Here is a 66,483-nt window from a genome sequence, read left to right as displayed (position 1 = left end):
AGAAAGTGTGAGAACGGTGAGAACACTTATGGATCGTCCGATTAAAACAATCTATGGACTAGATTGACGCAGTGACGTTTTTCGTAAATAACATCAATTTTATTACGTGGACGCGCCTCATTAAGGGTAAAATGGTCTTTACACTTCTATACCAAAACGTCATACTAATGAATAAAATGCCATTACGGACCAAAACACATCCCTATATAAACAAAAACATCGTAGACATAAAAACACACCCCCTAGAACCTGAAACGCCATATTTTCTACTATATACCATTCATCTTAGAAAACGCCAAAACACTCAAACATCAAAGATTCCAAAAAAATCGACGGTTATTTCAGATACGCTATTTCCTCAGTAAAACGCAAAAAATGGCAAATATCGTTTCTTGTATATTCAAATATTGTTCTACGCCAAAGTTTTGGAGAATGCATTCTTCCCTGAGGTGCTGTGACTCAAATACCATTTTGCTGCATGAGATGGACAAATCATAAACAAAAAGATGCTGGAGTCAAACTTATGTCATTTTTTGTGTTTTGTTATTGATGAATATTATAATGGCATGAAAAGATGAATGACACTGATGAGTTGTTTGAAGATACATATTCAAACAAAAAACTCATGTCATTTTGTCTTTCCAAACGTCCACAAAAACACAAGCATGGCTAAGCCAAACCGCCAGCGAACATGATTCAAAGAAGGAAAAGACTAATCACAGTGAAGATTTGGAAGATGAATTGTTTCTATTTTTATTTTTTTAATTTTCTTTTTCTGTTGTTTGTTATGTATTTTTCAACTTAGAATTAAAAGATACATTATATTAATAAAAAGCCAAACAGTCATAATGCATGTGAAACGCCATAATGCAGTAAAAACACCAAAAACTCCCAAACTATAATGAAATTAGTTTGCAGAAGTATTAATAAAAGCTAAAAATGAAAAAAAAAGGCAAAAACTACTTAAAGCCATTAAAAACGCCAAACTTGGGAGATGGAAAGTCTATGACCCTAAAAACTCATAAAAGTTGAATAAAACAGAAAAAATACACAGTAACTGAAAAGGCGACTACTTTATTAATATCATTTATTATAAATAAAATCCCGCCTAAACTACGCCAAAAACATCCTATAAGAGAGACGTCTCTGCACAATCAACTGATCATAAACCAAAAACAAACGCCATATTTCCTAGAAACCATTCACTTTAAAACGCCAAAAAGGTTAAAGTAGAAGAGGCTGATGACAGTGAAGATTTGGATGAGAAAATAGATTATAATTTTTAATTTTTTTTTCATTTTCTATTGTTTGTTATCTAATTCTCTGTTGTTTATTATATAATTCTCTACTAATTTAAAAAAAAAATTGAGTATAAAACGCCAAAAACTACAAACACCAAAACGCCTGATAGTGTGAAAAATTGTGAGAACGCATGCTGGCAAAGCACGATGTTGCTATATAAAACGCCAAAAAACACAAACAAAGTATTACTGGAAAAATCAACACTGATTGACAGATGAAAATTGAAAGAAACAGTAATTGCTAAAACAGTAAAATGAAGAGACGGTATCATTATTGCCAAACATTTATTATATTAAAAGCCACTACATGGAAAATTGAATTTATTTATCTTTTCAAAACGTCATAATTGTCTGTCACATTATAGACCTGTATCCTACATGGCACAACACTTGATATAAAAAATCAAGAAAATTACTGATGTTTTTTTACATTAAAGGCCTGCATCCTGATCTAAAAAACAATAAAAATGCCTAAACAATACTTAAAAAGCCAAAATATTTACTATGATCCTGATCTAAAAACAGTAAAAACGCCGCGTATTTATTAAACGCCAAAAAATGGAAAGGTGAAGTGATACGCGTTTAAAAAAAATATGAAAGGACAAAAAAGCCCCTCTGCCTTTCTCTAAGCGGCGTGACACGTGTTGGGCCAGGAAGCGTTCTCACCGTTCTCACACTTTTGAGCGTTTTCTCCTGATCCCGTTTCTATATAGGGATCAGGAGAAAACGCTCAAAAGTGTGAGAACGGTGAGAACGCTTACTGGCCCAACACGTGTTACGCCGCTTAGAGAAAGGCGGAGGGGCTTTTTTGTCCTTTCATATTTTTTTTAGTGGAGAGTTCAAATGAGAAGAAACTTTTTGTAAGAAGAAAAAAAGAAGAAATTTCAACCAATAAGAATGCTTCATTTTAATTCACTTAATATAAGTATTTAATGTTACTATAACGGTAATATGGTAAACCTACAAAGATCATTAATTAGGATTATTCATCTTTAATAGTTAACTACATTAAAATTTGTAACTTATCTTCAAAATATATATTTTTTCAAAAAAAAAAAAAATAATAATTTAGAGTGTAGGATAAATTACAATGTGTATATGATAAATTACGGGTTGTGTAGGATAAATTTCAACATGTGTAGGGTAAATTTCGAAAGGTGTAGGGTAACGTTTGATGTGTGTAGTCATAAAAACATGTAGTCAAAAAACATTAGTGTGAAGGATGATAGTTTTTATGACTAATTAATTAGTCAAAGATGATAATAAATGAGATAAGTGAAAAAATATTTAATGTTTTACAATTTTACCCTTTGTTTTTTTTCTTCTCAATTAAATTTTCTTTTCAAATGAACCTTCCCCTATATATATATTATGTTAATAAGTAATATTAAGTATACTTATCATGTAAACATTATATTTTCCATGCATTTTTTACTTGAAACTTTTTTTCCCAAACCATATTTTGACACTTGCACTACAAGGATTTGACTCTATAGTGACGACGTGTCGTTATAAGTCCCGAGTCTGTAGATTTATGGCTATAGGTTCTCCAAATTGCCACTATAAGTGTTGTCGCTACTCGCTATAGATGACCTTGTAGCCACGACAAGTTATCGCTACAAGTTTATGATAAAAATAACTACAAAATAAATAAAATTGTTTCCTTTATTATATTAATATTTACTAACTAAAAATATTTATTAATTTACTTTTTGACCTATAACAACAATGTATCATCGCTATAGAGTTGTTGAAAAAAAAATTAACAAATAAACATCAAAACAATTTGTTAAGTTAAACCTGGAAGCCCTAATCAAAGAAAATTCAACTTGTTAAACGTATTAAACCAAACTATAAAAAAATCATAAATTAAACCATATATAACGACTAGCCAAAAGTTGGGAAACCTATAGTTGTCGCTACAAGGTGACCTATAGTGACGAATGATGTCGTCGTTGTAAGGTAAAATCCTTGTAGTGTTAGCCCACTCATGGCTTTTTTTTCTCACGTATAATTTTTAAAATATGGTATTTCATTAAAGTCCATATATACCGTTGCGCCTTTATTTTTATATATGTTCAGGGTAAATTATATCCAAATCCGAGTTATGCGTGATAACGGACAAGCCATTGAAGAACAAAGCGTATAAATCGTCAAAGTTGTTTCAAGATTTATTTTTTCCTGTTTTTTACTCTTACAACCTTTAAGATATGATATTTATAATATTTTACCCAGGGTCAATACCAATGTACAAATCATCGAAATCGAGTGTAACAAATTTTAACACCCCTGGTGATTGCTATGAACTTTTTTTTAAGTTTCAGTTTCACGATTACTCTCATTCTTATGGTTTTCAATCGATATAGTGAGTGCCGGTACCAAATAGATTTACACCGAAAAAGTACCAACCGAATTTCTTCCGTCCCCTCCGCACCAAGTGGTTTCGTCCCCATGTTAAAATTATAAAATTATAAAAGAATAGTTACACATAAGTTAAATTGATTAGTAAGACCATGAGTAATGGAGATTATATGGGCGTCAAGAGACTTGATAACGCCTCCAACACTGCCCCTTGGGCATAGGGGCATTAAGAGGGAAAGACACTTCTAGTATAATGCCAAGTGAGGATAAAAAAAATAGTGGAAACTAACGAGTGAAAAGACGTTAAGGGATATTAACTATCACACATTTTTGAAAAGTCGTTAAGATGCTGATTTGTCGAAAAATGCCCCTTAAGGAGCATTGATCGAAGTGTCGCGCTCCGGTCAAAGATAAGATTTATATACCCAAATTACCCTTAACAAATATTTAGTGTTAGTAAGGAGTTGAACCACGAAGAGTATGTGTTTTGCGAATGGACTTGATTGATTTTACAAGTTGTCACTATTATGAAGCTTACTAGATTGTTTTTATGATTTTTGTTTGTTTATAAAGATGTTGAATTGAACTAACAAGTTTGATTGTAATTTATAACTAACAAAAGCTTGAACAATTGCACGAAATTATAATTAACGATTTAAAACAATATAAACAAACAAGGTTCACACCCGGTTCAGCAAATGCAAGACCTAGGGTTACTACACGTTTTAATTTGGTTTAATCGAATTAATTCATTACCGGGTTGAAAATCACAAAGCTTAGGTGCCAATCGCTATCAACGTTATAGACAACGGACCACGATGCACTTCGTTACTTTGGACTTATAAATCCTATCAAAAGACAAGGCATAAATACGCATATTCGTTTCACAAAGTCAAATCTAATCATTCATTCGACAATTCGCAAATTCAATACAAATGTATGACAATTGTCTAAAGATTCAAATGCAATTCAACTTGTCACAGACCAAATGTCAAACACATAATAAAACCCTAAATCTTACAAAAGTCTACACGGGGGTGAAACCTCCAAGAAATTAGCCGCTTATGATCAGAAGAACTTAATCACTGGATGTTGGAAGCTTGAACATCGTCATCTTGGAACTTTGAAATGGTATGAATGGTGATTAGGGTTTGGTGATGGTGGAATTGAGTGGATGGTGGATTGATGGAATGGTTAGGGTTTTGAAAGATGGAGATGGATGATGAAATTTGAAGATTGATTGGTTGATTGTGGATGATCTTGATGATTGAGAATGAAGGAGATGGATATTGTGGCTCTAAGAACTTGATTTGAACTCAAACAAAGTGTAACTCCCGAATATTGGTCAAAACAAAGCATATAACCCGTCCCCAAACATCAAAAAGCAAGTTTCAGCGTCTGGGTGCAGAAGGGGGCGTCGCGAACGCCATTTAGGGCGTCCCCGACGACCCTTGGATGTTCCTATTTCGTCCGACACGCTAATCCACTGCCTACGAACATTTTTTGCCGATGGAGGGTTCTGGAGTGCGTCGCCGACGCTTCCTAGTTTTGTTGGTTTCCTCCGAAAACTGTTTTTTTCATAACTTCTTCGTTATAGCTCCGTTTTACTCACCGTTTTCGCCCACGTACTCGTAATTCAGCCCTCTATCATGCCATCTTCCAATATATTCATTTTAATTCCATTAACTTCCCCCAAAACACATCCAATCTTCGTGATTAACCCGGTTTTGTTCATTTCACATCCCCGGTTGATCCCGTTCGCTCCCGGTGCTCAGTAAAGCTCCCAAATAGCTCCTTAAACTCCGTAAGACCTGCAAAACACAAATCCAATTAAAAGTAGGTTATTCAAGATTAAAAGTTAAGCAAATACATGAACTTAAACATTAACAAACACCGGTTTTCGACCACGTATCAAACATCAACCATTATAAATGGCCTAAGAACAAACGGGCACCTAATTAATTAGTGTGATTTAGATGTGATATTTTGGAAAGTGCTTATTGAGACCTATTTGCCATAATTATAACAAATTTTACCAAAACCAGTAGTTAAAACTAATTATAATAAAAAGAATATGGTAATCGTGAAGAGATAATTACACTGAAGAGTCAAGGGCCGAAGCAAACATGTTTCAGCAAGTATAAATTTCCTGGGCATCGTGACTTGCACATTTAGAGCCAAGGATCGTGTGATCTTTATTCAACAAACTTCATCTTTTACTCGATTCATCATTTTCTTTTTACAGTTATGAAAGTTTGTCTAATACCAGGGGAGGCTTTAACCTATTTTAGGATATATAATTTCGGTTATTTCTTATTTAAACAGTATGTAATGTAATTAGTTTCTTCTAATAGATATTCTAAAAATTAACCTTACAGCTTCGTGCCTGATTAAAAATGTAAACTTCAAATAATTAAAAAAAAAAACTTGTCATTTCACGTTGATGAAAAAAGAAATTATTTAAAAAAAAAAATCTTACAACAACATTCACATTGGAACCTTTATTTCCATTATTTCTTTATAATATAGAGGAAAAAAATAGAGAACACAACTAAGAGCATTCACATTGGAACCTCTATATTAGTACATTCTATGTAATATAAAGGAAGAAATAGAGGAAACAACAAAAACATCACTATATTGAAATCTCTATAATAGAGAAAGTTTTATAGATATTAAAGTAAACCTTTATATTTAGAGGCTCATATCCATGCCTCTATATATTTATTGTGAGTGTGTATGAAAGAGAAAGAAATATACAATAAGTAGATAGAGAGTTTATATGAGAGGATTTTGAAAAGTAAACTTAATTTACATAAAAATGTGTTTTTTATTAAATTATATAGATGAAGATAGAGGCTCCAATGTGAATGTTGTAAACTAAGACATTACTATATTAGAGTCTCTATAATAGAGAATAACTTAGAGATAACGCAACTAAATTAAAACATTACTATATTAGAGTCTCTATAACAGAGAATAACTTAGAGAAAACTAAAGTACACCTCTATATTTTGTTGTGAGTGTATAAGAAAGGGAAAATGATATTAAAATAAGTGTTTGTGAGTATGATAGCGCTAAAGATTGAAAAGAATGGGTCCCACCTGCACAAACTACTAACGCTCGTTACTGTGATAAGCCCTCTCCACATCGCCCCCTGGTTAACTGTGGGGGTGGTTGATGGCGCCCCGGGACGCTAAAAAGTGTGACAGGGCGGGGTGGCGCTAAGTCACACCTTGTGGCCTAACTGACATGTTATCGAACAAGCGCAGCGAATCGGTTAAAAAATTGAACGCTTATTTTTATTTTTAATGTCAACAAAATATAAAGAATGAAATAGCATATTATCAGTAAATACAGATGAAAAGCTAAGCAACTTATATTTCATTAATGTCAACAAAATATAAGGAATGAAATAGTACATCATTAGTAAATACAGATGAAAAGCTAAGCAACTTATATTTCATAACCGACGCGTTATCAAACAAGCGCGGCGAATCTATCAAACAAGCGCGGCGAATCGGTTCATAGCTGATGGCGTCATAAATAATATAAGGAATATTGGATTTAATAATCCTAAGTATTCGTCGTTGGCCATCAACAGTCTCAACTTCAAAAATAACTACCGGTAGTCCAAACTATTGACATATTCGCCACCAATGGACCCTGACTAACAGAACCCTAACGTCGTTAGTCTCCGATCGCCGGAAAACCGTTTTCGGCTAGAAAAAGGTTTCTAAAGGTCTAATCTAAGGTTGCAAAGAGGTTTGGGAAGAAAATGTTGAATTTCAGCCAAAAATGAGTTTTCCGCTCAAAAAGGTTTTTCTGGCAACCGAAGACTAACAGTGCTAGGGTTCTGTTAGTCAGGATTCATTGGAGGCCAATATGTTAATAGTTGGGACTGCCATTGGTTATTTGTTAAGTTGGGACTATTGACGGCCAACGAAGAATATATGGGATTATTAAGATCCATATTCCATAATATAATTATTAAAAGCATATCTACATATAGGTTTAGGTTCCTATAAAAAAATACATTTTTCATAAAAAATGTGAGAATGCATATAAATTGATATGTAGACATAATGCTTTGGACTAAGGCATGTGTTTTTTGGTTATTTTGGCAAGAAAAACACCAAACATAACAATTTAAGACACAATGCAATGAATTCTATGCTTAAAACTTAAAACACTATGCTAATACGTTTAGTAGGGTGTTTTAGTTGTTGTTTTTTTTTTTTTTTTTTTTTTGAAATTTCATGCCTATAATGCATTGCATTGTGTTTTATGTTGTTATGTTTGTTTTTTTTTCTTGCCAAAACAACAAAAAAAATCATGCCTAAGTCCAAAACATTATGCCTACATGTCAATTCCTATGTTTTCTCACACTTCTTACGAAAAATGTCATTTTTAAAGGAACCTCACCCTCTACATATAACTAATTTAAAAGATAGTATATAATTACTTTATCATTTAGTGTGAATATATAATTTAACAATATACAAAGACGGTAATCGTAATAAAAACAGTAACTAGTCGACTCATGTTAGTATCAATCGGATAGATTATGTAGTCGGTTTTCAAGCCCATTAAACACACACACAAACACAATTACCAACTTGGGTTATACCCTTTTGTTTACACATCGCGTCTCCTAACCAAATGCATATAATGCCATGTACCCATTCAAATAAATTGGGTTATACCCCTTTGTTTAAACATTACGTCTCCTAACCAAATGCAAATGATACAACACACCCATTCAAATGATACACCGCACCCTTTCAGTTTCACCCTCGCATACAATAGGCCACACCCTTTTCAGATTTCACTACCATTTTCACTCTTCTATCGCCCATTCTCTCTTGCTTTATTATCGATAATCATATCATTTTAGAGCGTCACTGTTTTGCGTCATATGCATTTAAATTTTGATTCGGGTATCATTTAAAATCACTTAATCTTCCAACTTCACCCTAATTGCAATTCAAGAAAGGAAAAAATAAACATAAAAACGGAAAATAAATCAATCAATTTAACAAAGTGTATCAATGTTACCTTTGTTGTTGAGCGTAAATGATGACTTGTTTCGCGAAGGGATTTCTATGGATTGATATGGTTGTCGATGTTGGAATAGAGTTTGATAGAAGGAGCAATGGATGCGAAGATATAGTAGGATTTGGAGATTTGGTCAATTGAAACGGTTGCTTACATGTATAAATAAAAAAAACCTATATACAAACCAGTGTGATGGTTGCATATGACGCTTCAAATCCAATAGTTCATGCCAAGCCGCAACATTTCATAAATAACTATAATATTCAAGTATACAAGGAACCGATATATCGCTTCAATTAATTCAACCTTCGAGTGTTTTAAGTGGACATATGCAGCAAAATGAAAGAACGTTTGGCATAAGCTTAGAAGTTTTCGCATATAATAGTGATACTAAAAACATTCATAATCAACATCACACCACAATGCGCAGATTGGCGTCAACTCGTTCTAAACAAAATACAAAACAACTTTATCATTGAAGTGTATTTGCAATGTCAACAAAACACAAAGAATGAAATAGAAAATTATCAATAAATAGATATTGATGAAAACCTAAGCAAATTATGTTTTCATAACCGACATGTTATCAAACCACCACAGCAGATCGGTTTTAAGAACGACGAAGACGTTATAAATAATATAATTGTTAAAAAAATATCCATATGTATCTAATTTAAAGCAAAAGATATAAGCGCTTCTAACTTTATGTGTGAATATAACTTTTAACAAAATATAAAGAGCACAATGGTAAAAAGAACGTTAATCGGTCGATTCAGTTAGCATTAGTTAGATAGATAGGTTATGTAGCCTATTCTCAATCCCATTAGATCTTTCTTTTAACGACAAATTTGGATCATTGACGAACCACTAGAGTATTAACATGCCACCAGCGGAACCACCCGATCATATCCTTCTCCATTAGGCAATAATGCATATACACAAATTCAGGAAAAAACCCAATAAATTTGGGAAAAACCCTCTTGTGGGAATCAAACCCAGAACCTAATTATAGTCCCTAATCTTTATATAACTTCTAAGATGAGACTAGGCTATAATGCCATAGGCAATTAGATCTAAATGTATCTAATAAAATATATATATATATATATATATATATATATAGGATTAAGTTCAAGAGTGAACACTAGTGTAGCTTGCGAACTGAGTGAACTAATCCTGGCCATACACATGTGTAGATCAATGGCCAGGATTTGATGTTGAAATACACTAGCTTATTTTACGATTTGATGATGAGATTCTGGCCATACACGTGTGTAGATCAATGACCAGCATTTGTTCACTCAGTTTGCAAATACACTAGTATTCACTCTAGAACCCCACCCTATATATATATATATATATATATATATATATATATATATATATATATGGGGAGGTTCAAATGAAAACCACTAGTTATTGTGAAAACTCGAAAACTAATTAAAAAAAGCCAAAAAAACATACAAAATTTTTTTTTTTTAATTTTTTTTTTGCAATCAAAATTTCGCAGGTTTTTTAATATAAAAAAAAATTTCAAAAAAAAAAAAAAAATTTTGTGTAGTGCACATGTGTAATACTGCACATATGTATGTGTACTACACATATGTATTATTACACATGTGCACTACACAAAAATTCTTTTTTTTTTTTTTGAAAAAAAGTTTTTTTATATATAAAAACTAGCGATTTTTATAAAAAATATTGAAAAAAAAAATTTATGTGTTTTTTAGGCTTTTTTTAGTTAGTTTTCGAGTTTTCACAATAAAAGTAGTTTTCATTTCAACCATCCCCTATATATATATATATATATATATAGCAAGAACTAATGAGTGACGAAATTATTTAATATTTCAATCCTTTTTAGGGTTTTCTATTAAAAGGTTGTCATATGTTCACATGTCCATAAATAGTAGTGCTAATTCAAGACGATATTTCAGGCTTTGGTGAGATAAATGGATACGTAAACGCACATATCTTTTAGCGGTGGTAGTGTCGTGGAATATCTCCATGTCCAAGTGTCACATGTGACATATCCTAGCAAGAAACTTGTTTTTTTTTTTTTTTTTTTTTTTTTGTTCTAAATATAATCCATCCTTTCTATTACATTTATAAACATTTTCATAACAACAAAATAATCGAAATGACAGATAACAGAATTAATTCTAGTATAGACAACTATTCTCTGTCGGGTTAAGAAAAAGAAATTGTCCATTTCGTAACATAAAAGCAATATAAAAGTAACATAATAAGGTGAGACATTGTACTTAGAACATTTCTTCACATCTTTAACCCATGCTTTATTAAGGTTGTAACAAGAAGTCATTATTACTACCCTTAAATATCAATCCTTATCTGCATGCATATGCATATTTAAACCCCTATACACCACCCCTCTCACTCAACAAGTTTGATCAATCAATTAACCACACACCGCATATAGATCCATCATCGATGTCGCAAGATCGGTGGGTGGATCAAGGGAAGCTCTACCTTGGTGTGCTTTTTCTTCAAGTGGGATATGCTATCAATGGAGTTATAGTCAAGTCTGCTCTAAACAAGGGTTTAAACCCTTGCACGTTTTCGGTTTATCGAAATATTGCTGCAGTCGTCGTTTTCGGTCCTTTCGCTTACTTTTTCGAAAGGTAGGTCGATCGATCGATCACAAATATTTTTTTTTTTTAATTTTAGTTTAAACTGTTACATGTGAAAATTTAAAACTATAGATCATGCATGGTGATTAAATTGTAAAAATTAATTAAAAAAACACAACATTTTGCAGGAACATGAGGCCTAAGATGAGGTTATCGGTGTTCTTGAAGATAATGTTGCTTGCACAATTGGAGTATGCAATATTAATTATGTCATAACTTTAGTTATTTTTTTCATTACGTGTTTTAAGGTGACACTTAAATTAATACTTTTGAAATGAATTAATTAATTAGGCCTGTAATGGACCAAATATTGTATTATACCGGAATGAAGTACACCACTGCAACATTTGCTATAGCAATGTGTAACATTATCCCAGCTTTGACGTTTTTCATGGCCTGGATATTCAGGTACGTACATGCAACTAAATACTTAAATAATAATAATATATGTTTGGGGTATAATAATATTATTATTAACAATAATAGGTTGGAGAAGGTGAACATAAAGAAAAGGCATAGTCAAGCGAAGATAATAGGAACCCTGGTAACAGTAGGTGGAGCCATGATCATGACCCTGGTGAATGGAGTACCGATCCCATTGCCATGGACCCATATTAGCAGGGTGCACCCACCTGTAGCACCTGTTGCACTCTCTTATGAAGACCACCGGAACATGATCAAGGGTGCCATCATGATCACTATTGGTTGCTTCTTTTGGGCTGGTTTTTTCATACTTCAGGTTATCTCAACTTTCACTTTTTTCATTCCATGTTTTCAAACAAATAGTTATAGTAAATAAATTGGGTTTTATAAATATTACAGAACTTGAACCACTAATAAACAATTATTTTATTTTTATATTTTTATATTTAACATTATTTAAGGATATATTATATATATCTATATGATTACATATATGAAAAACCAGATTATTTATGTGTAATAACTAATTTATATGTGTGTAAAAGAACTAGTTTACATATATGTAAATGAATCGATTTACGTATATGTAATTATAAAATTACATATGAAAAAATGATAAAACAACTCTTAACACGTATGGAATCATAATAAATGACAAAAAAAATATCCTTAAACAATGTTAAATATAAAAAGATATTAGTAAAATGATTGTTTATTAGGAGTTCTGTAAGTTCTGCAATTATTTAGAGTTCTGAAATGATCCTGACCCAACAAATATATGTGTATTTTTTATGAAATTTTTGTATATATACACTACGAATTCGAATACTCGGGCTGAATAGGTCTGAAAATTACATATTCGAATTTTATTCAAAATCGGATTTCAGAATTCGGTTTAAATGCTAACAAGAACTGAATTCGAATAAGTTAATTCAAGAACCGGTTCGGTTCGATAAGGAGCTTGTTACAACTACACAAATCTAGACTTTTGGAAAACATATCTATAAATTAAAAGAAAAACTTTATTATTAGTTATTGTACAATAATGAGATAATCTTTTACTGAATGGATAAGTTGACATTCACACTTGTTACAAACTACACAGATTTAGACTGTGTCAGTGGTCCTATTCATGAAGTGTACATTAATTACTACTACAACTTTGGATTCATAATTTTCAGGCTGTGACACTGAAGAGTTATCCTGCTCAATTGTCTCTTACTAGCCTCATATGTATGATGGGTGCTTTGCAAGGCACTGTCACTACTCTTGTTATTGAGAGGGCCAGAAGAGATATTTGGTCTATAAACTGGGACGCTAAACTATTCGCCACTCTATATAGTGTAAGAACATATACATATATATTAATTATTTTTATTACTTATTTATTTATTTATTGTTATTTTTTTTTTTCTTATCTTTTCTGGATTGGCACAGGGGATAGTTCGATCGGGAGCAAGCTATTATGTGTCGGGCCTCATTATGAAAATAAAGGGACCTTTCTTTGTGACGGCCTTCAATCCATTCGGCATGGTCATGGTTGTGATTATGAGCTCATTTACTCTAGGCGAACAAATAAACGTCGGAAGGTACTTATATTTAGCCTTGAGGTAACGGGTTGGATATATACCGTCTAACAGGACACTTTTAATAAGGGTCAAGACGGGTTAGGTTGTATAAATAATTACAACAATATATATACTAGTTTATCATGACATAATTTAGGAGATTTAATTATTTAAACACAATTTGGGCCTTTGGGTGTTTAATTCATGTTTAAATATTGTGATTGAATTACTACAATATTTTCAGGATTGTTGGAGCAATAATCATCGTTATCGGACTATACTTAATAATATGGGGAAAAAGCAAAGATCCAGGTCTTCCAGACTCAAGAAGCAACGAGGTGGAAATGATTGATGAAGAAACAAGCCCGGATAAGAATCAAGAATCGGATGTTGTTGCTGGTGTGATTAAAGAAGACCGCCATGTTGAATCTCCGGTCTGATTCGTTGTGTTTAAACAAAAGGAAAAATGACTGTTAAAATGCTCAATCTTTTGTTCACTAGCTAGCTAGTACTAGAAATGGTTTAGATGATATTCAAACCGGTATCGGTTTGATTCGGAAACTTATTTGGTGTCTTTGTTCTTGCTTAATCAAAGTAGTAGTTTTGTAAAAATCGTTATAGGATCGATCCATATAGAAGTCTCCAATATAAGATAGGACCCCTAAGTATTTGATTTATAGTTTTACTCAAGTTATGCTAGATGGTGAATGGTTGGTTGGTATACAACCTATTTTTTTTATTTAATGTCATTAATAAAACTTTTATGGTTTTTATGTTCACATTTATCATTAAATAATTAATATATGGTAAATACTTAAATTGTGAAGATGCTATAAATACATTATTGCGCCTACTTGACAGTATTTTTTCTCACTTTTCATCCCACAACAACGTTGTGTTTCCACGCCCACACCGTGTGATCTCAGGGCCGGCTCTTGGGCCGGCCAACCCGTGCCGTCGCTCGAGGTCCAAATTTTTAAAGGGCCCGAAAGGTTTCTATGAGCTTTTATATATATACTTAATTATATATTTAATACATTCATCTATTCATTATACAAAAAAGTGTTGGTGGTGGAGTGGAAAAACCATCTTAGGATAATGCAAAGGTCTTAAGTTCAATTCTTGACTACATCATCATTGGTTTGTTTTTTTTAATTCATTTCCCCAACCACAATTTTGGGCCCAAATTTTTTTTGTCGCCCGAGGCCTAAATTTTTTTGAGAGTTCTCGGGGACGGCTCTGTGTGATCTTAGTACTAAACATCACTACCATACACCATAAGTAGTAAGGCATCAATACCAGGGGCGGACCTGTAGTGTAAACGGGCATAGCCCGGGCTACGGCTCAAGTTTTTACCAGTAGTGTAAAATTATTTTTTTTTTCCGATTTTTATACTCAGGACACCCCTGAACAAGTACGAGGACACCCCTAACAAAATTTTGGGATACCCCTGAGTTGAAGGTCTACATGTAAGTTCCAACTGACCAACCTCGTTACTACTAGTTACACAAGTTCATGTTAAACTACTACTACTATTCCACATCATTAGGCAAGCATGAACTTTAGCTATTAGAACTAGATTCCAACAATAATAATCGATTATAGCATGTAACACAGAAAAATGATATGCATATCAAAGTATTAAACCACTATTATTAAACATGGCCTATAACAGATTGTTATTAATAAAAAAAACTTCCTGCCCAACCCATGAATGAGAAACAAATACCTATGTACTTCAATGAAATGGACTACCGTCTAACAAATTTGTTAAGTGTCTAAAATGATTACGGTAAGAAACCAGAAAGCAATAAAATTTTTGTTCGGTTAACTGACCCAAATATAAAAAGTTGTTCCATTGGAAAAATCGGTTAATGATAAAAAATTGTCCCCACATACTCACTCTCCAATTCCATACTCTACTACATCCATCACTATCATCCTGGCCTCCCTCTCGTTACAACTCCATTTCATTGTTGCCCCCACAATGGGTTTAAATTTAGGCTATCTAACGGGTATAGTTGATTAAGCAATTGGGTTTAGTTTTCTAACTTATATGGGCTATTGGGGGGTGCCTAATGGGTTAAGGATGGCAATCGAACCCGATGGGTAAACCCGAAACCCGACACATTTGATTGTATACCCGATAATTTCTTTTATATTTTAAAATATGTATATATATGATACATCCATTTCTTTTATATTTTTTATAGTGATAATATTAATGTAACTAATTTGTAGTTACCCAATTGGTTTTGGGTTGGGTATCCCAACGGGTAATTTTTTAAATTATCGGGGTTACCCGAAATCTGCGAGCATACCCGATACCCGATGGGTTATCCGCTAGAAACCAGACGGGTATTGGGACGAGTTTGGGACAAACTTATCTAACCGGTTTGAGATTACCTAAACCCGTCTCAAACCCGGCTCATTGCCATCTCTATAAGGGGGACAGGGCGCCCCTTGATGGCCGTTTGGCCACGCGTGGAAGGCAATGAAACACCGCCGCCGGTGCCAAGTTTAACGCGTGGTTTTGAAAACGCGTCGTATATTTGACGTGTGAAGAAGTAAAGAAGTTGAGGGAAATTGTTGGGTTGTGAGGGAAATTGTTGGGTGTGGTGAGTGATGGGCATTTCCACAAGAATCCATCACTAGTGATGGAATAATGCTTGATGATATGACGGAACTTGATTAGATGTTGTGAGTGATGAGTGATGGGCACCCGTATCTCTAATGGGTATAGTTAGTTAAATTTATTGCGCTTTGGGTTTAATTTTTAACTTATATGGGCTATTGGGATGCCTAATGGGTATAGTTAGTTTTTAAATTTGGGTTTAATTTTCTAACTTATATGAGCTATTTGGATGCCTAATGGGTGTAGTTAGTTATTAAATTTATACTGCTTAAAGTTTTAACTTATGAGATTCTCTGCACTAGCTGACGGAAATTCGACTGGTATCAATTCAGCTCATTATGATATTAACCTTCACTGTAGTAGCCAAAGGAAAAAGAACCTAAATAATAAAGCCCTGATATTCTTTAGATTTAATAATATACATAATATTAGATTAAATCAATATCAACATGTGATTATATTAAACACTAATGAAAATGTTCGTATCGTATTGTTACAAATCTTAATCCACTATCAGAGGATGAAAGCTAATTTCTTTAAATAATTTACTTTTTAGTCTAAAATTGTTAGTAAACCTAGCAAAGTGTTAAATTACAAACACTATTGTAAACCTAGCAAAGTTTTCGATTAATACAAAAGCTTTTAAAAAAATAAATAAATGATAGAGCCCAAGCCCACCAATTAGATGAAAGCACAAACATGGTGTTTTAACAAAGTAACATGGTGTTTTAATAAATTATAGAATTCCTACAAAAGAAATATACAAGTTCAAAATGTTAAAGGCTAAAATCAAAAAGTAAAGGGAAATTTACGAAAATGTCATTTGACCAAACGTTCTTTACGAAAATGTCACGTTCATGCGTCCGTGGACGGACTCCTCCACATGGGATGCGTCCGGATGCAAGGGATGCGTCGGGGATGCAAGGGTTGCGTCTGGGAGGGCATGGGATGCGTCGGGGAGGCATGGGATGCGTCGGGGATGGACTCTTCAACATTTGAAAGGACACGTGTCAGCTCCTCGTTCATGGACTCTTCAAGGTGACGCACAGACTCCTCCCATGTGGAGGAGTCCGTCGACGGACGCATAAACGTAACATTTTCGTAAAGAACGTTGGTCAAATGACATTTTCATAAATTTCCCAAAAGTAAAACTTTATGTCCAAAATTCAAAAGCAAAAAACTTTATTATAGCCAACACCTTCTTGTTTTATATATCTAATATTTTCATTGAACGCCTAAAACTTAAATTTGGTTGATGTTATATATAGATAGGGATGTAATCGAACCGAACGAATACAAACAAAGTTATGCTCGTGTTCGTTCGTTAAGAAATTAACATACTCGCAAACTGTTTACGAACGCATACCGAACACAAGTTTATGTTCGTATTTGTTCGTTAAGGAAAACCACTTGTTCGCGAACAGTTCATGAACACTGGCATCAAACACAAACGAACATAAACGAACATTTAACTTGAAATAAAAAAATAAAAACATTGTTAACCTTAAACATTGGACATAAGTAGTTATATACAACTATCAGATGACAAATCAAAACACAAAAAGTCTACTCCAACCACTAAACACAAAAAATAAAAACATTGTTAACCTTAAACATTGGACATAAGTAGTTAAACATTATTTTTTTTTATTTTTTTATTTTTCGAATATAATCGAACGAACATGCATGAAGGTAACCGAACATATTACCAAATGTTCACGAACGAAGTCGGACGAACGAGACCTTTGTTCGTGTTCGTTCGCTAAGCTAACCAAACAATTTTTTTGTTCGTATTCGTAATCAAACGAACATAAACGAACTTCCCGCCAAACGGTTCGCTGAACGTTTGGTTTGTTTACAACCCTATATATAGATATGAGTTAGGATCAAATGCAAAGTCTCCCAAAAAGAGGAAGTCGTAAGAAAGGTATCAAACGGACTCCAATTGACCTCATTCAAGCGACATTGGAACCGCCTTATCGAACTCTGCGATATGAGATTTTAGGTTTTTGCTTTTAGATGTTTCACTTGTGGATTTTAGAATTTTTGTATACATCATTTTGTCTTTTTATTTATCGTTGTATCTTTTCAATATTTGTGACATTGTATCCTTTTTGTGATTCTTGTGTCTTTTTTCCTCTACATTGTGTTATATCTTTCGGCATTATGATATATTTGCTCAAACTTGTGTTATATTTTGCAATTTATTGTTTCTTTGTACTCTTCTTATTTTTAAGAGCTTTTATAGAATAACCTTATCCATATAGATATATAAATAAGTTTTAACAATTTCAAATATTCAGTAGAGCGAGCCATGGACGATCGCCCACCTTGTTCCTTGTTCCTTGCCAATGCCGACCAGCCCTCTACTCCTTTACCACCATTCCTACACCCTCCCTTTGCCACAATAGTTGAAACTAGCAACAAAGATAACAAATTTAGGGAATTCCAAGATCCATCCTTTTAAAAGCCCAAAAATTTTATATGGAAAAACCCACCAGTTTTTTTTTTTTTTTGGTTATAATTATCCATATATACAAGAAATGATTTTTTTTTTTTTTTGTAATATCTATCTATATGTATAAGATAAACAAAATTTTAAAATAAATACAAAATCTGACTCGAGTTTTATTCGAGAAAAAGTTAAACTTCAAATCGTTAAGGGTATTTAGACCGAGGCGGCTTGTTTAACTTCGAACTCTAGCTCGACTCGCTCATTAAGTAGACGTACTTCTAGAGTTCTACCGTCCAAATTTCAGATTTCCAATTACCGTTGCCTAAAATTTGTCTACTCGGCTGACATTATTTTAAAGGCCCACCATGGTCCATATTGGCCTGTTTTGGGCCTCCAATGTCACATATGGATAGTTGCACAGTTGAACGACTAAATTCATGTCTACTATTAAAAAAGAGTTGAAAGATTTGGGTCACATGTGAGTTGCCTAAGACTCGGGGTGTTAGGAACCGTCAAACTAAAACTTGGAAAGGGGGTTGATGAAACACTGGTTAACACTGGGTTAATCAGTGGGGTTATTTCGTCTATGGGGTTCAACCTCTTTCCTTACTCGTATTAATGGCTCGAGATCTGCAAAACAGTAAACAACGTCAGTCTCGTTAAGAGGGGGAGAAAGGGGTTTTTCCTCTTAACCAGGCTCCGGCGTGAGAATAAGTACTGTTCTGAGAGAAATAAACAGTGTGTGTATAGAGTGAGTATAGAGTGTAAAGATCCTGAACCTGAATGATGAAGGGTCCTATTTATAGCCGGAGGGTAAAGGAGGGAGGAGCAGCTGTGCCAGCTGTGGGTGCGCGCCAGCTGTCCGACCAGGGGGAATATCCTCTTGGTCTGCTCTGTTGTGGCAGACGTAGTGGTACACGTGGCGCGCTTGCATTCGCCCATGTTGGAAACCTTGTACTGACGTCGTCAGTTCTGCTCCCTGATTCGCTGCAGGCCTACGTGGCGTCCTGCGGTTGGTGACACGTTTTGTCCTTTATGTCTGGTAGAGCATCTTTGGTGCCACCTGCAGATCTTCCAGAAGTTTCTAGAAGCTTCTGGATTGCTTTGCTGATGTGGCTGCCAAGTGTGCTCAGAAATTGGGACCATACCTCTTCCGGGGTTGATTAAAAGCATTGGGTATTAAATTATAAATGTTTTGAGGCGGGATTAGCGGTAGTTTTGAAGTGTACTTGTGGTTCCAGTTGTGCATAGAAACCTTTACATTTCAGAAGAAAAAAAAAACTTTCTTCTTTTATCTATTACTCTTTTCACGTGACAATTAAGTATTAACACACTTTGTTAAGGAACTAAAATAAAAATGTTACATATTTAACAATTATAGGAAATGGCAGACGTACTCTAGGATCACACAAATAAGAGCATTCACAATGAATTTCTTAAATTTATGTGAATGAGTTAGTTGTGTTATAATGAGTGGTTTTGAGTGGTTGTAAGTGAAGGAGAGATAAAATATTATTGTTTATCTGTAAATATACAGAAACACTGTTTACTCCTTATAAATTTTTAATTACTTTTAAAAGTGGTTTAAAGTGAAAGGAGATAAAATATAATAATAAAGATATAAAATATATTATTTAATTGAAAATGAGAGATAAACACCTGCAATCAATAAGAGTTGATTGATGATCAAGTAACAAATCAAGTTAAGAAGTAACTAATGTAAATGATCCAATCATTATTAACCTAAATAGTCTATTCTGGATCATGAAAAGTTGTTACATATTAGCTAATTGTTTACAGCAAAACAAATTCACCGATCGATCAATGTTCTTGTCAAAACAAGTTTTCGTACATATTACGATTTACAAGTTTACAACAATAACCGAAAAATTAAGACTTTGAAGCTGTGTAACCGGAAATGAAGACTTTGAAGCTGTATTTATTTAATGTTATTAAATCCCAATATCCCATTTCAAACAAGGTGTAATAACGAATATAAACTGTTTATAAAGTTTGAACATAATGTTCTTTATGCTATAAATGACACAATATGAACACACGAATAAAAAAGTAGAGAAAAATATCCGTTTTTTCTTGTAAACTGCGATTATCCTTAGACGTAATAAAAATAAAATAAAAAAATATGAATTAGGTACGCATTTATTTAAATCTTTTAAAAAACAGTTGCCCTTTTTTCAACTTATTGTTGCACTCCAACTGTAACCAGAAACAGATTACAGATCTGATTTGGTTGTCCAGATACACTTCATCCTCCACAATCTCCCTTATCAAACTCTCCCTATACTTCCACCCAAAAAACATTCTCGCACTTTGCGCGCTTGTTATAACTAGCGGTGAATCCAGAAATTTTCTTTATTCGTAGTCTTCGAATATTTCAGAACTTTTACGTGGTCAGGTCACCAATAATCCAATATTCGGGCCGTCTAACCATCAAACTCATCATAATATAAAACTCAGTATTTTATTTTGGATTCATGAAACAAGAATTAAAAATAATCAGAACAGATTTTATGTCATGTATAACTAAATTTTAATGATTACAATGATATTTCTGTCTACCTTTGAAAATTACAATCTACACTAAAATAATAAACTCCCAAGGGAAGAAAAAAAAATAATGTAAAAACAGTCTCAACAATAATAATGCATCAAACTCCAATTATAAGAAAAAGTCAACGGTGATTGGAGTCACCTTCTCATCATCATCTCTAAACCCGGGATCATTCTCTAACGGTGTCAAGTTCAAATCCAAACTGAAAACCCGTCTACTGTTCACTTTCTTTACCACCGGCGATGACAATTCAATCGACGGGGGAGTTTGGTCATCGGTGGTGCTCAAAGCGGCCCTATGCCGCCTCATATGTCCTCCCAACGCTTGTCCAATAGCAAACTCGAGCCCACAAATCGAGCACTTGTGAGATTTTGGCTTAGGTGGTAACATCTCGTCATGATGACTTGCCACGTGGTCACCATCAACAAGCCTAGGCCTTTTGTGGCTAGCCCTATGGCCTCCAAGTGCTTGAAAAGACGTGAACTGACGGTTACACGTTTTGCACTCAAAAACTCGGGTAACTTGATCAACTTCATAAGATTCAGCGCCGGTGCCAGTGCCCCTTGAAAGAAGCATCAAGTAATTTGCCATGTTAGTTATGGTCGTGTCGTACGCATCTTCTCTTGATCTCTTCATCGGTAAACACACCATCTTTTTATCTTTTTTTGCTATGTTTGGTTTGATGTTGGTTTTATGCAACTATTGGATTGAATGAAGGAAATTGTTGATTATGGAGATGGTATTTATAGGTGCCAAATTAGTGCTGACTTGTTTTAGTTTGACCAAGTGTGTGAAAGACGAAAATGACCTTTTCTGCTTGTGGGCCAATGCAAAGAGTTGAAGTTTGAAAACAACTATAGCAAGGGGGGTTAAAGTGAAACAAGTGGAGAAGGAGGGTGTGAAGTGAAAATAGTCGGTAGCCGTCATGAACCACGTAAGCCTGACCGAGTGAGTTGAGTCGTGAGTGGCGAGCAGCGAGTAAAAGGTTCCAAGAATGAATGTTCCAAGTGTTTCTGGAAAGCTTCAACTTAAAGACTTGCACCCAAAAGACCAACACAATACTTTGAATTCCAAGTTTATATACATAATATCATATTCTGAATTTTGGAATTACTCTAAAATTTCATAACACCCTTCCAAAACAAAGGATATGGAAGTGTATGATGTCTTTTTTTTTCTATGATATATTTTATGTGATTGGTATTAAATTAAAGTAGTTTAAGTTTGAGTAAAGTCCTTTTTGAGTTCCTGTGATTTGTGCATTTTAACTATTTGAATCAAAAAAACCAAACTTGTCTTGATTTGAGTCCATATGGTTTGTATTTTTAACCCTTTGAATCCAAAATGAAACCTCAAATCAACCCCTTGAGTTCCCGTGGTTTGTATTTTTAACCCTTTGAATCCAACCCTTTTAGTCCATGATTTGGATGAGGTTTGCATTTTGGATTCAAAGAGTTAAAAATACAAACCACGGTGACTCAAATCAAGACATGTTTAGTTTTTAGATTTAAATAGTTAAAATACACAAATCACATGGACTCAAAAAGGATTTTAATCTTTAAGTTTTATTACTACCTTTGTTCCGTTATGTACGGGTCATATATGAGTTTTGGAACCATGTTATATCATTAGTAACCTTACACATAATTCATACTTCACACAATAATTTTTTTCAACAATTCACCTTTTATCTACATTACCACCACTTTTACATTTAATTTTGAGAATCAAGTTACCAGTTATAAAAAAAAAATCAAATTTTCATTTAGTATATCAAAATAAATCAAACAAAAAAGTTCAAAAACATAATAGAAATAATGATTTTTTACCAAATTGTAAATTTACTAGTTTATGTTTAATGAGTTTAAATCATTATAATTTTATGGACATTTATTTTTTTTTTAATTATAAACTAATAAGTTTATAGAATTAAATTTATTTCATTAATGTTAATTTAAATTTATATATTTATCTTCTATAAATCTAAAGAAATAAAAGAATGTTTTTTTGGTGGTGTCGTCAGATTCACCCGTGAGTATCCGTCCACACGAACGCAAAACAAACAAATATCTATAAAAATAGACGTTTGTTATCGTCCAAAGAACCCTCATTGAGATTGTTTTTAGTTCATGTTATGTCGTGTATTTGTAGGTCACCCGTCACCAGTTTTCTATAATACTTTAATATTTATAACAAAAAAATGAATTTTATTAGGCTATGGGCTGTGCTCTCGATCCCTTCCCCAGGGCCGGCCCTGAGAATTCGTGTACCCTGTTCGAGCTCGAAAAAATGTGTCTTTAGGCCTTAACGAAATTGGGTATTGGGCTCACTAAACCTAATGCCCATGGGCTAATAACTAATCTAAACTTAACAATAGTTTTGTAAGTGGGCCTATGTTGGTGTTTGTATAGGTATACCCTATTAATTTATTTGTTTACATATACCTATTGATTTTTTTTAATATAATGTGCCCTTTGAAATATCGGGCCCTGACCGGTGGTCCTCCCCGTCCACCCTCAGGGCCGGCCATGCCCTTCCCCCATCCTTCATGTCATCATACCTCGTTTCATCCTCAACAAGAGAGGTGGTGTTCCCCTTCTCCTTCAATTACAAGCTTCCATATCATCAAAGTCAACAAAAGAACACTCGGGGAGCTCGGGGGAATTCACTTATTGCACCAAAAATTAATTGGGGAGGGGGGGAGGGGTTGTTTACGCTATCTCTAAGGGGGCGTTTGGTTCGCGGAATGTTTTGGAATTGGAATTGGAATTTGTATATGAATTATAATTTGAAGGAATTGGATTTGAAATTTAAACATTCCAATTGAAATAGGAAATTGTTGGAATTGGAATCTCAATTCCATTTTTGTTGTGTTTGGTTGTCAAATGAATTGGAATTCATCACCCCGACACCCACAACCCCTGGTTCTTGTCAAAACGGTACGCGTCGAAACGGTTCGATTCGAAACGGTACGGTTCGAAACCGTTCGCGTCGAAACGGTTCACGTCGAAACGGTTCAATTCGAAACAGTTAGCGTCGAAATGGCAACTGCACGGTCGAAACGGTTCGCGTCGAAACGCTTCGCTTCAATACGGTTCGATTCGATACGGTTTGCGTCGAAACAAAGGAACTAAACCGTTCGCGTCGAAAAACGGGTCGAAACGGTACGGGTTGAGACGGTGCAGGTCGAAACCGTTCGCGTCGAAAAGGTCGAATTTTTCCAATGAATTTACTTTAATTACTTCATGTATAAGAAGGATTTTGAATTCCTTTAGTTAAAGGAATTTGAAGGAATTCATGCCTAATTCCATTTCCAATTCCGTCGTTAACCAAACACATGAAGACTGGAATTGAGATTTCAATTCCATCAAATTCTGTGAACCAAACATCTTAAGAGATGGAATTCAGATTCTAATTCTCTTAAATTCCATTGAATTCCTATAAACCAAACGCTCCCCAATATTCTTCTTCGGAATTGGAATTTACAGTTCTAAAATATAACATGTAATATGCCTTTTATATGGTCATCATAATAACTATATGTATACCCACAAATAATATTCCACACTCACTTTTAAAAGAATGGTTTTTGACATCTAAATATATAAAATTTAAGAAATATTCTGTTTACACCATATTTGTTACATCTTGAAGCATTCGATTTGAGTCGAAATTCTCTAATTTTCAGTTTGGCTGGATGTTTAATTTTCAGTCGGATTTAGTTTTGTTTTCTCATTTTAATTTGACATTATTGTATGTCTCTAATTTATTATTATTATTTTAATACTATTTAATATTCGATACTCGTTTTTTATATTTAGTTTAAAATGAGTAACACCTATTTGAAAAGTGACATTGATTAAAAAAAGTATTGATTTGCCACTTAACTAAAGGGGACATACATAGTTTTTTATATTTAGAAATAATTACACATATAGCCGAAATTTGATTACAATGAGTAGTGAAATTCAAAGTGTGTGTAAGAAAATAATTATCGAATTTAAATTTATATTAATTATTCATATTGTTCCAACATGATGATTAGTGGATAATTAGACAATGTAATGGATCAGGATGCGAGCAGCAACAGAGCCACATGTATGGCGAGGGTTCGATTTCCATCCAAGGTAATTAAGGGTTCTTGATCCAATGCTTAACGTGTAGGTATTCAGTTTGATTTTCAAGTTTACTTTTTAAGATTTACTAAATTTTACCCATTTTATCAATAAAAAGTTCTCTTATATTATTGTTATCATTTATAACTAAGAGTTAAATGTCAAAATGGTCCTTAAGGTTTAGCCACTTTTTCCATATTAGTCCAAAATTGAACCCTTTTGAATCTGGGTCCTTTTGGTTTCAATTTTGTTATCATTTTCATCCAAAATCCAAATTAGGTCTGTTTTTTCAGTTAACCATATTTTTTTGTCGTTTCCTCCTATGAAGGGCAAAATGATCTTTTAATGTATTATTATAACACATTAAAAAAATTATAAGATTGACCTTATAAATAGAAACGTATAACACAGTCAGTGAATATCCATCTTCCTGATTTCCCCCCAAAGTCCTGCGATTGAACCCTAACACAATCCAGGGACGATTACAATGATTTTATCGTCCACGGAAAGTTCATGGATTGTTTTAGGGTTCAATAGCAGGACTTTGGGGAAAAATCAGAAAGATGGATGTTCGTTGACTATGTTATACGTTTCTATTTATAAGGTCAATCTTATTTTTTTGTCATTTTTCAATATGTTATAATAATACTTTAAAAGACCATTTTGACCTTCATTAAAAGGGATGAAAACAACAAAAAAAACATGTGGTTAACTGAAAAATCAGACCTAGTTTGGATTTTGGATGGAAAATGACAACAAAATTGGAAACACAGTGTAACAACTTTCAATAAAAACCAATACTTAGTATGTTAATTGTCTCTTAAGAAAACCCTAATTGAGAAACCCAAGTAATTCTACATAAACCCTAAAATTTTCAGAATCAAGATCAGGGCCCCTAAAACTCGGGGGGGGGGGGTAAAACCCTAGTTACGATTATCTTAATAACTATCTGTCGAATTCGAATTTTAAGAAACCGTCGACTCAGCAAAGCTACATGCACGAAGGGCTACCCTATGAACATAGGTGACCCCTCGCGTCACGCGAGGGGGGGTCAAAATTCGGGTATAAATAGAGGGCATTAGCACTGATTTCTGGCACAAAAACGACGAAGAAATTCGTTGTACACGCTGAGTTATAGCAGAAATACTCCACAGCACACACAATTCACGAATCGCTGCCGCAATCAGGGTAATAACTCGATCGCTATTACGATTCAACGTCCGATCGATTGTAACTATCCAACGATTGTTTAAGTGCTGCTCAAATTGAGTTTATACTTTGTTATTCATCGTGATTTCAACTTGAATGTTTGAGTGATGTTCGAACTCGGACTATACTCTGTCATTCGTTGTGAATCCGTTGAATTGTTAAGTATTGCACCTTATTAATCATTGTGAGGGTTTAATCTCGTGAATTGTCGTAACTGCTGTATTAGTTACTAACCCGTTTGTGTGTGCATTGTTATTTAAATTAGGTTAATCAAGGCTAATCAGTAGGCTTATACTCTACTCGTTAAATCTGCAATGTGAGTCATTCTCTTTTTATCAACTGTTTTACAATACTCCATTTTATTTTCCAAAGTTATAATTACAGGGATTAAGTCTTTGTAATCACCAAGTTTACAGCCAGTATGTGGGGTATTGTGCACATTACTTTTATTTATATCATTTTAGGTGAGCGAGCCTAAATCATGATATACACTATTAGGTAGTCGGACCTAAATAGTGATTAACGTCACTTGTGGGTGAACGGACCCAACAGTGATATGACCACAGTCACAGATCCGGTCGAGTGACAAATACTGTGGGTAGTTGGTTGATATGGAAACACTGTAATCGCTCTTAATACTGTAAATTATAACAAATGAGTCGTTTTAGTAAACTGGATGATTCACTCAGTATTTCCCCGCTAACAAAACCTTTTTCAAACATGTTTCAGGTGATCTGTTGTGAGCCAAGATAAAGTGCCATGGAGCACTACAAGCTTAGAAAAGTGGCTCAATGTGAATAAATAAAGAAACATGTTTTGAGAAATAAAGATTTCCCCGGGAAATCACCTTATTGTAAAGTATGGGATTTATCCCTATATTATATAAACGAGCAGTTTTAATATTAAAAGATCCTGCTTAAAAAAAGACTTCCGCTGTCGTTTAAATAGATACCACGGGATTTCCTGTCTCGCGGCTCTGGACCGGGTCAAACCGGGGCCGAGGGCCGTGACACACAGGGACCTAGATTTAAAAGGTTTTAATTTTGAAATAAAGTGACAAAGGTGACCAAAGCTCAGGGACCATTTTAGCATTTAACTCTATAACTAAAGATAAAAGTACCACTTGTAATCTATGTAATCCATATGTGATAAATTTAGTGGTTTCTAAGTTTTATTCCACCTTAAAATGTCACTAGGCTACAATGCCATGTGCGTTGATATCACAATTATAATGTTAAAAATATATGACTAAATATAAAAAAGAAAAGAATCTTATGTTTTTTTATGTTGTTTTAAATTTAAAATGGTCTGATTATTGAATAATATGAATTACGATGAATATGAACTTATTATGCTGGTGCCACATGCCACGAACTAATTGCGGATTCAACACGTTATTTGCGGCTAGCCGCCCATGCAACAAACCTCATGGAAAGTGGTTGCCTTGCCTCTATTCTCATTGTTTTCATTTTCCTAATTCATTTATTAATTGTATTGATAACATAAGGAAACAAATAATACATCAATACTTGCTCATTGTTTCATTACTGTAAATATTTCTTAACAATCACTAAATAATTATTTTTTACTTGAAAAGAATAATTCACATCGAAACGACATACTTGAAATTATAAACTATTACATTTTAAAATTTATAAGCGAGAGACAAAATATACGTAAAAGTAATTATAAGAATAAAATATTACATTAATAAATAATAAATGAATTTAAAATCATAGTGCACAAATTAAAAGTTAACATAATAAAGTACGCACACACTCAATGACTCAATCTTTCTTTCAATTTCAATTTACAATGATTAAAACAGAATAAAACTAAAATTTTAGTGAAAAAATTGAGAGAGAAAAAAAAAAGCAAATGTAGCATCAAAGCTGTATTCTAAAAAAATTATAATTATAATATAATTATAATACCATATTTTATGTATAATATGTATACTAAAATAAATTACGAAAATTAGTAGGAAATGCGTAACAATTTCTAACACCCTTTTTCGTCGGAAATGAGTAGGAAAATGCGTAAGAAATGTGTAAAAACCAATTTCCTACGAGGGGTTTTGCTACATGTGTATTTTGTAGCAAATTTGTCGGAAATCGTGTTTTGTGATGCATTTCCTACGAAAAATAGTATTAGAAATTTTTTTCTAGTAATGTAATCTAAACATTTACGTTTTAAGATACAAAATAGAAACCTAATATATGTGCCGCATTGCTGCGTTGGATAAATCATGTTCACTTGAACCGCTAATCATATATGTTTTTGGATGAATTATGATGTATTAGACTTGTTCGTTTGTGTTCGTTTGTGTTCATTTGTGTTAGTAAATATTTATTCAGATGTATTCAATTGCGTTCATTTAGTTTTTTAACAAGTTAACATCAACAAAGACGATCATGTCCATTTTCTTGATGAACGGTAATGAACAAAAAATCCGTGCATTATGATTATATGATCGCGTTCAATAATATTTAAATGAATAAACACGAATATACTCTTGTTCATATTCATTTTATTTGTTTACAGGCCTACAATTAGGGCTGTAAACGAACCGAACGAACACGAACAAGGCCTTGTTCGTGTTCGTTCGTTAAGGAAATAAATGTGTTCACGAACGGTTCATGAACACTTACCGAACGAGATTTTATGTTCGTGTTCGTTCATTAAGGAAATGAGCGTGTTTGCGAACGGTTCACGAACACAAACAAACACAAATAAATTTGGCGAACGCGACAAAGGACAAAGATAGATGGCCAGAGAGTAGCACTCGAACTTGAATCCCTTATTGTGGGACGGAGGTCGATCGTATTCGCCGATGTAAATAATGAGAAATGAAAGGGAAATGATGTATAAACAAGGTGAAAGTGAGTTTCCTAGTTTAATTGTTAGGGTAATAAAATAAATAAAAGTTTAATAATATAAAAAGTACAAATAAAAAATAAAAAAGTACAAAGATCTTCAATTAAAATACAAACATAAACGAACGCAAATCAACGAATGTTCATGAACACATTCACGAACACCTTAACGAACGTTCACGAACACAATCGAACGAACGAGACCTCTGTTCATGTTCGTTCATTTAACTAATCGAACGAAATTTCTTGTTCATGTTCGTTCGTTTATTAAACGAACGAACATAAACGAACTTCCCGCCAAACGGTTCACGAACTGTTCGCTGAACGTTTGGTTCGTTTACAGCCCTACCTACAATGTCATATAGTTTACTCTAGACATGTTAGTAGTTATTATGATGACATCAATCAGGGATAAAGTTAGCTTTGTAAATGCATAGTTCCATCATTTTATGGTCTATATTTTAACTAAAAATCATAAATTTCAAAATTTACCTCTAATTTCAAAAATAAATAAATAAATAAATAACCTATTACATCCAATCCATCATTTTTATCTTGATGTTACTCACAAACACTTTTATTACTATATTTTTTTGTTTTTATACACTAACAATAATTTGATGGAGGATAAATAGTAATGGGGGATAGATGTGGTTGTTCGGATGTGGAGTAAAAAAAAAGATGATTTTTAAACATTTATCTTAAATTTAAAAAATAAGAAGAGATACGAGGGAGCTATTATCAACAGTGAACCACTAACAAACAATAGTTGCGTCAAGTCAAAATCGAGTTATTAAAGAAAAAGGTAAAGGGTACAATAGGAGAAGTTATGCCCTAACTGAGGGGCCATTGCGTGATCTCAATGGACGGTTGGTCGATTTGTAACCTGGTGATACAATTTATTGGATTGATAAAGACATGGGAAGAGCTCGTCAACCCTCATATTAGGTCCATCAGTGGGCTATGGCAACATTGTTTTAAACACAATTAAATCATGTTTACCGACGGTTTGAAATTTTATCATTTTTTCCTTTAAGATCTTTTATTTTAAACTAAAAATATTAATCCCCACTTCAAAAGAAATAAAATAGTTTAAAGTTCTTCAACAAACATGATCATTGACATACCAGTTTTTGCAACAAACTGATTTTACAAGGCTAAACATTTTATTACACCATATAATATCCCATCATAAATAAAAGAAACAAATTTAAATTAGTCAAATTTTTAAGTGTTATCTCGTCCGTGTTTTTTCCGTGTGTGGAACTCAATTATATTATTATAAATCCCTTCATTCTAATTCTTTTGTGTAATTTCAAATTTTCGATCCCAAGTTGATCCACTAGCATATCATCATGACGTAATCAGATAATAATATTATTAAGGACGAGATACATCGTGAGTCAATAACATACGAGTTTGTAGACGACAAGATTGTAATTGTGCTTTAAAAAAAGATAACTGAAAAGGTATTTGGAAGTCACATAGAGGCAACTTACAAGATACAAAGCTGGCCAAATGTATAAAAATATAAAACAAAATCGTTATAAACATAATGTTTTGGTGAATGGGTTATAAACATGTCTTGTCGTCAACCTATTTACCTCATTTAGTTAACACTTAAACGTGTTATGTATGTCATAAACTACTTAACCTCACGTTTTTACTTGTTGTGTCATTAGCATGTTGACCAATTTATGACCTGTTTAATTTTGTTCGGGGATCGTGTTAGTATATCATGTTATAAGTTGTGAAACTCTAACTAAATGTCATTAGGGTTTTTAAAAAAGAAAATATTTCAAACAATACAAGAAAGAGTAACTATGGCAAATGCACATTGACCGTCTAATATTTTTTTTTTTTTTTTTTTTTTTGTAAAAAGCAAACACAATATTTACGTGAAAACAAAGTGTAATTAATATCTCAAACAGAGAAGAATGTATAATACAATATTGTGTTTTACATTATTTCGTTAATTTCATATAATTTCAATATTTGGTATTTAAATCAGGCAAATCCAATTTTAATTTCGCAGTTACATACATAGAATTAACTTTTTTACTTTTTCATTTTCTTTTTTGTTAGAAGATATTATATATAACTCGCAATATAAACGACCTTATGGGTTATTATTTAAAATTTAAGTGGCTCATGTAGAGTTGGTTTGAGTTTTTGACCAGCCCCTTGAGGAGTTGAAGGTGTGATAGCTAGCTCCTTTAGTTACTTAAAAGGGCAAATGTTTCTACATCATTAGGAAAGTAACACTTTAATTGGAGTATATAATATAATTAGTAATATAACTGCAAAGATTAATTATCAAAACTTGATAAAGACAAATACAATATAACTGTAATTGGGATTTAGGTGTACACAAGCCAAATCGAGTCTGACCCCGATAAAACACGAGTTTGAGTTAGTCATGTTTTAAACTCTATATCTAAAGCTTGATCTCGACTTGGTTGGTTTATTATTGTTTAGTTAATTTGTAGCTGTATAAGTTAGTTATATATACATTTTATCAGAGTTGTAATATAATTAGTATAGACTTGTGACCATATTCTAAAATCCGTATACAAAAGTCATGCTTGAGCTTGTTTATATTTACTAAAATTAAGTTTTTAGTTAAGCGATCTTAATATCTTGTGACTTTCTTTTATCACAATCAAGGGAGTGGAAATTGGCACTCTTTAGGTGACTTTTAGCTAGAGAAGTAGTTGCGTGTGCATAGGATTATCTAATAAAAAAATCACCAACAGGTTCTTTTGCAATGTGAAAAAGAATTATTTATGTAGGGAGAGTTTTGCACAATTTATCACACCAATTTAAATCGTAATTAATAGTTAATTATAAGAATTTAAGGGTAAAAAAGTTTATACACCATTCTTCACTTTCTTTGGATTAAATCTAATTTCACTAAGCTTTTTTTAACCGAATAACTTTTATATGTCGTATTATTCTAAAAAGGTTATACCACAAAATAGAGAATTTATTAACGTTTAATTTGAGTATAGTATTATTATACTTTTTTTCAATACGGTACGTAATTATATATGTGATTACATATGAGCATTTATGCCCTTTGCCAAAAATGCATGTGTTATGTTTTGGTGGCTCCTTAAGCCTTTTAAAGGAAACGTCATACATACATATACATACATAGGGGTCTACATACACACACATATAGGAAATTTCAATACATCTACATACATAGGGGTCTACATACACACATATAGGAAATTTCAAAAGAGAACTTGTATATTTCCTAAGAACCACGAGAACTCGATTAAAACTAATAAAAAAACTCATTACCATTATTGTGAATATACAACATAAAAAAAATAATTACATGTACTCGAGTATATTTCTTAAGAACCACGAGAACTCGATTAAAACTTATAAAAAAACTCATTACCATTTTTGTTAATATACAACATTAAAAAAAATAATTACATGTACTCGAAAAAAAATACACATGTGTAAAAAAAACATGTGAACAGTAATTTAGCGATGATAAATGAATCAACTGAAGAGTAGTTTTTTTATTAGTGTTATATTGCAATAATAATCGTAGTGGAAGTTTTTGGATTTTATTTGGTTTTTGACTAAGTTCTTACAGTTTTTATAAAAATACGTCTTCTCAATTGAACTCACCGTATGTATATACATGTGTGTGTGAATCTCTTATATGACTTTTGAGTAAGTTAGTTAGGTAGTAGTAATGTAAAACTAGTTGTGTGTGTATTCGGTTAGATAATGAAGAGAAATCAGTTTGCATTGTAGATTAATAGGCATGTGGTTGGGACGTAGAAAATAAGTACGTTGGAAAAGGACTCATTGATACATGTTTGGCTGCAATGACCCCACGCAATACTAGTTGAACTTCTTTAATTTGCTTTTATTGTGATGGTTCCACGTTTTTATTTTAAGTTTTATATGTATAGTTGGAGTGTTGGACGAGTCTATCCCGATATAGTGAATTACTGATGGCATGTTTGGCTAAGTTTTTTGAAACAATTTATTGACTTATTGGCTTTTTGAAAAGTCATAAGGTTCAAAATGATGTTTGGCAAACAGGTTGCATGTGAGGGGAAAAGTGACTTTTCCAAAAAGTCACTTCATACTGACTTTTCCAAAAAGCCAATAACTCAATAAGTTGTTTTCAAAAAGCTTAGCCAAACATGCCCTGAATTTCATCAGTAGCCTATTTAAAAAATTCGCTGGTCATTCAATAAAAAAGGTATATTCTCAAAAGCATTTTATTTTCAAAGTTAATCACCAAACCGGTTCATTGGTTGAAACATCACTCGTTAAAACCCGACCAATCAACCAATACCGCTTCATCTCATGGCCATCAAACTAGATAGGGATTCGTTTCCCAATACAGATATACAATCCGGTTTTAACAACGTTGTCGCTACGGAAAACCGCCCACCTCATACGGGCTGGTGATGGGCGGTCTATCTACACCAATCAAACCGCAATCCTCTTGTAACTTTCTTTCTATTAGCCAGTATTGTTGTAATGTACTACTTTTATTCATATTGTACAAGTTAATAAATTAAGAAGGTGAAAGATGATAATTTCCATAGTTTAGTGATGAAATGAAAAATATATGAGAAGCTAATGCGGATGAAAAAGATAGTTACAAGCTTAGGGAAGTTATGGATGTCAAAGAGAGGACTTCTAACCCCTTTTAGTTATCCTAAGACTACCCGTAGTGGTTAAGAAAAATAATGTCCCCACCATGGGGCATTATCCGACACGTGTCATCCCAGTTAGCATGAGGCGTTATTGCAAAAGTGGCGTAGTGGGAATAATGCCCTTCCAATCATTAAAAAAAAACAAACAGTTGGTGATTGGATAGTACATTACAACAATACTGGCTAAAAAAAAAAAGCAAACCTTGGACACATGCAAAAGAAAAAGCAAACACTCTCATTGGCCACTTGCTTTGCATATTAGCGTTATTATTAAAACGCCAAAGTTCAAGTTTTGATTTTTTTTTTTAAATAACGCCTACCGTAATGGGGGTGGGGGCGTTTCCGGATGTTTTTTTTTCAATTTAAAAAAAAAACGTCTCACTACGGATGGTCTAATTCCTTGTAGCCTGGGTTGGCATGACACATAATATAATCCTAATTACTTTAGTCAAAATAGTGTTAATTACCGTTGACTTGATGCTTTTATTATTGGTTTGAAATTGTTTAATGATCCCTTTCAAACGCCATGACACACTCCTTTCCTTCAGGATTAAGAAATTTTGTATATAATTATTGCCAAAATTAGAAGTCATTTTTAAACCACTGCCAAGTCATAGAGGTGTCGACACTGCAATAAATATATTAAATAAAAATGAATTGTTTGCTATCTTTTCACTATTCTCGGATTAGTTTCTTTTCTGAAACGAGCCTTCATCTATATAGATTTGTATGAAGTCTTTAACACCGACATGCTACAAACCCTTTGGTAAATACAAGACTTCAGTAAACAACATTTATAATCGATCTCATTAGCATAACACGTATATAAAAACAATAACGTCAATAACAAATTATCACACAATTTTCTATGACAAATCTAAATTCTATAGACCTGTGCAACAAACAATATCCACCGTATGAGTAGGGCTGTAAACAAGCCCAGAGGCTCGAGAGCTACTCGTGATCAGCTCGGTTAAAAGCTCGAACGAGCCGAGCCTTAATGAGCCCGAGCCTGAAATAGAGCTCGTTTTGTTATCGAGCCCGAGCTCGATCCTGAAATACAAAGCTTGTTTAGGCTCGCGAGCCTAAACGAGTCCATATAAAAGTTTAATTTTTATATGTATATATAATATATTAATAATGATGATAACATTGATGAGCCGAGCTAGAGCCGAGCTTTGGCTCGTTTAAGCGATGTTGAAGTGAGCTCAAGCCGAGCTTTTAGCTCGTTTAAGGTTGTTCTCAAAATAGTTCGAGCCGAGTCGAGCCGAGCTCGAGCTTTGGGTTTTACTCGCGAGCCGAGCTCGAGCTCAAATAAGTAGGCTCGAACCGAGCCGAGCTCGAGCTCGAGCTTCATAAAAACCTAACGAGCCGAGCTCAAGCCTGGTCGAGCTCGGGCTTGGCCCGGCTCGTTTACACCCCTATGTATGAGATATTGTATAGTCTTTATTTGTGATTTAATACGGAAAGTTAGCAAGATGGGAGTGAAAGCATGAGAGAGTCCAAAACCGATTTGGTTGGTGGCTAATGTGAACATCATTAGAAAAAATCATTAAACAAAGACACTCTAATATGATTACTTAACTAATTATATTAATATTAGTAACTTATTCGAATCGTGAGAGGCGTGGTCAATGGTCATGGAACTAAAATGGGAGAAATAATATGAAAAAAGTGTATTATACAAAACAATAATTTTCAAGAATAAAAAAATATGAAGGTGGCGTGAATAAGGTGGCTTATAATTCTCTTTATCTAGAATAAGGTGGCTTATAATTCTCTTTATCTAGAACTAATATGAAAAAAAAAGTGTATTATACAAAACAATAAATGTTTTATAACAAGTTTTCTTCTTTATCTAGAATTCTTTGGACATAGCTTTAATTCTCCTTGGTTTTAATTCATTCTAAATATACAAGTAATACATTTTAAATAACATATTATGAAAAACGTATAAATATATGTACATGTAGTTTCATGGGTTAAGTTATTCTTCAAAGAGTCAAAGACTCATCAAAATAAGAATAAGAAGTGTACAAAGACACAATAAATTGCACAAGATGACACAATGTGGAACAAAATATAACACAGTGTCAAAAAATATTACACAATGTCGAAGAAAAAAGACACAATGAGTCGCAAAAAAACATAATGACGCAAATATAGACAAGACAGGATGATAAATAAAAGACACAATGATAATAAACAAAAATTCAAAAATCCAAAAGTTAAAACCTAAAATCTCATTTCGTAGAGTTCGATAAGACGCTTCCAATGCCGCTTGAATGAAGTCAATCGGAGTTCGTTTGATACCCTTTCTATGAATTCTTATTTTTAGAAGACTTTGTATTTCTTTGTATTTCATCAGAAACCGTAGTTTCATATTTACTTATAGTTTCAGTTGTGATACATAGTACATACATAACCGCCTCTTTTCCTCTGTCCCACTAAATATTGGTTAAGACTACATACAAATGCGTAGCAGTTAATGGGTTTTCTACTTAAATTGATTTTATACTGAATGTGCCCGTATGGGTATAATCAATCGCGGTTCAATATTTAATAAAACTTTTTTCTTGTTTGTTTAAATTTCTTTGAAATTTCATGGTTTATAAAGGCAGAGATTGTTATCAGTAGTATCTTTCCCATGATCACAAAAGTCAGCACATTGTTTGTACCTTCATATGTACCTCCAAACTTGTAAAAGGAGTCAGTCAAACTTTACGATGGAAACTTGCAGACACGTGGTTCAATTTTCTGGAATGAAACATAACATACATAACATGGTGGGAACCTTGGACTGCAACTGTTCCAATAGCGGTTTATAACAACCATTTCGGGCTTATGGTCCCCGTTATATAAACAAGTGTGTGCTTAAGACTGATGTTGAAGTATAAGACAACCCACAAAAAAAAAAAAAAAAAAAAAGAGTTGAAGTTTAGAAAATGATATTTTCTTTATTAGAAAATGTTGAGGTTTAGGACAAATCGAAATAAATAGAGATGTATTTCAACTGCAAGAGACAACCCCCCAGGGCTTGAAAAGCCGATTGAACATATGTGGCAACAAGTTTAACCAGATTACCCTAAATCTTGCAAGTGAAATAAGTACTAAGATGATCAACTGCATCGCTTCAAGATCTTAGGGTACGTTTGTTTCGCGGAATGTTTTGAAATTGGAATTTGTATAGAAATTAGAATTTGAAGGAATTGAATTTGGAATTTAAAAATTCCAATTGAAATTGGAATTGAAAATTGTTGGAATTAGAATCTCAATTTCATTTTTGATGTGTTTGGTTGTCAAATGAATTGGAATCCATCATCCACCACCCCCGGTTCGGGTGGGAACGGTACGGGTCGAAATACCGAAACGGTTCGCGTCGAAATCATAGTCACCTAATCCGTGGTTCGCTCCGGTTCGGGTACGCGGTTCGGGTTCGCGATTCGCTAGATGGCACGAATTCGGTACGGACGGGGGTAGGTTCATTTCGGTACGATCCGGTACGCTATTCCGGTACGGTGTACCATTTATAATGTTCATTTTATATTTTTTTGTGTACAAACTTATAAGTTTGAAGACCAAATGTAAACTAGTGAAGATAGAGTGGGTTAAATGTTAAAATAAAACAACTAGTTATACACTTTATATGTAAAAATTTAAAGCTTTACATACTAAATGTAAAGTAGTAAAAGATAGAGGGGTTAAATGTTAAAACTTATTTAAACCTAAAGTTGAAACCCTATGCACAGCCGCTATTCTACTTCTTTCCTGCTGATATTGCAGCACCAGAACCAGGATTCCCAAGTTACGAACAGCTCTAGAAACAAGAATTGGAACGATCCAAATTAACGAATTGAAACGACGAATCAAACCTTAAATTCGCGAATTGATAGCGAATTGGTTCGTATACGAATTCCGTACCATACGAAACGTACCAATTCGAAATTCGTGCTATTTTGGGCGAATTCTGTGACTATGGTCGAAATAGTTCGGGTCAAAAAGATTAGCGTCGAAACGGCTCGGGTCGAAAAGATTCACGTCAAAATGGTTCGGGTCGAAGTAGTTCGGTTCCAAACGATTCGCGTCAAAATGGTACGGGTCGAAACGATTCGCATGGAAATGGTTTGCGTCAAAATGCTTCGCGTCAAAGTAGTTCAGTTCCAAACAGTCCGTGTCAAAACGATTCTAGTCGAAACGGTTTGGGTGGAAACGTTACGAGTCAAAATGGTTCGATTCCAAACGGGTCGCGTCAAACGGTTTGAGTCGAAAAGGTTCGAGTTGAAACAGCTCGCGTCAAAGCAGTTCGGTTCCAAACGGATCGTGTCAAAACGGTTCGGGTGGAAACAGTCTGCGTTGAAAGCGTTTGATTCGTTCGGGTCGAAATTGTTCGCGTCGAAACGGTTCGCGTCAAAGCAGTTCGGTTCCAAACATTTCGCGTCATAACAGTACGGGTCGAAACGGTACGGGTGGAAATGGTATGGGTCAAAACGATTTGGTTCCAAACGGTTCGAATAAAAACGGTTCAAGCGCAAACAGTTCGGGTCGAAACGGTTCAGTTCCAAACGTTTCGCGACGAAACGTTGCGCGTTGAAACCGTTATGGTGCGGGTCGAAACAGTCGAAGATTCTAATGAATTTACTTTAATTCCTTCACATGTAGGAAGATTTTGAATTCCTTTAGGTAAAGGAATTCATGCCCAATTCCAATTCTCTTGTCAATCAAATACATGAAGATTGGAATTAAGATTCCAATTCCAAAAAATTATGTGAACCAGACATTTTAAGAGATGAAATTCAGATTCTAATTCCCTTAAATTCTATTGAATTCCTGCGAACTAAACGTCCAAGTGTTAAACAAATATCATAATGAAGCATCTTTATGATTATATTATGACACAAAGGCGCAAGCTGTAATATACGGGTTATGTGTAAAAATTAGCAATCAAAATTGTAAAAGAACACAAAACGAACACATCTCCATAATACCACCACCTACATAAGACATTAATTTACCCAAGAAAACTAGTCTTTTTTGCTAAGTAGTGTATTACCCACAACACAAGAAGATGGTTGTAATATCCATATAATCTTTAGATTCTTCCATCTTAGCTTCCTTCCGCCTTCATTTGCACAGAATCAATCATAAATGTTACACAAAAAAGGAAACATGTTGCCAAAACAAATCATCGACATAATACACTGATGAGAGGGTGAAAACCGCGTGATAATGTGTGTTATATTTCATGTTTTATTGCGTTTTTAAGTAATCATATACATTGAATGTGATAACTACGAGTACTCATGGTTTTTCAGGTTAATAGCTTAAAATGGTGAAGTTAAGATGCTCGGTGACGAAGCATAAACACCCAAAGATGATACGCAAATAAAACATGCTCATTGAGACGTATGTCGGATTTACGGTTAACTTGAAAACACAAGAAACATGATAGTAAGAAGGTCCAGGGGCTTGTATGTCATTAAATGAAAGTTGAAAAGCATGTGAATATGAGCAGCAAATATGGAACGTAACTTAAACCAAGGGGTATGGGGGTCGGCTTAGGTCCGGCGAAGCCCGGCGCCGGTCCCCCACACCACCCCCCTTGGGCCGTCCTGTTAAACTCGGCGTCCCCAAGACGATTATCACGGGCCCATGTTTTCAAATGTTAGCCGTTGGGTAACGGCTATAATATTACAAAAAAAAAAAAAAAAAAAAAAAAAAACCTTTTCTACCTTAAATATAACCCTCTACTTCTCACATTTCTCTCATTCTCATCCATTTTTATAAAAAACCACTCTCCTTTTTTTTATACAAATCATGAATCCATTCAACCCAAACAACCCCAACCCGAACAATCTCAACCCGAACCAACCTAACTTTTCTTCTAGTCCCGCTTACACTCCGACTATGGATCCTTCGTGGGGGTCTCCACCATTTACGTTTTCGGGTTACCAACAATCACCCAATGCCTTCTCACAAACATCCTAAGTTCAACAAATGCAACAATTTCAAGCACTCCAACAATTCATGCAACGCAACTCGTTTCAACTTGAACAATCCCAACCGTAACCCCCGGTTCAACTAGATGATGATGATGATGATCCATGTCATCAGCGGGGGTCACCTGGGAAATGATCCTCAGGTCCAAGTGGGTTATGACCCACGAGTTCAGGGAAGATATTAGTTGGGTTGAATCGGCTCTGGAAGATCGGAGTGGGGTCGCCATACGCATGGTGCGAGTTCGATCTCTGCAGTGGTATGAAAGCTGGCGGTTGATTGTCGGGCTCGTTCTCAGATTGCGGCCCGAAGGAGTGCAGATAAGACGGCGAAGAGCTTAAGGAGACGGAGCGCCTCCCTGGTTCAACATACACCCGCCATGGTTCTTGTGGGCTAGTGCTCATGGTGATGGACGGGGTACGCCTGTGCGAAGGTCCAGCTTCATGGTCGTGACCCGTGACTGGGCCTTTGCCTCGTCCGCGAAGAAATCTTGGTGGCATTTTGACCTACAAACATTAATAAGATAACGACCAATACATAATAAAAGACTCAAAATAAAATAAAACAAAACAGAGTTTGTCCTATGTTCAATGTCTAGACTTGGAACTCGAAGAATGTGCAATTTGTGCACTGAGATTAAACACAAAAGGCTAGTGTTTAATTCACTCAGTGTTGGCTCTGATACCAACCTGTCACACCCCAAATTTCCACGTGTCACCGGTGGGCCCGGTGGGGGAGTATCGTGACGTAGTTGATATCATCATTGTCAAACAACACAAATTATAATGCACAGCGGAAGCAATAAAAATAGATTTACTTCAACCAACAAATGTAATATCTAAGTATCACAAGTAGTCGAAATAGATCCAAAGGCGGATCGGAATAAAAAGGAGAAAATTGTTCAACAGATAAATGCATCCCAAAGTTTGCGAGACTCTATGATGCTAAGGAGAAGCCAGCCTATTTCGTGTAGCACCTGCACTTAATCTTTTTGGGGAAAATACGTCAGTTTACACTGGTAAATACAATTTAACTGACTCATTTTGAAAACATTTAGAAAATTAATTTGAATGCACAAGGCACAAAACTTTTTATAACTTGGGAATAATTAATCAAATTTAATATTGTAAAAGAATTACATGTTCGTTATGCGTTCAGTCGCCCGGTTCGTGCCGGGTTTAAGGTTAATTGACACACCACTCAGTATAAGTCCGCGGCGGGAAGCCAACGTTTATACCTTAATAAATATGGACACATCACCGGGTGTACGCCTACACCCGGGTGTCAAGGCCGTGGCCATTTCTTAAAATGATGCCAAGAATATCCGGGACATGGTCATTAAACTCCCAAAGGCGTAAAACAAACAAAACTAGTTTTCAAACGGGTCACATTGATAATACCCGACTACTAATGAGTTAGGGTCGATTGCCCGACCAAGCGGTATTTTATATACCGTACCCCCAAGCCCATATAAGGGAAAATAAGTTAAAAGTATTTACCTGAGCAAGTATAAACCACAAAAGCAAATGCAAGTGTCTTTTACTGGGCTCCTATTCTGGAACGAAGGTTTATAATAACCTATTAGAATCCTAACGGGTCTTTTAACATAGCCTAAGCTTAGACCGGTTAGTTTCGAAGGATAAATATGGTTTAATCACGAGGAAGGCGAAAACCAGAAAGGAATGTGACTTAGACCCTACAAGCTTGGATACTTGTATAACATGGGTAAACTAAACACATACTGGATTTTAGAGACTAAGATGATACGGTTTGACCAGTTTCGGCTAATGTGCGTAAACTAGTCACAGAAGCCGATCCGAACGCGAAAGTGCATAACGGGAAACCATATAAATCATATACAAGTTTCCTGAGATTATATGCACCAAATATGTTGTAACATCAGTAAAATATGGCCTATTATGCCCCAAATGATTTTGAACTCCATTTACGCCTCATAAGGGCATTTTGGTAATTTCACATAAGCTTAAAAGGTCAAAACGGGAAATCTGAGTTCTCAACTTTAGTTTACTGTTATAATATGAAATTTTACTAAATATATCAGTAGGTATTAAACCTTATGTATATAAACTAGTTTTGACATATACTATGTCGTAAAAATGCCTAAAAAGGCGATTTGGAGCCATTTCTGGGTTTTAAAAGAAAAGCTGATATTTTTATAATTTCAGAAGGCTCAAAATAATATATTTAACATAATAAATCAGTAGGAAAAGGTTTGGGGTCAAAAGGTTTTGTAAAACTCATTTTATAGCCGAAAAGGGCAAAACCGGCATAGCCGAATTAAGCTTAAAACCTTAAGTTATGCTCAGCCTAAAAATAAATAAAAAAAATCTTTATATAACAGTGGGTATAAAGTTTTGATATAAAAATTTGGGTCTAGGTAGGTTACATGCTAACTACGCTAACTATTTACTAAGAAAGCTTCAAATTACGCTAATGAGCATAACTCTTAATCTAGACCTCAAACTGATGTCAAATTTTGGGGACAAGTCTATAATTCAGTAACTAAGATGTCTACCCTTTTATATTTTCAAAATCATGATTTTTGGGCATTTGGGCATAATGGTCAACATATGGGCATTTAACGGAAACATGCATGTGAACAAGATATCTAATGAACCAAGTTGTATAATCACAGGAGGATATACTAACATGTTATTAGGTCCAAAAGAAGCTCTAAGGCAATCTTAATCTTGACTAAAACGGGTTAGAACTGAAAGTCAAAGCGAAAGTCAAACTATGCGACTTTCGGTTCCAAACCGGGTCTAAACAGAAAATTGTCGAGTTGAACATGTTGGAACATGTTCTTACATTATTTACCAAGTTATATTAATGATAAAACAGGTTGCATGCATCCTACATTGCTAATTATAAGTTAATTTGGATTTAAGCATTCTGTTGACTTTTTAAAGTTAGCTTTGAGTCGACAATTGACATGCTTAGAGTGGGAATCTGGAAATACCCTTTTAAGGGTTTGTTACCCACATAATTACCTACTTAAAGGTATTCTTAATTCGTGATTTGACAGAGCACATTTAAATTAATCACGAAGTCAAACCTTAATTACGACGGTTTGACTTTTAACTAATTAACTAAGCTAAAATGGATTAAGGGAGGTTAGGGTCACTTACAAGAGTCCTAGGAAGGATTAGGGACCTAAAGAAAGTTGGTTGCTGTCCAGGAAAGCTCCAGAGAAGTCTTGAACCAAAGTTTCAAGTGAGCAAATGAAATGGTCACCACCTCATGCCCTTATATAGTGAACTAAATGGTCCAAGATTATGACAAGCAACTCTACAATGGTTGGGGGATCACCCCAAGTGTCCCTAGAGGGCTAAATACTGCCTAGCAAGCCCCTGATTTCAAAAACCATCGTTTTAAGTCGGTGTAACGGGCTGGACAGGCATCTGTCCAAAATCTGCTGCCAGCGACAGTCTTACGGACCGTAAGCTTAAGGCCTTGCGGTCCGTAAGCATCTCTTGCGGACCGTATGCCGAAATGGCTACGGTCTGTAACCGACCTTTGCTGAAAATGCCCAGGTACCCTCCTTACGGACCGTAAGCCTAGGGCCTTGCGGTCCGTAACCGATGGTCAGAGGACAAAAAAATTTTAAATTTCTAAGCCTTGACCATGCAACTTTGAAGTGCCGAAACATCAGGCTTTTACTGCACTGTAGGGCCCACCAATTCAGGTTTTGCATGCTTGCATGAACATTGGCACCTTGGAATCTTATGGCAACTTTAATTTGACGGAAATACCAAGAACAAGTCCTTGGATTCTCATATTAGTTGGCCAATGTAATTAACTATTTTGATTCTTTTTTACAAGAATTTTATTCAGCATTTTTAGTAGTAACAATCCTGCCAATCCCGAGTCCACATAAAAGATGGAACTTTATTTATTTGGAACAACCGGTTAACATATAAGATGTTTATCAAGCGATTTAAGGATCTTGGGATTTATAAATTCGGGTCGCTCAGAGGTGTTTTAATAACATGTCGCCCTTGGGTCGTTCAGAGGTATTTTTAATAACATGACGCCCTTTTTACTAAAATCCTACCATACATCTTTTTATTTGATCCGGTTTTTCTGACACGTCTGTCTCTCATGACACGTGTCTTTATTTCAATGGGCAGGAATTTTCGAGGTGTTACATCCTCACCCCCTTAAAAGAAATCTCGACCTCGAGATTTACTGAAACAATTGAGGGTATTTCTCTTTCATTGTGGATTCCAATTCCCACGTATAATCAGGACCTCTGCGGCCCTCCCATTTGACTTTGACGATGGGTACATGCTTCCTTCGAAGCTTCTTTACCTGTCGGTCCTCAATCGACACAGGTTTTTCTATAAACTTTAAGCTTTCGTCTATATGCACATCTGTATGCGGTATGACTAGTGATTCATCAGCTAGGCATTTCTTCAGATTGCAGATGTGGAACACATTGTGAATACCACTAAGCTCCTCTGGTAAGTTTAACTTATAAGCCACCGATCCTACACATTCGATGATCTCGAATGGTCCAAAGTACCTTGGGCTTAACTTACCTTTCTTACCAAATCGCATTACCCCTTTCCATGGTGATACTTTGAGCAAAACTTTATCACCAACCTCGAACTTGAGGGGCTTTCGCCTTTCATTAGCATAGCTCTTCTGCCTATCACGGGCAGCTTTTAGGTGATCACTAATCTGGGCAATCTTGTCCGTTGTGTCTAAGACTAAATCTGGTCCTGATAATTGAACTTCTCCTACCTCTGCCCAACAAATGGGTGTTCTGCACTTTCTACCATATAGTGCCTCAAAAGGCGTAACCTTAATGCTGGTGTGGTAGCTATTATTGTAGGAGAACTCAATCAAAGGTAGGTGCCTATCCCAGCTTCCTCCTAGGTCAATCACACATGCACGAAGCATGTCCTCCAAGGTTTGAATAGTACGCTCACTTTGCCCATCCGTCTGAGGATGATAAGCTGTACTAAAATTCAATTGCGTACCCAGAGACTTTTGGAAACTCTTCCAGAAATGAGACGTGTATCTGGTGTCCCTATCGGAGATAATAGATACTGGTACGCCATGCAAGGATACAATCTTATCCACGTACAGTTGGGCTAGCATGTCGGAGCTGAAAGTCTCTTTAATGGGTAGGAAATGTGCTGACTTAGTCAGTCGATCAACTATCACCCAAATAGTGTCATTTCCTTTCTGTGTTTTAGGCAACTTGGTGATGAAATCCATTGTCACCATTTCCCATTTCCAGGTGGGAATTCCAGGCTGTTGCAGCAAACCTGACGGTTTCTGATGCTCAGCCTTGACTTGAGCGCACGTCAGACATTTAGCCACATGGGTGGCTATAGACTTTTTCAAGCCTATCCACCAATAATTTGCCTTCACATCCTGATACATCTTATCCACTCCAGGATGGACGGAATATCTTGAACTGTGGGCTTCCTTAAGGATGACGTCTCGAAGTCCTCCATAAACAGGAACCCATATTCTTCCATTTAGCCTCAGGATTCCATCCTTGCCATAGGATAACTGTTCTTCGGTTACTCCTAGCTTTTCATTAGGGTAGTTAGCTTCTAACACTGCCTCTTTCTGTGCAGCTAACAACCTTTCATTCAGACTGTTCCTGACCTCAATGCTTTTGGCATTGATCCTTATCGGCTTCACCATCTCTTTTCTGCTCAGGGCATCTGCGACTACATTGGCCTTGCCTAGATGGTATCTTATTTCACAATCATAATCGTTCAAAGTTTCCATCCAACGTCGCTGCCTCATGTTCAATTCCTTCTGGTTGAACAAGTGCTGGAGGCTCTTGTGATCGGAATAGATCACACACTTGGTTCCATATAAATAGTGCCTCCATAATTTTAGTGCAAATACAACGGCACCCAACTCCAAATCATAGGTGGTGTAATTCTTCTCATGCACCTTTAATTGTCGTGAAGCGTAGGCAATGACTTTGCCTTTCTGCATTAACACACAACCCATCTCGGCATCACAATAAACTACAAATTCATCAATCCCTTCAGGTAACGTCAACACGGGTGCGTTACTCAACTTCTACTTCATAATGTCGAATGACTCTTGCTGCTTAGGCCCCCAATTGAACTTGTTATTCTTGCGAGTCAGCAAAGTCAGGGGTGCTGCAATTCTAGAGAAATTTTCGATGAATCTCCTGTAGTATCCTGCTAAACCTAGGAAACTGCGAATTTTCGTAGGCGTCTTTGGTTCTTGCCAGTTCATGATAGCTTCTATCTTAGCGGGATCTACTTGGATACCACGCTCACTGACAACATGTCCAAGGAATTGGACTTCACGTAGCCAGAAATCGCACTTAGAGAATTTGGCATAGAGCTTTTCTTGTTGAAGCAGTTTCAGAATGCAACGGAGGTGCTTCTCGTGGTCAGCTTGATTCTTGGAATAAATGAGAATGTCGTCGATGAAGACGATGACAAATTTGTCCAAATATGGCTTACAGACGCGATTCATGAGATCCATGAATGCGGCAGGTGCGTTAGTGAGCCCAAAAGGCATCACTAGGAACTCGCAATGACCATAACGAGTCCTAAACGCAGTCTTGTGCACATCTTCATCGTTAACCTTCAATTGATGATATCCTGACCTCAAATCGATCTTGGAAAAGTAACTTGCTCCTTGAAGTTGATCGAATAGATCGTCGATCCTGGGCAAAGGATACCTATTCTTAATGGTAACCTTGTTGAGTTCTCGGTAATCGATACATAAACGCATCGACCCATCCTTCTTCTTGACAAACAAGATCGGTGCTCCCCAAGGAGACGAACTAGGTCTTATAAAACCTTTGGCTAGCAAATCGTCTAGTTGCGTTCTCAATTCCTTCATCTCTGTTGGTGCTAGCCTATACGGTGCTCGGGCTATAGGAGCTGCTCCTGGAATAATGTCAATCCTGAATTCCACTTGCCTATCTGGTGGCAAACCAGACAGTTCTTCTGGGAAAACTTCAGGGTATTCCGATATAACGGGAATGTCCTCAATCTTGGGCTTCTGCTCATCAATGGTCACTTGTGCCATATAAATGACGCAACCATTCTTCAAACATTTGGATGCTTTGAGCATAGACACCTGCTCAGGCAATCCATGATGTGTGTCTCCCTGAATGGTGAGTGGCTCAGCAGATGGAGTCTTGATTATTACTTGCTTCCTATTGCATACAATCTGGGCTTGGTTATGCGATAACCAATCCATGCCCAATACTACATCGAAGCCGGCTAACTTAAAGGGTAGCAGGGATAGAGGAAAAGAGTAGTTCCTAATGGATATGGCACATCCATCTAACATAGTCGAGACGGTTTCTAAAGTCCCATCTGCTAACTCTACCTCATAATTTACCTTCAAGGCTTTAACAGGCAATCTTAATAGTTCACAGAATTTATCATCTACGAAGGATTTGTCTGCTCCAGAATCAAACAATACTCTTGCGTAAACGTCATTAATGAGAAAAGTACCAGTTATGACGTTATCATTCTGGATGGCCTCCTGCACATTCATCTGGAAGACCCTAGCGTTGGTCTTCTTCCCATCTTCAGTCTTCTTTACGATCTTTGGGCAATTGGTCTTGATGTGCCCTTTTTCATTGCAACTGTAACAGGTTGCATCCTTCAGCTTTTTGCACTCAAGAGTTATGTGCTCAGTGGACTTACATATCCCACACGCCTTGGGTTGGGATTTCTGTTCATACCTGCACCTCCCAAAGTGGTGCTTCTTGCAAACCTTGCACTTGGGCCTATCGCTCGACTGTTGATCATTCCTCCTGGCTTCAGACCCCTTCTTGTGGTCACGGTTCCCCCTATGTTTCTTGCCTGATCAACGTGAACTGTCATCTTCACGTTTCCTCTTTTTAGAGTCCGCATTTCTTAATGTTATTTGTCTCACTGCATCTTGAGTGAGAGACAGAGATAAATCAGTTACAGATCTAAATGTGGTAGGTCGAGAGGCATTCACGCTGGCCTTAATTTCTGGGGCCAAACCCCCAATGAAACGCGCAATCCTTTTTGGTTCTGGGGTCACCAGGTATGGAACCAATCTAGACAAGGTGTTGAAACTGGTGAGGTATGCCTGGCAGTCTAGGTTTTTCATAACCAGATATAGGAAATCAGACTCTATCCGCTCAACCTCATGTTGAGGGCAGTAGTTATCCTTGATAAGAGCAACAAATTGCTCCCATGACATATTGTACAAGGCAACCTTTCCAGAGGCCTGGATCAACGCCCCCCACCAAGCTAGGGCCTCACCCTTAAATGACTGGGATGCAAACTTAACCATATCCCTCTCAGCGCAACCACTGATGTCTACAACTGTCTCTATTTCATCAAGCCACGTCATACAATCTACTGCCCCTTTTTCCCCATTAAAATCCCGGGGTTTGCAAGACACAAAATATTTATACGTGCAACCCTTAGCACGTGGGGCATCATCAAACACAATCTTCTTGGGGAGAACACTGTTTTCATTTGAGGAAAGTCGGTCATCATCTTTCTTAGATTTGGGTGGGGTAGGTGGTGGTTTGCTGTGAGCCTCAGAATGATTCTTTGGTTTAGCATGCGGTGTAGATAGGGTTCTACTACGGGTCTCACTGTACTCACTGTACTGCCGTTCTAAGGCTTTTGCGACCGCATCATTAACAATTGCTTTTAGCTCAGCACCCGTTACTAGGATTTTAGCATCATTACGGTTTCCTACTGGATGGCTATTGACTTCATCGGATCCAGCCATGTAGCTTCAATTGCTACATATAAATGATGGACAAGGTTTTTACTTAAAGGCTCTTACAGTATTTTATGTTTTATTAACCAAGGTTTTAAATTGCCATTTTAGGTTAATTTGTTAGAACCTTAGGATTTTATAGTATCTAGGTGTTTTAGGTTTGAATCATAGTTAATTACCATTTGTTAACAGGGAGTCATAAGCTACCACTGTCCTTAGTCACAGAGGACATTTAATTATTGCCCATAGGCACTTCGCTTCAAAGAAGCGGCTAAATAATTAAGGGAATTTAAAATTAACCCTTTATGAGGGATGGCCTGTGTGACTTTACTGATTCACAATTTGCCAAGATCGTTAACATACTAACAGATGTTAACAATAATTGGAATCTATTATGTGGGTTATACCATCTTGCCCATGTTTGCAACAACACAAAGGCTAGGTTTTACCTCCAAGATTCTTAAATAATTAACACAGAATAGTCCTAAATTGAGATGTTAATTATGGATCTTAACCTAATTATGGAACTACCATCTTGGCCTTGTTTTATGAATCATAAGGCTAGGTCTCTGTTCTCTTTAGATTTTACCAATTTAATATAATGGCAGATCTTTTTAAATTTTCATTTATTTTTATGTTTTATGCATATAATTAATAGTAATAGATAAAAATGAAAACTTAACTAAAACATCTCATAATTGTTTCAAGCAAGTACAATCATTTGCCCAAGACGGGACTTCTACGAAAATAAATGCCCACGCAGGGGCGGAAATCAAGAACAAACCCACGCAGGGGTTAACTAACCAAACATGCCGACGCAGGAGCAGAGTACAAAATGACAAGCTCACGCAGGAGCTGAATACTGAAGCAAACAGTCCACGTAGGGACTGAATTACAACTAAATAAAAATAACAAGGAGCTTCAATAATCCCTCCTTTTGGACTTTCCCTTGATCAGATCTGATAGTCCTTTGAAGAATCCTCTGTTGTGTCTGCGTTCAATCTGAATTTCCCGTTCACAACGGTCCAGTCTCTCAAGGACTTCCTGCTGGCGCTCAGGTGGAATTATCTGTGGCTGCGGCGGCTGATACACAGGTGGAGGAGGTGGCAGATGTTGGTACCCATAAGTCGGGTAACCAGTAGTCCAAAGTCATCCATAAGGCCCCTCAGGGTGACTGGCATTGTAGTCCCACGCCTCTTGGTATGGGTCCACACTAGCATAGTTGTAGTTGTAGTGGGTATGTGCCGGCTGCTCAAAGGGGTTATACGCCGCTGAGCCGGCGTATGCAGGAATTGGGTTATCAAAACCCAATGGTGGTGCCGCAGGTACTGAGTTGATTTCTGGAATGGGGCTTGATGGACCTCCCATCTGTGGGTCTTCTTCCTGAAGTGGCGGATAATGGCTGCCACTTGAAGGCTGAGGAGTACTAATACGGACTCCTCCTCGCACAGACATTCGTGCATTCGACCTTCTCCGCCTCGGTGGCTCCGGAGGCGGTTGCTGCTCTACTGGCGGTGGTGGCGGCGGCGTGACTGCCCTGAATCGAGAATCCTGGGAAGGATCCTGCTGCTGTTGTTGCTGCTGCTGCTGATGGGGAGACGAGTGCTCGGACGGGGTAAAATACCAATCCCACTGTTTGAATCTCTCTTGATAGCTGTCGGGACCACGATAAGGTGATCCGTGAAACGATGACCCGTCGGAGATCTCAATCGGGTGGTTGGGTGTTCCGGACGCGGGCTCCACTGGATCCGTGTCTTCGTCCATGTCATCAGCGGGGTCACCTGGGAAATGATCCTCAGGTCCAAGTGGGTTATGACCCACGAGTTCAGGGAAGATATTAGCCGGGTTGAATCGGCTCTGGAAGATTGGAGTGGGGTCGCCATACGCATGGTGCGAGTTCGATCTCTGCAGTGGTATGAAAGCTGGCGGTTGATTGTCGGGCTCGTTCTCAGATTGCGGCCCGAAGGAGTGCAGATAAGACAGCGAAGAGCTTACGGAGACGGAGCGCCTCCCTGGTTCAACATACATCCGCCATGGTTCTTGTGGGCTAGTGCTCATGGTGATGGACGGGGTACGCATGTGCGAAGGTCCAGCTTCATGGTCGTGACCCGTGACTGGGCCTTTCCTCGTCCGCGAAGAAATCTTGGTGGCATTTTGACCTGCAAACATTAATAAGATAACGACCAATACATAATAAAAGACTCAAAATAAAATAAAACAAAACAGAGTTTGTCCTATGTTCAATGTCTAGACTTGGAACTCGAAGAATGTGCAATTTGTGCACTGAGATTAAACACAAAAGGCTAGTGTTTAATTCCCTCAGTGTTGGATCTGATACCAACCTGTCACACTGTCACGGCCCCCGACCCGGTTTGACCCGTTTCAGGAGCCGCGGGACAGAAATCCTGCGGTATTTAAGTTTAGGCGACAGCGGAAGTTTTGTAAAACAGGATCTTTCAATACTTTAAACTGCCCGTTTTATAACTTTAGGGATAACTCCCGAAATTTACAACGAGGTGATTTCCCAGGGAAATCTTTATTTTCAAAACATGTTTCTTTTATTTATTTACACTGAGCCACTTTCCTAAGCTGGGAGTGCGTTACGGCACTTCTTCCTTTGCTCACAGTATATCACCTGAAACATGTTTGAAAAAGGTTTTGTCAGCGGGGAAATACTGAGTGAATCATTCATTTTACTAAAACGACACATTAGTTATAATTCACAGTATCAAGTGCAACTGCACTGTTTCTGATTATCAAACCAACTACCCACGGTACTTTACCACTTGACCCACTGGCCCACCTGTCCAGTGGTGTCTGTGATTATGGTCATATCAACCATTGGCTGCCCCAATGTTGAAGATTATCAAGTAATGTATACAAAACCCCACATACCGGCTGTAACTTGGTGATTACAAAGACTTAATCCCTGTAATTATAACTTTGAAAATAATTTGGAGTTTTGTAAAACAGTTGATAAAAAGAGAATGATTCACATTGCAGATTTAACGAGCAAGATATAAGCCTACTGTTTTATCCTTGATTAAACCTAATTTAACACAATGCACACAGAAACGGGTTAGTAACTAATACAGCAGTTACGTCAATTCACGAGATTAAACCTTCACAACGATTAATGAGTGCAATACTCAATAATTCAATCGGATTCACAACGAATAACAGAGCATAGTCCGGATTCGAACAGCACTCTAATATTCAAGTCGAAATCACGACGAATAATCAAAGTACAAGCTCAATTTGAGCAGCACCCAGACAATTGTTGGATAGTTATAATCGATCGGACGTTGAATCGTAATAGCGATCGAGTTATTACCCTGATTGCGGCAGCACCTCGTGATCGTGTGTGTGTGGTGAACTGATTTCGAAATAACTTGACGTACACAGACTGTTTATGCGTCGTTTCAACTTCAACAGTTAAGTGCCAATGTCAGCTATTTATAGAAATTTTTGGGACTCCCTTACGGACCGTATGCCTGATCCCTTACGGTCCGTAAGCTAAGCAGTCTAATTCATAGGCTGCCTAGACTTGGGACTAGCTTTGGTGATCCACAAATTTGGCCAATCAGAACATCCAACGTTCTATTTTAGATAATTATTAAACTAGGGTTTACCCCATTAAGTTTTAGGGGTCCTGATCCTGATTCCAATTGTTCCGAAAATTTTAGGGCTAATGCCACATTACTTGGGTGTCTTAATTAGGGTTTTCTTAATAGCTAATTATCGTCCTAATTATTGATTTTAGTGACAGTTGTTACATCCTCCCCACCCTGAGAAAAATCTCGTCCTCGAGATTTACTGAAATAGATGAGGGTACTTTCGCTTCATTTCTGATTCCAGTTCCCAAGTGTACTCGGGTCCTCTCCTGGATTCCCATTTGACTTTCACTAACACTAGTCGTTTGTGTTTAAGAAACTTGATCTTCCGGTCTTCTATTTGTAGGGGCTTCTCTACGAATTTCAGCTTTTCATTTACCTCTATATCTTGAAGAGGTACTACCAGGGACTCGTCTGATAGACATTTCTTTAGATTGGATACATGAAACACATCATGAACTTCTGCTAATTCTTCTGGTAGTTGTAAACAATAAGCTACTGGTCCTATTCGTTGGATCACTGAGAATGGTCCAACATATCTTGGACTTAGTTTACCTTTCTTACCGAATCGTACTACTCCTTTCCAAGGAGAAACGTTTAAAAGTATTTTGTCTCCTACTTGAAATTCTAGTGGTTTGCGACGATTGTCAGCATAGCTCTTCTGACGATCTCTAGCAGCTTTCAGTCTTTCCTTGATTTGTGTTATTTTGTCAGTGGTTTCTTGCACAATCTCTAGACCTGATAATTGACTTTCTCCTATTTCTGCCCAACATACGGGAGTTCTGCACTTGCGTCCATACAGTGCTTCGAATGGAGCAGCTTCGATGCTCGAATGATAACTATTGTTATAGGAGAATTCAATTAATGGCAAATGGCTATCCCAATTACCACCGAAATCAATTACACATGCTCGGAGCATATCTTCCATTGTTTGTATCGTCCTTTCACTTTGTCCGTCCGTTTGAGGATGATATGCGGTACTTAAATTGAGTCGAGTTCCCATTGCCTCCTGGAAACTTGTCCAGAAACGGGAAGTGAAACGACTATCTCTATCCGATACAATGGAGAGTGGGACTCCATGTAAGGATACTACTTCATCTACATACAACTTGGCTAACCTTTCCATGCTAAAGGTTTCCTTTATTGGTAGAAAATGAGCTGATTTGGTTAATCGATCCACAATTACCCAAATAGCATCATTACCTTTTCTGGTTTTGGGTAACTTAGTAACAAAATCCATTGTTATGAGTTCCCATTTCCATACAGGCATTTCTAACTGTTGTAGTAGTCCTGAAGGTTTCTGGTGTTCTGCCTTAACTTGTGAACAAGTAAGACACTTGGCTACATATTCAGCTATGTCCTTTTTCATTCCTATCCACCAGAAATTATTTCTTAAATCTTGGTACATTTTATTGTTTCCTGGATGTACAGTATACCTGTCACACCCCGATTTCCACGTGTATCACCGGTGGGCCCGGTGGGGGATTTCCGTGACGTAGTTGGCAACAATATAGTTAAACCACACAATTATATGAATGCACAGCGGAAGCTTAAATATAAATATATAGTTCAACCTTTGATTGTAATATCGAGTGTATTACAAAAGTCGAATGTATCCACAGGGGATCAAAATAACAATAAAGTATTTGTTCAACAGATACAGCATCAAGCTTGCGAGACTTTTCGTGATGCTAGGAAGCTATTACCAGCCGATTACGTATAGTACCTGCACTTAACCTTTTTGGGGAAAATACGTCAGTTTACACTGGTAAATACATTCAACCGACACATTTTGAAAAATGTTTATTAAAAATTGATTTGAATGCACAAGGCACAAACTCTTTTATAACTTGGGAAAATTATTTAAAATTATAATCTTGTGAACGAATTACATGTTCCTTCTTTACGCTCAGTAGCCCGGATCCTGTCCGGGTTAAAGATCAATAGACACACCACATTGCGTAAAACCGTGGTGGGTAAACCAACGGCTACGTCTTTTAATAATAGTATTGACATAATTCCGGGTGTATGCCTACACCGGGATGTCGAGGTCGTGGCCATTTTATCGAATGATGCCAAGGATATCCGGGACATGGTCATTAACCCCCCAAAGGCTTTTAAGTAACAAGACTATTTAAATGAGCCGGTCAAATTATTCAATTAACCACCTAAGCGATGGAAGATTTGATGCTCAATCAAGCGGTAAATATTATACCGTATCCCAAGCCCATATAAGGGATACTTAGTAACTTTGCAAGTATCCTTTACTGGGGCTCCTATTCTGGAACGAAGGTTTTAAATAACCTATTAGAATCCTAACGGGTCTTTATATTAGCCGTAGCCTAGACCGGTTGGTTTCAAAATATAGATATGGTTTAATCGCGCGAAAAGGCGAAAACCGAGAATGGAATGCGATTCTGCCCCAACAAGTTCAGAGACTTGTTTTATATGGGTTAAATATTCACACTCTAGATTTTGGGGTCAAAATAATATAGTTTGACCCGTATCGGCTAATTTATGTAAACTAGTTACATAAGCCGAACCGTGCGCGCAATAGGCGCAACGGGTAACCGTGAGAGTCCTACGCTTGTTTCATAAGTCAATATGCCTTAAAGAGGTTGTGGTATCAGTAGGATACCTTCCGTGATGCCCGTAACGAGTTTAAGTTCGTTATACGCCTCGTAGGGGTTTTTCGGTCATTTTAAAGACTTTTAAAGAGCTTTTCGAGTTCTACAGGGAATCTGAGTTTCCCGACCAGTATATAAAGTCTAAAACACTTTATTTATTAATTAAAATCAGTAGTAACTGGAATCGGGTCAAAAGACCTTGTAGAACTCATTTTATGGCCAAAAAGGGCGTATTCGGTATTTACCGAACCGATGCCATAACCGTAGGTTATGAGCAGGTCAAAAATAATTAAAAATCTTTAAAATTCCCAAAATATTACTTTACAACAGTGGGTAAAAGTTTTGGTGACGAAATCTTGGTTTAGATGGGCGTTATGCTAATTGCGCCGTTTATTACAAAAGTTTTCTTTAGTTGCGCTTTTTAGCATAACTCCTATTCTAGACCTCGGATTGACGTGAAACTTTAGGGACATGCTTAGAAATCAGTATTCAAGGTCATGACCCTTTCATGTGCCCGAAATTCTCGTTTTAATTTATAAAAGGCGTTACGGTCAACTTTTAGGCAATTAACGGAAATGCGTAAAAGACTTGGACAAACAATGAACCGATCACACATGCTTATACCATCATGTAACCTGGTCCTAAGAGAGTCCTAAGGCATATCTACATTGTACTAAAATGGGTCAGAACTGAAGTCAAAGCAAAAGTCAAACTTTTGCAACTTTCGGCTCCAAACCGGGTCAATATAGCAAATGGCCGAATCAAACGAATTTAGACAAGTTTATATACTTAATATCATGTTTTATGAACATCAAAACTAGTTACATATCAACTACATTACAGATTATGCAAGAAATCGCAAAATGTCTTTCTGTTGACTTTTTAAATATACGTTTGACTCGACATTTGATCCGACATAAATACCAACACATAACTACTTTTGATCCGACAATTCACTGGACCATTTGTGATTTATCGCAAAGTCAATCGTTAGTTACGACGGATTGACTTTTAGGCTAAACTAAGCAAAAACAAAACCATAAAAGGTTTGGAATACTTATAGAGACTTGTGCACAACTAAGAATGATAAGAGAAAGCTTTGAGAGCTCCAAGTATGATCAGAAGAGTGTGTTTGAGGTGTGTTTAAGTTGTGAACATTGAAGGTCTATTTATAGTGCAAGAAATGCTCTTAGATCATCAGAACACACCCTACAACTGAGTATGGATCATGGGCAGGTGTCCCAAGGTGCTATAGGTCGAGTAGGGGGCGCCCATGCCTCACTTATTGGCTAAATGATCGTTCACAAGCTCAAAAGGCATGCAAGTCCAAACTTTCTGCATCTGGGCGTCCCACGCGGCCCGCATGGAAGAACCATGCACCTTTTACGCGGGCCGCCTGAAGTTTAAAAATCAGACGCGTTCATTAGGAGGCTCGCGGCCCGCCTCAACTTATCCCAAAACCTTACGCGGCCCGCGAGAGGTTGGATTTTCATAATTTTTAAATCTTTTGTAATCATGATCAGAATCTGGTAATTAATAACGAAATCTTTCGTAATTATTAACCTGACCTTTCGGGTTTGAAGGGGTAACTTTGCGATTTGGCCCTCGATTATTTACAACTAAGGGCCTCGTGTTATTTACCCGCATTGTCAAGTCCCTGGTTAATTTGTTATTTATTTGGAAAGTCTTAACTTTCTTTGTTGACGCTTTTAACCCTTCTCATACGAATTTGGTCATAACTTTCTCGTTTTAAAACGAAACTTCGCGGAATTTATACAGTACATTCTAGTGAGCGTATTTTACTGTTACAAAGCCTCGGGTACGTCAAAGGGTCACTCATAGGTATAATTAAACATGTTGACACAGTTAACCCCCTGTAGCTTGTAATCTCTCACTTTCTTCCGCGTTTCGCTTCCGTACGATCCATGATTTATTCGTTTGAAGGTATGAGCATCGATTAGGGTTACTATACAGTATACTTACCCTTGTTTGACATATATAACCCTCGAATTTATATACTTTCAAGGTTCGTCAACATTAGTCCTTTATTCAATATCAAATGCCACGTGTAAGTTAATGACACGTGTTAACACATTATTGGACACAAAATTTCGAGGTGTTACATCCTCACCCCCTTAAAATAAATCTCGACCCGAGATTTACTCAAACAAATAAGGGTATTTCTCTTTCATCGTGGCTTCCACTTCCCACGTGTATTCGGGATCTCTACGGGCATCCCATTTGACCTTTACAATCGTTACGTGCTTTCTTCGAAGCTTTTTCACCTGTCGGTCTTCGATCGACAAAGGCTTCTCTACAAACTTCAAGCTCTCATCTATATGCACATCTGTGTGTGGAATCACCAATGACTCATCGGCGAAGCACTTCTTTAGATTGCAGATGTGGAACACATTGTGAATTCCATTGAGCTCTTCTGGTAAGTTCAACTTATAGGCAACTGACCGACGCGTTCGATGACCTCAAAAGGTCCTATGTATCTCGGACTCAGTTTGCCCTTCTTACCGAAACGCATCACCCCCTTCCAGGGCGATACTTTAAGCAACACCTTTTCACCTACTTCGAAGTGAAGGTCCTTGCGCTTCGGATCAGCGTAGCTTTTCTGCCTATCTCGGGCAGCCTTGAGACGCTCTCGAATCTGGACAATCTTGTCCGTTGTTTCGAAAACTATCTCCGGTCCTGATAATTGGACCTCTCCCACTTCCGCCCAACAAACAGGCGATCTACACTTCCTACCGTATAATGCCTCGAAAGGCGCAGCCTTTATGCTAGTATGGTAGCTATTGTTGTAGGAGAATTCGATTAGGGGTAGGTTCTTATCCCAATTACCACCTAAATCTATAGCACATGCGCGCAGCATGTCTTCTAACGTCTGAATGGTACGCTCACTCTGACCGTCCGTCTGTGGATGGTAAGCCGTACTGAAGTTCAAACGCGTGCCCAAAGATTGCTGGAAACTCTTCCAAAAATGAGACGTGTACCTAGTATCCCTGTCGGAGATGATAGACCCAGGTATGCCATGTAAGGCTACAATCTTATCAACATAAAGTTGGGCTAACATATCGGAGCTATACGTCTCCTTGATGGGTAAGAAATGAGCTGATTTAGTCAGCCTATCGACTATGACCCATATTGTGTCGTTTCCTTTCCTTGTTTTGGGTAACTTGGTAATGAAATCCATAGTTACGCACTCCTACTTCCACTCGGGGAGTTCGGGCTGTGGTAGCAAGCCAGATGGCTTTTGGTGTTCGGCTTTGACTTGAGCACAAGTCAAGCACTTTGCTACATGGGCGGCTACAGACTTTTTCAAGCCTATCCACCAATAGTTCGCCCTAAGTCCTGATACATTTTATCAGCTCCAGGATGGACAGAATATTTGGAGCTGTGGGCCTCCTGGAGGATAACATCTCATAGTCCTCCATAAATCGGAACCCATATTCGTCCGTTCAATCTAAGGATTCCATCCTTGCTAAGAGTTAACTGCTCTTCAGTTACTCCTAACTTATCCTTAGGATAATTAGCTTCTAACACAACCTCCCGCTGTGCAGCTAATATCCCTTCAATCAAATCGTTCCTGACTTCAATGCTTTTAGCATTGATTCGGATGGGTTTCATCCTTTCTTTTCTGCTCAGGGCATCAGCGACCACATTCGCTTTGCCGGGATGGTACCTGATTTCACAATCATAATCATTCAAGGTTTCCATCCAACGGCGTTGCCTCATGTTCAACTCCTTCTGATTAAATAGATGTTGAAGGCTTTTGTGATCAGAATAGATCACGAACTTGATACCATATAGGTAATGCCTCCACAATTTCAGTGCAAATACAACGACACCCAACTCCAAGTCATGGGTGGTGTAATTCTTTTCGTGCACCTTTAATTGTCTCGAAGCATAGGCAATAACCTTGCCTTTCTGCATAAGCACACATCCCATGCCTGTGTGCGACGCATCGCAGTAAACTACGAATTCATCTGTACCTTCCGGTAGTGTCAACACAGGAGCGTTGCTTAGCTTTTGTTTCAGGATTTCGAAAGATTCTTGCTGCTTCGGGCCCCAAATGAACTTTTCTTTCTTCTTGGTTAGGGAAGTTAAGGGCGCAGCAATCCTTGAAAAATTTTCAATAAATCTCCTGTAGTATCCTGCTAACCCCAGGAAACTACGAATTTCGGTAGGCGTCTTTGGCTCTTGCCAATTCATGACCGCCTCTACCTTAGCGGGATCCACCTGGATACCACGCTCGCTTACAACGTGTCCTAAGAATTGGACTTCTCGTAGCCAGAATTCGCATTTAGAGAATTTGGCATAGAGTTTCTCACGATGTAGCAACTCGAGAATACAACGGAGGTGTTTCTCGTGGTCAGCTTGATTCTTTGAATATATAAGGATATCGTCGATGAAGACGATGACGAATTTGTCCAGGTACGGCTTGCAGACGCGATTCATGAGATCCATAAACGCAGCCGGTGCATTTGTGAGCCCAAAAGGCATCACTAGGAACTCGTAGTGACCGTAGCGAGTCCTAAATGTTGTTTTATGCACGTCTTCATCTCTGACCTTTAATTGATGGTAGCCCGACCTCAAGTCGATCTTTAAGAAGTAACTCGCCCCTTGTAGTTGATCGAACAGATCGTCGATTCTTGGCAACGGATATCTATTCTTGATGGTGACTTTATTTAGCTCACGGTAATCGATGCACAGACGCATCGATCCGTCCTTTTTCTTAACAAACAGGACAGGTGCTCCCCAGGGAGACGAACTAGGTCTGATAAAACCTTTTGCCAGCAGTTCATCCAGCTGGGTTCTTAATTCCTTCATTTCAGTTGGAGCTAGCCTGTAAGGTGCTCTAGCAATGGGAGCTGCTCCAGGAATGATGTCTATTCTGAATTCTACTTGTCTATCTGGTGGTAAACCAGGTAGTTCTTCGGGGAAAACTTCGGGATATTCAGAAATAACAGGAAGGTCCTCTATCTTTGGCTTGGGCTCTTCAATTATCACCTGAGCCATGTAAATGACACAGCCTCTTTTCAAAAATCTAGAAGCCTTGAGCATAGTTACATTCTCGGGCAATCCATACTATGTATCTCCTCGAATGGTAAGCGATTCACCACTCGGAGTCTTTAGCACTATGTGCCTTTTGTTGCAAACGATTTGGGCCTGGTTATGGGATAGCCAGTCCATGCCCAGAACAATGTCAAAACCCGCCAGTTTGAAGGGAAGTAGAGATAGAGGAAAAGAGTGGTTCTTAATGGACATTTCACATCCCTCTAGAACAGTGGAGACGGTTTCTATTGTGCTGTCTGCTAACTCTACCTCGTATTTCACGTCTAGGGTTTTGATAGGCATATTCAATAGTTTGCAAAATTTTTGGTCTACAAAGGATTTATCAGCGCCAGAATCGAAAAGTACTCTTGCAAAAATATTATTTACGAGAAAAGTACCTGTGATAACATTGTCGTCCTGCACTGCCTCCCTTGCATCCATACGGAAGACTCTCGCATTAGTCTTCTTGTTTTCTTCCGCCTTTCTGGCATTCTTAGGGCAGTTGCTCTTGATATGCCCTTTCTCGTTGCAACCATTGCACGTTGCATCCTTTATTTTCTTGCAGTCCACAGTCTTGTGGTCCCTGGACTTGCACAGTCCACAGGCAAAAGACTTCTGCTGGGACTGTGAGTTCGACCCTTGCCTACATTTCCCAAAGTGGGATTTCTGGCAGATTTTGCATTTGGGCCTCTCTCCAGATTGTTGCCCATCTTTCTTCGATTCCGCCCCTCTCTTGCCATCACCGTTCCCACGGTGTTTCTTACCCGACCTTCGTGAGGTATCGTCCTCACGCTTCCTCTTTTCTGCCTCCTTGTTCCTTAGCGTCCTCAGACGGACCGCGTCTAAAGTGAGGGACAAGGAGAGGTCAGTCACAGACCTAAAGGTCGTTGGCCGAGAGGCCTTCACACTCGCCTTTATAGCGAGTTCTAAACCCCCAATGAAACGAGCGATTCTCCTTGGCTCCGGAGTTACAAGATACGGAACCAAGCGAGACATCATATTGAAGCTCGTCAAGTAGGCCTGGCAGTCCAGGTTTGTCATTACCAATGACACAAAATCAGACTCGATCTTCTCCACCTCATGCTGAGGGCAGTAATTTTCTTTAATGAGAGAAATAAATTCCTCCCATGTCATCTTGTACAGAGCAGACTTCCCCGATGCTTGAACCAACGCTCTCCACCAAGCTAGGGCCTCGCCCTTAAACGACTGCGACACAAACTTAACCACATCCTTTTCCGCACACCCACTGATGTCCACAATGGTGTCCATCTCATCCAGCCAGGTTATACAATCGACGGCACCCTTTTCCCCTGTGAAATCTCGGGGTTTACAAGACACGAAGTACTTGTAGGTGCAGCCCTTGGCACCAGATGCATCAGTATATTCTCGATCACGACGAACACTGTTCTCATCGGACGAGTGATTATCGTCGTCTTTCTTGGGCTTGGAGAGTGGTTTGGAGTGTGTCTTTGGTTTGGAGGATGGTTTTGATACGGTTCTGCTTTGAGACTCGGTATATTGTCGATCTAAAGCTGCTTGAACAGCGTTGTCGATTAGGGCCTTTAACTGCGCGCCTGTTAAATGCACTTGCGCGTTATCATAGTCATCTTCATTTGTATGGCTGTTCTCTCCATTGGGATCCGCCATGGTAACTTGAATCTGTTACAGAAGATAACAAAATTTTATTTAGGAGTTTATTATAGAATTGTCTTTTATGGCAATTCGTTAACCATGGTAACAGAGACCATATATGGTTAACTTATTACTCACTTAGTTTTAGGATTTGTATATATCCTATTTTAGCTATAACAATAATAACATTAGCGGCACAAAGCCTGATCACGAGGATGTTTTATAATATTAGCCGTGATTTCAGAGAATCAAGGCATGGAGATTTGAACCGTAGTTCTTTTATCTCTTTCTAACAGGGAGTCATAGACCACCACTGTCTTTTGTCTTTATAAGACAATTATTACGGCCCATAGGCACTACATCTCTAATGGATGTTTAATAAGGTTGGCCCGTAGGCACTACATCTCTAATGGATGTTTTATAAGGTTGGCCCGTAGGCACTACATCTCTAATGGATGTTTAATAATTTGATCACCTTTATTGATGATTTGACCCATGATTTATAAATCATTTAGTTGGGTTTTTGAAATCCTTAGAAGGATTTTTGTACAGAATGACGTGTGCGATTTTAACGAATCACATCTGCCATGATTGTTAACATGCTTACAGAGGTTAACAGGGAATCTGAATCTTTTAATTAGGTCTTACCATCTTGGCCGGATCTTAAAAGACACCAGGCTAGGTTTCACTCTTAAGATTCTTTATTGGGCAGATCAATTTAAAAGGAATGGTTTTGATTTATTTCATATATAGTAAAAATGAAATTCATAACATAACATTCCAAACTTTCAAATACAACTACATACTGCCCTAAACGGGTCTTTAAAACAAGTACATACCTTTATAAAGGTTAAATAAAAGACAGGCCTATATAAGGACTGGTATACGTTAGGTATCCTCGTAGGGACTAACGGATAAGTGCATGTAGGGACTAAAATACGATAAATGTCCACGCAGGGACTTATTTCAAAATAGAAATTACATTAGTACACCTATGAGGACTAATGGTCACGTTTCTTCTTCTTGCCCTTTAATAGGTTTGCCAAGCCTTTGAGAAATCCTCAGTGGCTCTTTTTCTCTTCCTCGAACTCTCTCTCCACACGATCCAATCGGTGGAGTATCTCTTCATGCTCAGGAGGAGAGAAACGTGGTTGTGGCGCCGGTTGCGGAACTGGAGGTCTAGGTGGTGCTGGATACCCATGAGCTAAGTAATCCGGTATCCCTAGATTTCCGTCTGGATAGCGGGCGTTATACCTTGCCGCTACCACATACGGGTCACGCTCATAGTTGTAATTGTAATGTGCTTGCGACGTCGGCTCGAACGGGTTATATGCCGTTGCGTATGGAGGTAATGGGTGGTCATGCCCAAATGGTGGCGAAGACGGCGCAACTGGTGCGGAGTTCGCCTCTTGTGCTGGGCTTGAAGGCCCTTCTTCAGGTACTGACGGATAGTGACTACCGCTTGAGTGTCGAGGGGTGCTGAAGTGAAATTCCCCTCCTCGGGTAGACATCCGTGCGCCTGATCTTCTACGCCTTGGCGGATCTGGCATTACTGGCTGAGTCGGTGGAGGAGGCGGTGGCGTAACTGCCTCGAAATGTGGATCCTCGGAGGGATCTCGCGGATGCTGCTGCTGTTGCTGCGATGCCTGCTGAGATGGCGTATAGTACCGCTCATGTTGATTAAACAATGCCATGAAGCTATCTGGGCCCTGATAAGGTGTCCCATGAAATGAAGATCCGTCAGAGATCTCTATTGGATGCGTGGGCGTACCACGAGCCGGTTCTGTTGGATCCGTATCCTCGTCCATGTGGTCTTCCGAGAAGTGGTCTTGTGGTCCTAGCGGGACAAATCCTGCAGGTTCCTGTATGTAGTCAGCGGGATTAAACTGACCTCGGAAATATGGAGTGGGATCGCCAAAGGCACGGTGCGACACCGAGCGCTGTAGAGGTAGATAGGATGGCTGGGGGTTGTTAGGATCATTTTCGGAATCTGGTCCGAAAGAGTGACGGTAAGATGGCGTCGAACTGTGAGAGGTCGAATGCCTCGCTGGTTCGAAGAGGTTTCTCCGTCTTTGTGGTTCTTCACTCCTTGTCATCGAAGGAGCTCTTGTGTTTGACGGTCCAGCTTCGTGGTCGTTGTGAGTAACGATCTCTCCTCTGCCTCTTCTTCCCCTTCCTCTTCCTCGGAAAATTACAGGTGGCATTTTTCCTGCTTCAAAACTTATTAAAAAATCATAATGAAAATAAAGAGATGAACTGAAAAAATATGATTCCATTTTGTCTTATGTTCATGTCTAGACTCAAGTATGTGCAATTGTGTCATTGAGATTAAACACATTAAGATAGTGTTTAATTCACTCAATGTTGGCTCTGATACCAACCTGTCACACCCCGATTTCCACGTGTATCACCGGTGGGCCCGGTGGGGGATTTCCGTGACGTAGTTGGCAACAATATAGTTAAACCACACAATTATATGAATGCACAGCGGAAGCTTAAGATAAATATATACTTCAACCTTTGATTGTAATATCGAGTGTATTACAAAAGTCGAATGTATCCACAGGGGATCAAAATAACAATAAAGTATTTGTTCAACAGATACAGCATCAAGCTTGCGAGACTTTTCGTGATGCTAGGAAGCTATTACCAGCCGATTACGTATAGTACCTGCACTTAACCTTTTTGGGGAAAATACGTCAGTTTACACTGGTAAATACATTCAACCGACACATTTTGAAAAATGTTTATTAAAAATTGATTTGAATGCACAAGGCACAAACTCTTTTATAACTTGGGAAAATTATTTAAAATTATAATCTTGTGAACGAATTACATGTTCCTTCTTTGCGTTCAGTAGCCCGGATCCTGTCCGGGTTAAAGATTAATAGACACACCACATTGCGTAAAACCGTGGTGGGTAAACCAACGGCTACGTCTTTTAATAATAATATCGACATAATTCCGGGTGTACGCCTACACCGGGATGTCGAGGTCGTGGCCATTTCTTCGAATGATGCCAAGGATATCCGGGACATGGTCATTAACCCCCCAAAGGCTTTTAAGTAACAAGACTGTTTAAATGAGCCGATCAAATTATTCAATTAACCACCTAAGCGATGGAAGATTTGATGCTCAATCAAGCGGTAAATATTATACCGTATCCCAAGCCCGTATAAGGGAAAATAAGTTAAAAGTATTTACCTTTGCAAGTATTGTCCTTATTTGATTAAATCACAGATATCTTTTAGTGGGGCTACTATTCTGGAACGAAGGTTTTAAATAACCTATTAGAATCCTAACGGGTCTTTATATTAGCCGTTGCCTAGACCGGTTGGTTTCAAAATATAGATATGGTTTAATCGCGCGAAAAGGCAAAAACCGGGAATGGAATGCGATTCTGCCCCAACAAGTTCAGAGACTTGTTTTATATGGGTTAAATATTCACACTCTAGATTTTGGGGTCAAAATAATATAGTTTGACCCGTATCGGCTAATTTATGTAAACTAGTTACATAAGCCGAACCGTGCGCGCAATAGGCGCAACGGGTAACCGTGAGAGTCCTACACTTGTTTCCTAATTCAATATGCCTTAAAGAGGTTGTGGTATCAGTAGGATACCTTCCGTGATGCCCGTAACGAGTTTAAGTTCGTTATACGCCCCGTAGGGGTTTTTCGGTCATTTTAAAGACTTTTAAAGAGCTTTTCGAGTTCTACAGGGAATCTGAGTTTTCCGACCAGTTTATAAAGTCTAAAACACTTTATTTATTAATTAAAATCAGTAGTAACTGGAATCGGGTCAAAAGACCTTGTAGAACTCATTTTCTGGCCAAAAAGGGCGTATTCGGTATTTACAGAACCGATGCCATAACCGTAGGTTATGAGCAGGTCAAAAATAATTAAAAATCTTTAAAATTCCCAAAATATTACTTTACAACAGTGGGTAAAAGTTTTGGTGACGAAATCTTGGTTTAGATGGGCGTTATGCTAATTGTGCCGTTTATTACAAAAGTTTTCTTTAGTTGCGCTTTTTAGCATAACTCCTATTCTAGACCTCGGATTGACGTGAAACTTTAGCGACATGCTTAGAAATCAGTATTCAAGGTCACGACCCTTTCAGGTGTCCGAAATTCTCGTTTTAATTTATAAAAGGCATTACGGTCAACTTTTAGACAATTAACGGAAATGCGTAAAAGACTTGGACAAACAATGAACCGGTCACAGAGGCTTATACCATCACGTAACCTGGTCCTAAGAGAGTCCTAAGGCATATCTACATTGTACTAAAACGGGTCAGAACTGAAGTCAAAGCAAAAGTTAAACTTTTGCGACTTTCGGCTCCGAACCGGGTCAATATAGCAAATGGCCGAATCAAACGAATTTAGACAAGTTTATATACTTAATACCATGTTTTATGAACATCAAAACTAGTTACATATCAACTACATTACAGATTATGCAAGAAATCGCAAAATGTCTTTCTGTTGACTTTTTAAATATACGTTTGACTCGACATTTGAACTAGTTAGAGTGGTGATCAGAGGGAACCCTTTTAGGGGTTTATTACCCACATAAATACCAACACATAACTACTTTTGATCCGACAATTCACTGGACCATTTGTGATTTATCGCATAGTCAATCGTTAGTTACGACGGATTGACTTTTAGGCTAAACTAAGCAAAAACAAAACCATAAAAGGTTTGGCATACTTACAGAGACTTGTGCACAACTTAGAATGATAAGAGAAAGCTTTGAGAGCTCCAAGTATGATCAGAAGAGTGTGTTTGAGGTGTGTTTAAGTTGTGAACATTGAAGGTCTATTTATAGTGCAAGAAATGCTCTTAGATCATCACAACACACCCTACAACTGA

The 66,483-nt window shown here is 37.0% G+C and overlaps 3 protein-coding genes across 3 annotated transcripts; 1 reads left to right on the top strand and 2 right to left on the bottom strand.

The window, feature by feature from the left end:
- The first annotated feature begins 10,800 nt into the window (after positions 1-10,800).
- LOC110904726 (WAT1-related protein At2g39510) lies at positions 10,801-14,139 on the top strand. The gene is made up of 7 exons (XM_022150576.2): positions 10,801-11,362; positions 11,500-11,562; positions 11,663-11,779; positions 11,858-12,110; positions 12,976-13,137; positions 13,232-13,383; positions 13,607-14,139. The coding sequence occupies exons 1-7, from the start codon at positions 11,172-11,174 to the stop codon at positions 13,800-13,802; spliced, it is 1,134 nt and encodes a 377-aa protein (XP_022006268.1). The 5' UTR covers positions 10,801-11,171; the 3' UTR covers positions 13,803-14,139.
- A 6,820-nt stretch (positions 14,140-20,959) lies between these two features.
- Positions 20,960-21,744, bottom strand: LOC110904727 (zinc finger protein ZAT11). The gene has a single exon (XM_022150577.2). The coding sequence runs from the start codon at positions 21,673-21,675 to the stop codon at positions 21,133-21,135; it is 543 nt and encodes a 180-aa protein (XP_022006269.1). The 5' UTR covers positions 21,676-21,744; the 3' UTR covers positions 20,960-21,132.
- Positions 21,745-40,031: 18,287 nt separating this feature from the next.
- LOC110907749 lies at positions 40,032-60,468 on the bottom strand. Its single transcript, XM_035983153.1, has 7 exons — positions 60,376-60,468; positions 58,562-59,263; positions 58,266-58,330; positions 52,786-53,680; positions 51,301-51,310; positions 50,185-50,834; positions 40,032-40,424 (listed from the first exon to the last, which is right to left on the bottom strand). The coding sequence occupies exons 1-7, from the start codon at positions 60,466-60,468 to the stop codon at positions 40,032-40,034; spliced, it is 2,808 nt and encodes a 935-aa protein (XP_035839046.1).
- Positions 60,469-66,483: the final 6,015 nt, after the last annotated feature.

This window comes from Helianthus annuus, chromosome 14 (genome assembly GCF_002127325.2).
Source record: "Helianthus annuus cultivar XRQ/B chromosome 14, HanXRQr2.0-SUNRISE, whole genome shotgun sequence".
Classification (NCBI taxonomy): domain Eukaryota; kingdom Viridiplantae; phylum Streptophyta; class Magnoliopsida; order Asterales; family Asteraceae; genus Helianthus; species Helianthus annuus.
The sequence above is the reverse complement of the archived record's forward strand: the minus strand, read 5'-3'. Positions and strand labels throughout refer to the sequence as shown.

Coding starts and splice junctions, on each gene's coding strand:
- LOC110904726 (XM_022150576.2), top strand. CDS start 11,172: ATGTCGCAAGATCGGTGGGTGGATCAAGGGAAGCTCTACCTTGGTGTG. Junction 11,780..11,857: donor TTCATGGCCTGGATATTCAG/GTACGTACATGC, acceptor TAACAATAATAG/GTTGGAGAAGGTGAACATAA. Junction 13,384..13,606: donor GAACAAATAAACGTCGGAAG/GTACTTATATTT, acceptor CAATATTTTCAG/GATTGTTGGAGCAATAATCA.
- LOC110904727 (XM_022150577.2), bottom strand. CDS start 21,675: ATGGTGTGTTTACCGATGAAGAGATCAAGAGAAGATGCGTACGACACG.
- LOC110907749 (XM_035983153.1), bottom strand. CDS start 60,468: ATGCCAGAAAGGCGGAAGAAAACAAGAAGACTAATGCGAGAGTCTTCC. Junction 59,264..60,375: donor GGACGACAATGTTATCACAG/GTACTTTTCTCG, acceptor TGTATTCTCGAG/TTGCTACATCGTGAGAAACT. Junction 58,331..58,561: donor TGGTCGCTGATGCCCTGAGC/AGAAAAGAAAGG, acceptor GATGTTATCCTC/CAGGAGGCCCACAGCTCCAA.